We start from the raw sequence: 72,089 nt of genomic DNA, 5'->3' as shown, positions 1-72,089 counted from the left end.
CAGAAAGCATCTGTGAAAATGCAAATTATCTTACTCATAGAGGAAGGTGGAAAAAGGAGTCAAACCTAAAAATAAGAGAGGGACAGGTTAACCCTCAGTAGGAAAAAATATTCTTTTTGTGTGTGTATGCAGTGCTAAAATCTGAAGCTTTTAATAGATTTGATGTTAATATTAAACACTGGGATAAATTTAATGTTAATAAGTACCCCTGTAACAATGTATAGTGTGTATGATTTTTGGAAAAAACCTTTAAGGTCACATGGTAATGATGCTTCTCAGCTATTACCTGTGAATAAACTTAAAGCTTAGCACAGCAGGAAAAACATTACAAATTTGGTCAGCTGTATAAGAAGGAAAACTGAGGTACACCACCTCATAAGTTTCATAACTGAACAGTGGAATAATTTCCCCATAACCCTTAAAAGGTAGGAGCCATTGAAACCTGGCCTGCCTATAGAACAAAAACACAGGAAGGTATGGGGGTAATTCCTCGGTTTTGCCTGTAATCAGCAGGGATATTTGTTTTTAAAAAATGGATATTTTAAGCAATAATCTGCCACCCCAAAAGGGTAGAAACATGTTCTGTTTGTCTTTCAGAAAATCAGGAAAAGCTGGTACCAGCTGAAGAGCAACCCAGAATACCATGGATCTACTATCATGACGAAGATTGTGTTTTGTCTTGTGGTGTTTGTCTCATTAGCATTGCTGTGTATTGTGTTACAAAACAAGAAAATACTGCATTAGGCAGAAAAGGATGAGCAAGCATTGTAACTGTGTTTACAAAAAACAATGTTGCAGAAGGGTGAAGGTCAAGAAACGCGTCGGTTAACAGGGAAACATCCTTAGGTGGTAAAGGCACATTTAAAAGCAAAATATGCATGTATCTGTTGGTGGGAACAGAAGGATGGACATAAAAAGTTTTAAAGTATAAAGTGAAAATACCAAGGGAAAAACGGGTATGTAAAAACATTGGTTACTAAAAGAATAAGACTTGCCAATTATTACTTCTTAGGGTACGTCTTCACTACCCGCCGGATCGGCGGGTAGCAATCGAATTCTCGGAGTTCGATATATCGTGTCTCATCTAGACGCGATATATTGAACTCCGAACGTGCTCCCGTCGACTCCGGAACTCCACCACCGCGAATGGCGGTGGCGGAGTTGACGGGGGAGCCGTGGACGTCGATCCCGCGCTGTGAGGACGGGTAAGTAACTCGAACTAAGGTAGTTCGACTTCAGCTATTCGCGTAGCTGAAGTTGCGTACCTTAGTTCGACACCCCCCACCCCCCCCAGTGTAGACCAGGCCTTAGTCAACTTCCAGCATGCAAGCCCAGCTGAATGCACCTGGGTGTTGTGTGACACTGGATGTAAGGAAAGAAAGGACCAGTGAAGATATAGCTGCCCTAATACTATCTCAGTGTGAACTGCTGAAGATTATTGCATTCTCCCTGATAGCTAGGAGGGGTGGGTAGCCTAAAGAAAAGGCTCCCAATAAATGTATTGAACTGCTTTGGGTGGAACTGGATTAGAAGTTGGAGTGCTGGATGCTACTAACATAGAGGTATTGGCAAACAAATGAAGTTATGTTATAAATGTTTCTATCATATTATAGCAATTAGGGTATGATTATAATGTCAGGGTTGTTTCTGAGCTGTGGATGGCATTGCGTTCTGCATGACTTAGGTTATGGGGCAAGCGATGTTGTTTTTCCACAATTTCTGCCTATGCACATCGGCAGAAGCATTCTATGTATAGGTCCAGACTGTCATTTCGACCCTCAGGAGGAGTCCATGTGGAGTTCTTCCTGTGTTGTTGGTGGGAGGGTATCTGTGTATCAGTGCACTGTTCAGTGTTATCTTGAAAGTATTCTTTGAGTCGGGGATGGCAAAAGTAGGCTTCCAGATCACCGCAGAACTGTATCATGTTTATGGGGGTGGTGGGGAAAAAGAGAGTCCTCGAGATAGGAAAGACTCTTCTGCCAGGTTGAGTATGTAGCTGGATAAATTGACGATATTGCTGGGTGAGTTAGGGGTACCACTGTTGTGGCCCCATGTGGCAGGTAGGATTTTAGACAGCTTATGGTCCTTTTTCCTTTGTAGAGAGGTGAAGTGTGTAATGTAGATCTCCTGTCTTATTTTAGTAAAGTCTGTTTGTGTGGAGGGTTGGTTATTTATGAAAGTCTCCAGGTTGGAGAGCTCTTTTTTGATGTTTTCCTGTTTGCTGTATAGGATGCTGATCAGGTGGTTCCCCAGTTTTTTTGATAGTGTATGGCATAATCTCTCACTGTGGACTGTGCAGTATGTAGATAGCAATGGATTTTTCACCTCCAGTCCATTTGGTATGATGTCCATCCGTTTGCATTTGGAAAGGAAGATGATATCTGTCTGTACTTGTGCAAGTTTCTACATGAGGTTGATAGATTTCCATTCCATACGGCTAAATGCAGTGCCTTGCATGGTGTCAAGTATCAGAGGGGTAGCCATGTTAGTCTGGATCTGTAAAAAGCAACAAAGAGTCCTGTGGCACCTTATAGACTAACAGATGTATTGGAGCATAAGCTTTTGTGGGTGCTCTTTAAATCCTGGCAAGTAGTGAGTGAGGCTGCTAATGGTATCTATTCGGTACAATGAAGTCACACATACTGCTTTCATGAATCTACACTGCTTTACAGTTCTACCTTTTTGATTTTTGGCAATCTATCTAGCCTGAACTGGAAACAGCCTGAATGAACTCTGAATTTCCAAGTTCCCAAATGTGCGCTGGATATCCAGAATAATACCATGATCTAAACTATGTTATATGAGAGACATATAGGCTTCCATGTGCCCACTTTCTCCCAGTCTAACTCAGGGCTAGGCAACCTATGGCACGCATGCCGAAGGTGGCACACAAGCTGATTTTCAGTGGCACTCACACTGCCCAGGTCCTGGCCACCGGTCCAGGGGGCTCTGAATTTTAATTTAATTTTAAATGAAGCTTCTTAAACATTTTGAAACCTTATTTGCTTTACATACAACAATAATTTAGTTATATATTATAGGCTTACAGAAAGAGACCTTCTACAAAGGCTAAAATGTATTACTGGCACGCGAAACCATAAATTAGAGTGAATAAATGAAGACTCGGCACACCACTTCTGAAAGGTTTCCGACCCCTGGCTAACTTATTCAATGCCCATAAGGAACTTGTATGTGAGTGCTAAATAAATAACCTATATTTTCTTAGAATTCAGAGGGTTCATTATCAGGTTCTGATTCAGGTTCCTCTTTACAGAAATATAGTAATTTATTACTGCAACAGGGTGCATGCCATGCCCCATAGGATTCGGCCCCTAGGCCCCGCTTCTTCAAGACTCAAGGATGCTCCAAGCTGGTGCAACACTCGTGCTCTTTATTTTGTGTCCATTCCCACCACCAGTTTCCCACTATTTACATGGCTTGGCCTCACAGAGGCCTGGCCAGCAACAGACTAGTAGTGCAGGCCCTGGCCTTTCCCTCCTGGTCTCTGCTCTCCTTCTTTCACTTCCTCCCAGCCTTTTAGCTCCTGCTAATGAGGCTGACAGGTGCAGGCAGTTCCCAGGCAAGCACTGGCTATTTACCCAGCCCCAATCCATTCCCTCTGATTGGGGGCTGGGGTGGCAGGAGCTGATTAAGGGCTTTCCTAGCCGTGCCCTGTCACAATTGCACTTAAGAAAGTGATAGCTTTTGTTCAAAAACAACAAAACCAGACACGATTATTTGAACCTTTTAGCCTGCATGTTGATAATTCTCCACTTTCCAAGTCTCACAAAATATTTGAAAATGATGCGTTACCTCAAAAAGGTAAGACTTTGGGTTCAATTCAGATAAGCAACTCCACCTCAACACTCCAAAACCTGTTGTTCCTGTCTAAACACAGGATCCAAAGCTGTACAGTTTACTCCCAGACACAGTGCTTTAAGCAGTAAGGGTCTGCAATAGGTACACTGGGATCAGTGCTGAACATGATTTCACTGTAAACATAGACAAGGATAGCACTGGAAACAGTTTCAAAGAAACCATGCTTAAAACCTGTTTCTGCAGAGTCAAGTGGGATAGAAGCAATGTCAGCACAAACAGTGAAGAACTTGATCTAAGAAAAGCCTTGGTAGATTCAATGCATCCATACATAGCAGAGTTATAAAATACCTCACAGTGCTTTATTAGACTCACTCAGTTCGGATACTTATGGACAGAAAGACAAAAGTATAATACCAATATCTAACACATTTCTTCAGTCAAATACAATTACCATTGGGAAACTGTGACCTCTGAGATCCGTCCAACCAGAGGAACAAAACATCCCTAAATAAATTCAAGGACAGCGTTGGCTCCCAGTTTAATGTTCTATCAGAATAATGCATGCCTACACAATCACATGAGGTGGCGCAAACAGATTCCTGGTGGTAGATCCAGCTCAATGGCAAATAGGCCTCTGCAGAAGGAACAGGAAGTAGCCAGAAAGCTGTTAAGGTTCAAAGACCATTATTGACACATGTCCAATAAGAGGCAGAGTAATTTTTTCACATGTTGATGTGTTTAGGTCATGTCCTCTGACTTCCATCCCTGTAGGTATGTTTAACTGGCTGAAGTAATGTCTAGTTATTGCTGGTTGATCTCATGTCTGATTTCCATTTGATTTGTATGGTTTAAGAAAAGGAAGATGTAACAGCAGCCACTCGAGTCAATAAAAACTAACCACAAAAACTAACCATTGCATTTCCATGCAATCTTTAGAACCGTCATGTAGCTCAGGCAGTTGTCAGCTGTCCTGCATGTTACACCTTTTCTGCCTGCAGTGTTCAGCATGCTCAGGAGCACCAAGGATGTTAAACTCATCTTCCCTTCCCACCTTCCCCTTTCAATTTCTTAATGTCCAGATGAAGATTTGCACAGCATGGCAAAATACACAAGTAAATCATTCCAACCTGCCTGGTGCCAAGAGGCTCCTGATGACAAATGATTATTTGCTTTCTATTTAAGATTGCTGCTTACATTCTATTATCCCACTTCTTGTCTAGTGGCCAAACACATTACATTACAGCCTGAGTAACAAAGCATGCTGTACAAAAATTCAGCCATTTGGTTTCATGCCATCTCATGTCCACATTCTCTTTAGGTTCACCCTTGAGTTTCATACTAAAAGCTCAATGTAAATCTCAGTAGAAAGTGCACTGAATGTATACAAAACAAAGAATGTCATGTAATTTCAATAGAAAACCTGAAATGCCTTCAGGTTCACTTGAAAGGTTCACAATGTTTAGACAAACCAGAATGAGTTGGAAGCTTTTAAAAAACCCTGAAAACAGGTAAATGGTTCACAGCATTTCTTGAATAGAGGGCGGGGAGGGAGGGAAGATGGCTTTCAATTCTTCTTTTTTGCTGAGTACTTCAAAATACCAATAGAGATGAATAACCTGTTTTAGACCATGGGTATGTCTACACTATGGGATTATTCCGATTTTACAGAAATCGATTTTTGGAAACAGATTGTATAAAGTCGAGTGCATGCAGCCACACTAAGCACATTAATTCGGCGGTGTGCGTCCATGTACCGAGGCTAGCGTCGACTTCCGGAGTGTTGCACTGTGGGTAGCTATCCCATAGTTCCCGCAGTCTCCCCCACCCATTGGAATTCTGGGTTGATATCCCAATGCTTGATGGGGCCAAAAATTTGTTGCGGGTGGTTATGGGTAAATGTCATCAGTCAGTCCTCCCTCTGTGAAAGCAATGGCAGACAATCATTTCGTGCCCTTTTCCCTGGATTGCCCAGGCAGACGCCATAGCACGGCAACCATGGAGCCCATTCAGCCTTTTTTCACTGTCACCGTATGTCTACCAGATGCTGCTGACAGATGCGGTACTGCAGTGCTACACAGCAGCATCCCCTTGCCTTTGCAAATTAGCAAAGATGATTATCAGCCTTACTGTACCGTCCGCTGCTTTGCAAGTTGACAAAAACAGTTACCAGTCATATTGTACCATCTGCTGCTGTCATGGGTGTTCCTGGCCGGCCTCGGTGAGGTCGGTCGGGGGCACCTGGACAAAAATGGGAATGACTCCCCAGGTCATTCTCTTCTTTGAGTTTTGTCTAATGGAGAGTCAGTCCTGCCTAGAATATCAGGCAAGCCTACTAAAGAAACAGAGGCAAACGGCCGCTCTGGGTCAGAGTCCCAGACATCCCGCAGAAATGATGAGCTACATGCCATTCTAGGGGGTGCCCCTGCAACAACCCCACCCATTGCTTCCCTCCTCTCCCACCGCTCCTGGGCTACCGTGGCAGTTATCCCCCTATTTGTGTGATGAAGTAATAAAGAATGCATGTATAAGAAACAACACTGACTTTATTGCCTCTGCAAGCAAAGATGAAAGCGGGGAGGGGAGGGCGGTTGGCTGACAGCGAAGTAGAGTGAACCACCATTCTGCACTTGCTCAGCCTATAGCTGAAAATGGGAATCTATGATAAGCACTAGGATAGAAGCACAGACAGGACTGAATCTCCATTTGTGTGTGGGCCTTTGGTTGACACTGGTAAAATACAAAATGTCCCAGGATATGTATATTAGGGGACAGTTCTAAACGGCAGCTTAATTTTTTTATTTGCAGCAAAATGTAGAGGTCTAAGTATCTGATTGTGAGCCCTCGTAGCAAGGAGTAGGAGCAACCACTCGGTGCTGCTGGCTGGGAGAGCAGCCTGAGGCAGAAGCCTCCAGCTGCCATGATATTACAGGCAGGACTGAATCTCCATTAGACAAAACGTAAAGAAGAGAATGACTTGGAGTCATTCCCATTCTTGCGCAGGCGCCCCTGGCTGACGTCACCGAGGCCAGCCAGGAGCACCCACGGGATGAAGATGACGGATACCAGTCCTACTGTACTGTCTGCCGTCCGCAAGGCAAGGCAAGGCAAGGCAAGGCAAGGGGATGCTGCTGCGTAGCGCTGCAGCACCATGTCTGCCAGCAGCATCCAGTAGACATACGGTGACATTGAAAAAAAAGGCGAGAAACGATTTTTTTCCCTTTGCTTTCATGGGGGGGAGGGAGGGCTGATGACATATACTCTGAACCACATGCAACAATGTTTTTGACCCTTCAGGCTTTGGGAGCTCAGCCCAGAATTCAAATGGTTTTCGGAGAGTACATGAACTGTGGGATAGCTACAGTCATCAGTCGCCCCTCCCTCCATGAGCATCCATTTGATTATTTGGCTTTCTGGTACTCTTGTCTCAGCTCCTTAAGTTTCACGCAGCACTGTGTTGAGTCCCTGTTGTGGCCTGTCATAAACAGATAGTTAAGGGTTAATGCCTCTTTTACCTGTAAAGGGTTAAGGAGTTCAACTAGCCTAGCTGACACCTGACCAGAGGAACCAATGGGGGAACAAAATGTTTCAAAAGGAAGGAGGGAAGTTTTCCTTTGTTTAGAGTTTCAGTTTCAGCCGGAGTGAAAAAGATCAAGGAACCAGCCTCTTATCAGAGTAGTAAGTTTAGAAAGGGATAAATAGGTTTATGTTTATTTTCTTTGTAACTTGTCTTAGTATCATTAAGGGAATTATCATTTGGGGTATTTTTTGTGTAACTAAATTTGTGCTTAGGGGAACATCCTCTGTGTTTTGAATCTGTTGTCTGTGAGAGTAGCTGGTATGCTAATCTCTCCCAGAGGGTTTTCTTTCCTTTAATTAAAAGCCTTTTTCTTAATACCTGATTGATTTTTCCTTGTTTTTAGATCCAAGGAGGTTGGATCTGGATCCACCAGGAATTGGTGGGGGGAAAGGAGAGGGGATGGTTAAATTCTCCTTGTTTTAAGATCCAAGGGATTTGGATCAGTGTCGACCAGGGAATTGGTGGAGGAGTCTCTCAAGGCTACCCAGGGAGGGGAAGGTTCTGGGGGGGAAAGGGAGTGATCCAGATACTCAGAAATTCTGGATGGTAGCAGCGATACCAGATCTAAGCTGATAATTAAGCTTAGAAGTGTCCATGCAGGTCCCCACATCTGTACCCTAAAGTTCAGAGTGGGGAAGGAACCTTGACATGGCCTCTGTCCATCATGGCCTCGGAGATTTTTTCAACTGTTTTGGCATTTTGTCTTTTGGAACGGAGTTCTGAAATAACAGATTCATCTCCCCATACAGAGATCAGATTCAGTATCTCCTGTACAGTCCATGCTGGAGCTCTTTTTTGATTCTGGGACTGCGTGGTCACCTGTGCTGATCAGCGCTCCACGCTGGGCAAACAGGAAATAAAATTCAAAAGTTTGCTGGGCTTTTCCTGTCTACTTGGCCAGTGCATCTGAGTTCAGACTGCTGTCCAGAGTGGTCACAGTGGTGCACTGTGGGATAGCTCCTGGAGGCCAATACCGTCAAATTGCGGCCACACTAATCCTAATTCGAAATGGCAATGTCGATTTCAGTGCTACTCCCCTCATCAGGGAGGAGTACAGAAATCAATTTTAAGACCCCTTTATATCGAAGTAAAGGGCTTCGTTGTGTGGACGGGTGCAGGGTTAATTCGATATAACACTGCTAAATTCGAGATAAACTTGTAGTGTAGACCAGGCCTATAAGGTAGAATCAAAGTGATGTTAATGCAGAAAAAAGTTTGTCAGAGCTGTGGATTTGACATCAATTATTAGTTTATTAATATTTGATTAAATTCATATCACAAAATTATAATTAGTGCATGAGCATATGTGTAGAACAGCACAAATCCCATTCCAGAAACATTAAAGCTGTTTCACAGGTCAACAAAAGCCAGAAAATTTGTACTTAAGGCCAAATTTGAATGGTTTATTTACCTCAGTCCCATCTAGCAGAAGGTAGCAGGTTAAAGTTAGATCACCAGTGAGTTAAGAATAAAATTTCTGCTTTCCTTTTTCCCTATCTCAGTTCATGCAACAATCATATTATTGTTTTTTGACTTTTTAAGAATTGGTAAATCAGATAATTCTGTGATCGGTACATGGCACACCCTTATGTGGTATACAAAAAAGTAATTATTATAATAATTTTAAATAGCATGCACAATACTACTATTCAGCTGCATCTTCCTACAGATTCAGCACTGGCACCAAAAAGATTGAACTTCCCTATTGCTACCTAGTCTAGAGATAGAGGAATAAAAGTACCACTGCGGGTGCCTGCCCCACATAGGCATAGCAATTGTTAACCATGCCTTGCACCAGAAGGAGCAATGGAGGTGAGGCCTCCTAGCAGCCCAGAGAGACTGCATGAAGCACAGCCAATCAGGGAGGCATTGCAGGGAGTAACCAATCCAGGCCCAGCAGGCTCAAATAAAAGGGAGCTGCATGGCAGCATAGGAGTAGTTGCTGCTGGGAGCCAAGGGAGTAAGGACTGTGTCCCTGGAGGTTGGGAAAAACTGCAAGCACCTTGGACAGTACAGCTGCTAGCAGGTAGCAGGTGAACAAGAGAGAGCTCCTGGCTGGATGTGGAGCTGAGCAGCTGAGTGCTCTGTAGTGAAGGTGAAGGAGGTGTTGGTGCCATGGGGAAATGGCCCGGTGAAATATAGCAGAATTGACAGAAGCTAGAGACGCAGCAGGAGGCTGCTATTTATAGGGTCCCTAGGTCGGGATCCAGAGTAGTAGGTAGGCCCAGATCCTCCTACCTTGCTCCTGGGGAAGTGACTGGACAATAAGACTGATATATGCACCCCTGGAAGGGGGAAACATGGAGGATGACCTAGCCAGAGGGCTGAGTCAGAAGAAGGATGCGGTGGTCAGGGCCGCTGAGAGCGGGTTCAGGCCCCAGTGAAAAAAAATTTTCAGGCCCCCCAGCAAGGGCGGATGGGCTAAACAGGGCCGACAAAGCCGGAGAAGCCAGGCCCTGAGCCCCCTTCTGGACCACCAGGCCCCGGTAATTTCTACTAGCTTCCCCCCATTTTGTCGGCCCTGGCTGTGGTTCCTGAAATGGAGAGAGGGAATGTATGTGGAATCAGAGACAGAGTGATTGTGTGTAGACCGTGAATGAGGGAGTCTGCCTCAAGCTAATCCTTAGAGCTACCAGGAAGAGGCACCAATCCAGCAGTGGCACCCCATGACAAGGAGTCTGCTATATTTAGGGAAGTGAAAAAGATGAACTATCCATTGCTGCTAAAATGATCTAGCTTTACATTATTCCATCGCTTTAATTGTTTGAACTTGTGGAACCATGTGAATACCATAACAAATTGATGATGTCATATGCTAGAATTAATGAGTCAGATTGTTAAAGGGATTTGGGCACCTAAATCCAATCAATCAATAGGAATGAAATAAATGGGAGTTAGGTGCTAAATCCCTTTAAAAATCCAGTCTCATGTGGCTTAGTGGATAGGCCACTAAATTTGGAGTAAGGAGACTAAGTCCTGGTCTACACTACGATTTTAGGTCTAATTTAGCAGCATTACCTCAATTTAACCCTGGACGACGAAGCCCTTTTTTTCGACTTAAAGGTCTCTTTAAATCAATTTCTGTACTCCACCTCCGACGAGGGGATTAGCGCTGAAATCGGCCTTGCCAGGTCGAATTTGGGGTAGTATGGACACAATTTGACGGTATTGGCCTCTGGGTGCTATCCCAGAGTGCTCCATTGTGACCACTCTGGACAGCGCTTGCAGCTCAGATGCACTGGCCAGGTAGCCAGGAAAAGGACCGCAAACTTTTGAATTTCATTTCCTGTTTGGCCAGCGTGGCGAGCTGACCAGCACGGGTGACCATGCACAGCTCATCAGCAGGATGGGCACATTGCCCGGCCTGTACTTTGTGAGAAGTCTATGTCCATGTCTATGTCCTCATCACTCTCGTCACTGCACTGCCGTCGCCTCCTCAACAGTTTTGCTTTTGCAGATTCTGGTTCTGTGCTGAAAAAAGGTGAGAAACAATTGTCTGCCATTGCTCTGACGGAGGGAGGGGCCACTGACGACATGGCTTACAGGGAATTAAAATCAACAAAGGAGGTGGCTTTGCATCAAGGAGAAACACAAACAACTGTCACACAGAATGGCCCCCTCCAGGATTGAACTCAAAACCCTGGGTTTAGCAGGCCGTTGATTTCACAAAACAAATCAGCTCAATTTCTTGTTTTGATCCACTCTACCTATCTTTTACATCTTAGGCCAGCAGCAGATGGTGCAGTATGACTGCTAGCCATTGTCATCTCCTGGGTGCTCGGCAGAAGATGGGAACGACCTGTCTGAGTCACTCCCATGTCTGCCCAGGCACCCCGACCAACCTCACCGAGGTTGGCTAAAAGAGCACCGAGGAGTATGACAACGATGGCTACCAATCATAATGCACCATCTGCTGCCAAAAGGCAATGAGCTGCTGCTGTATAGCAATGCAGTCCCACATCTGCACGGTGATGGTGAGCTGATCAGGCTCCATGCTTGCTGTGGTATGCCATTTGCTCAGGTAACCCAGGAAAAAAGGCACAAAACGATTGTCTGCCGTTGCTTTCACAGAGGGAGGGAGGGAGAGGTGGGCCTGTTGACATGTATCCAGAACAACCCAAGACACTGTTTTTGCCCCATCAGGCATTGGGATCTCAACCCAGAATTCCAATGGGCGGTGAAGACTGTGGGAACTGTGGGATAGCAACCCACAGCTACCCACAGTTCAACCCTCCAGAAGTCGATACTAGCCTCGGTACTGTGGACACAGTTCGCCGACTTAATGCACTTAGAGCATTTTGTGTGGGGACACGCACAACTGACTGTATAAAAACGATTTCTAAAAAGCGGACTTCTATAAATTCGACCTATTTTGTAGTGTAGACATACCCTAAGGTTCTGTTCTTGGTTCTGCCACTGACCTGCAGTGACCTATGTCAAGTCATTTCACTTCTCTGTACTTTTCTCCCATCTTGCACCTCTCTCATCTATTTAGACTGTAAACGCTGCAGACCAGCAATTGTTTCTCACTTTGTGTTTGTACAGGGCATACCACAATGGTGCCTCAGTCTTAGCTGTGACTTTTAAGTGCTACTGTTATACAAATTATTTCTGTTGATGATAACAGTGCTTTTCCTTCTAAGTATTTTCTCTCTCAGGTATTTCTTTAGGATGCTTCTGATAGCGACATATTTTTCATTTAGCTGTGACCTGGTTCTTAAAATCAGCCAGTTCAAGCTATGATGATATAACTGAATCTAAACAGCTGTGGAAGACTTTAATGCAGATTTCTTTTTGGCTCAGAGGACTGCTGTTCACCTGCAAACATGGGGATTAGCTAGATGGCACTAGAGCACCCTTACTTCATGTTTTGCTAGAAGAGTGTGGCTATTGGATTGAAGTCTTTGTTGTTGGTTAGAAATTTGGGAACAAAAAGTGTTAACTGTGCAGCACGGCAGCCCTGTTCTAATGATAGTACAGCAGAACCCCATTTATCCGAGCCGCCATTACCTGGCCTCTCCATGTTAATGACACAACCAACACACACACAGGCATATTAGAAATTGATGTAACCTGCATGGCAACACTACTGTAACCGTCATATCTTTGCAGCCTTATAAAATGACCATGACCACTAAGCAAAAGCGTGTAGCACTGTTAGTGGATTCTAAAATAAAGATTATTAATAAAATAAAAGTCACTGGCAAAAATAGCTCAAGATTCTAACTTTGGAAAAAACACAGTCTTGCCAACTGTCAGATTTTGTCCAGCCTTTAAAAACCTGAGGGCTGCTGTATATAGTACTGTATTTTAATTTGATACTTTGTGCATATTACATATTGGTGGTGTTAGTTGTTACCATTAGTACTGCTGTTGCAACTTACAATTAGTTCTGTATTTTTAAAAACTGGTATTAATAGTAATGGTTTGCATAGGCTGTAAATAAAGAAGGGGACATGTTTTAATGCTTTTTTGGGAGGGGTCAGCCAGTTTAAAAGCAACTCTGCATCTTTAAAAAATGCTCTTGGCCCATTATCCTGGTTATTTGAATTTTTTATTATCTGATCTGGCCCTACTCTTAATTAGATCAGATAAACAGGGTTCTACAATATAATTACAAAAATAGAGAGGCAAATCTACTACACTAACAAAAAAAATAGGGCTGGGCAAAACCAACTTAAATATAATAAGTCACCTTTCCTGCCTCTCTAACTTATATAAAACTTACCCCCCTGCTACCTCTTTTTCAGGTAGACAAAATCATTTCTTATAGTCCCTTTTAGTTATCTGGGTTCCAGCCCAGATGAGAAGTTGAAATGGTGAGAGCAGGGCTGGTTTATGATATTTCTAGATAAACCCAAGAAAGAAGTACAGGACTTATTATGAAACATCCAGTTCTCAGGGGACTGGCATCCCAATTTTGCAGACCCAAGAGTTTCAGACAAGCACCTTAGTTTTGGGATGCTTAATTGCACTGAGTTGAAGCTTGGAACCTTTTTGAGACTTGTCAATCACAGCTAGTGTAGGAGAAATCAAGCAACAATCAGTCCCTAACTATCCAATGTACTAAATGTTTATTACACGGTTTTATTAGAAGTGCTTCTATTCCCTATACAAAGAATTTCACAGGGGCTGCTTCAGGGAAAGAAGATTAAAAAATATCAGACTTTTTTCTTTTAAAAAATCAATTTGGCAAAAAATTTAATGATATGCCTGGAACTATCATCACCAGAAGTTATATCAACATCTGTACAGCAGCAGGGCTTAATTTTTTTAAAAAAAAGAGAAATAAAAGGACATCTCTGAAAAAAAGTTTCTCTCTAAGGGATTCTCTTCCCAGTTTTCATGAATGAAGCAAAGGACAAGTGACCTATTTTATAAGCAGATCAGCAGTGGTCGCTGTGGGCTGAGATTATCAAAGCTGCCTTACAGATCTGGATGCAGGAATTAGACATCCACTAATTGGAACTGGGCAATCAACACTCCGTGGTGGCTTTGCAAAATTCAGCCTTGCTATACACCTGGTGCATAGCACATGGTAGTTTTGATTTTGGACTTCCTGGTAAGGGAGGATCTCTAATGTTTAGTATAGTCCTCAGTCCACACATCCACCAAGCAATGTTCCTGGGCTCTATACAAGCTTCTGTGGTCCAATGGGTGCTAAATGAGTTTGGTGTTCTCAAGCAGCATCTCTTAACCCTATCAAGGTTTGGCTTTTTTCTTACAAGGGATGGACTGAAGTTGTTGGCAGAGATGGTGCTGAGATCCAAATCCAAGTTCTAACAAGGGAGCTTTCAAAGAAAAGTAGTATACTGGGTTATAGTATTCATGCTTATTTTGCCAATAACTGGACTACCATCCCCTTCACCTCCAGCAAATCACTCCTCTCCCAGGGCAATAACACAAGTTTAAGAAGGACAGATGTGCTTATGGGGGACTTGTTCTAATATTTTTAACATCTACATTTCAATTGGAAAAATGAATTCCTTGTGTGCTGCATTTTTCCCTAGATACTGTACTCCAAGATACTGCACTAAATTACAGTGATTCATTATTCCTATTAAAACAAACAATAACCTCAAATTGCTCAGCAAACCAAACAATTGCAAACAGTAAATTTAAACAGTAAAACAGGGAGCACATTGGGTAAATGTTATTTCCCTGAACAAGAAAAGCTTTCGGCAAAGTGCTTAACTTGAATACAACAAAAGGCAATTTAATTTAGTAATACAGCTGGATGAAAAATGGAGACCTCTGGTTTAATAAGAAGGGGGGGAAAAGACAAGCATATATCATCCAAAAGGATAATTATGAGAAACTATTTTGTATGATCCAGCTAAATCAAAGCTTTTAATGCTTTCTTACTCCTGTCAAAGGAGGGAGATTTAATGCCTTAAAAATGGGGATTTTGCAGACTTCACTGCCAAGAAAAAATGATTTGTCTCTTGATAAATTACTATTGGGCTTTCTACTTGAAAAAAAATACACTTACATTGAAATAAATGCCAAGGAATGGCTAGAGAATTTATATTATTCACTCCTATCTGTCATCGGATTGGTTGAAAAGCGACAGTGCTATTAAAAATGTCTTCTAGCTTCTAGACATAATGCCACAAAGGGGCCATGAAAGCCTTTCGTGAATGGAATGGATACGTGTATAAAAATAATAGTAAGCAATGCTTCCCCTTCCCCTCCCTCCTAGCATACAAAGTTTAAAAAAATGTTTGGTGCTTAAGGGCTGCTAATTCCATTGAAAACTTCACCTCCTGTGAGGGGATGGAGGGGCAGCAATGGTTCATTCATTTTCCTAAGGATTTTCAAGTGCTCTTAAATAAAATTCTACTTAAGGGGGAAAAAAAGACTCATTGAAGTGTTTTTAGAGTGCTGTTCGCTTGAGAGCTGAGCTGCAGTGAGAGCTCTTTCACCCCCTGTGAGTCCAAGCAAAGAAGCGCCCTGAAAGGTTCTGATTGCGGTTGTTTGGCTGGGAACATGCCCTTTGTCTCAAGCCTTTAAAATAATGAGCCATACAGGACTAGCAAAGGACAGGAAATTGAGACTTGTGCAAACACAGAAGCTAACAGACATTGAGAAAACAAGTAACATTCAGAGGAGCCCATAATATCCCAGAGGCTGCAGCAGGTGGTAGAGGCAGAATTGACTCAGGCAATGTTGACACAGATACTGCATCACCCTAACTACATTGACCTAAGTGCTGCACCTCTCACAGGCATACTTACACTGCAGGAGCAAGGCTGTAGTGTAGACCAAGCCTAAGTATCTACACTATAATGTTGATCCCGATGATATCAGTTGCCCAGTACACTGACCTAAAAACTTCACCTCCATCAGAGTAGTAGCGCTTAGGCCGATGAAGTTAGGGTGATACAGTGTCTGGGTAGACACTGTTACTTCACCTTTTGTCTGTCAGCCCCATGTAGGGCTTACACCTGGAGCCCCTCCCCCAAGCTTGGGCTGTCACCCCAGGGCACGGGGGGATCCAGCTGTCAGTGCCCCACACAGTTAAATCGGTGGAAGCGCTCCCAATGAGGACGCACACCATCGATAGAGGGAGTAGACATGAACCACCCTAGTAATTAATTTAGGTAGATTTAATTTTTCAGTGTAGACAGTGCCTTACAGTTAGGTCAACGTAAGCTGCCTTACGTCAACCTAACTCTGTAGTGTAGACCAAGCCTGAGGACTAGAAGACAAGGAGTTCCAGTATGACTAAAAATCTCAGGACTTTTGGCTTTTTCTTAGTGATAGATGCTGTTGTGGCAATTCTGACAGTGGTAGTGAATAATGTTCATACACCATGTAAGGAAGATAATTGAGGCTAGGTATGGGCAGGAAATGGTTTACTCATTTTTTCAAGATTTAGAAAATATGTTCCATCTCAAATCAGAATAAAAAAGTCAATCTCAGATGTTTGTGACCCAAAAATCTCTTTTCTTCCCCCTCCCCCTGACAAATTTCAGATCAGGTCAACCAAAATGTTTCGTTTTGATCTTTGACCATTCTTAATTTAATTTTTTTTACTAAAATTAGATAAAATGTCTAAACAAAAAAATGTTTTGAACCAGAAAACTGGGTGGTTTTTTTTCTGGAAAATGTGAAACAAAATATTTTGACTATTTAATTTAAAAAAATGTGTGGCCGCCAACCCTTTCCTGAGAGAAGTTTTGGTTTTGATGAATTAGCCTTGTCTGACTGAAAAATGTTTTGTTGAAAAATTCCTGACCAGATCTAATTAAGATTTCAGTGTAAAGGTAAATGCATGCAAGTTAGATAGTAGGATTGGGGTCTTTGAAATGAGCTTGAGTGCTATTTGTGTTAGCCCCCAGTTTGTCATGAGTCCTTTTGTAATAGGAACCAGTTAAAAATAGCACATGAGAATCCACCCCTTACAAGTTCTAGTTCAATTCAGTTGTCTGTAATTTCATGCTATTGACATTTCTAAAGGATTATCAGATTTTTACCTGTCAGATCTCATAGATTCATAGATTCTAGGACTGGAAGGGACCTCGAGAGGTCATCGAGTCCAGTCCTCTGCCCTCATGGCAGGACCAAATACTGTCTAGACCATCCCTGATAGACATTTATCTAACCTACTCTTAAATATTTCCAGAGATGGAGATTCCACAGCCTCCCTAGGCAAACTTAATAAATGTACTTTCTATGCCAATATCTAAATTGTTGATGAAGATATTGAACAGAGCCGGTCCCCAAACAGACTCCTACGGAACCCCACTTGTCATACCTTTCCAGCAGGATTGGGAACCATTAACCCGTGTCTGTTATTGATGATGAAATTTAAATTTACATGTATCCTGGGGACTGGGCCAGTTTAACATCATGTGGCAAATTTTCACAGAAAACATAGAATAATATCCCCATGGGACCATAACACACTTTCCCTATATTGAATTTCCATTAATATCAGAGATGGAATTTGTGTTTGAAACAAGCACAGACTATGCAGTAGTGATCCACAAGCATGGATAAGAGTTGTGCAAATCCAGGAAGATAATTTTTCTTTGGATATATGCAAGGTATGAAATACAGAGCATAAGGGAAGACATAAGAAAGAGATGACATATAAGTTACAGGAATAATTTTAAAAGAGATGAAATATTTTCCTCTCAATAAAATATTACTTAGATTGCAAGCTCTTTGGAGCAGATACTTTTTGTTCCATGTTTGTATCATGCTTAGCTCAAAGGGGTCCTGGTTCATGACCAGGGCTCCTAGGAGTTACCAGAATACAAATTAATAATATAATGAATGGCCAGTTCTATAGACAAGATGATAAAGTTTGTCATCCCACCCCCACAAAAAAGGAATCCATCAACATCTCTGTTTGTTATTCTAAAAATCTATAAAAATAAAGAATAAAAAGCCTATTTTCTTTCCTTAACCTCTCTTAGGTGGAGGCTGGTCACCAACCCGTTGATGTCAATGGGAGTTTTGCTGCTGATTACAAAAAGAGGCATGAGCAGGTTCAGAGGGCTTGGTTTTCCATGGCTTTGTACCTTGTATGGGCATTTATATGTCTGCAAAGGGACTGTAAATGCCATTGAATCAGAACATTAGAGCTTTGCACATGACCACATCAGTGTAGAATTGGGCCTATGCTCTACACATTTTCCCTCTTCCTGATAATTCAGATAATTTCACCAAATAGTTGCTATCTGCTCCAGTGCAACAGAAGACAGCAAATTCTCTGGGTTATACACTGCAGTTCAGAAAATACACTACCAGTTAGGGTCTAGTGAGCGGCAGATAGTATCCATGCCTCTCTAGTCAGTTCAGAACATCACTATAATTCCCAAAATATATGAACCATTACAATTCTGATATCTCATTCTTTTGACAAGGACTGAGCTATGCCAAACAGAAAATGGCACAATTTGAATCTATGCTTGTGACAAGGGTTTCTCTGAGAATATTTCTCTGTTACAGCGACACAATAACACCACCTCGAATAGCACTGAGCCATGATCAATGCACTGAGGTCAGTGCAGCACAAATAAAGACACTGTGTTACTTAATTTGACCCTGAAAGTCCTTTAGCAGATGTTCCACAATGCTTGATACTGACCGCTCTGGTTACAGTTGTGAACTCCACGGCCCAGGGGTCATGGAGATTGGAAGGCCCCCACCCCCTTTAAAGGCAATTTCAAACTTTTGAAATGTGTTTTTCTTGGTTGTCCAGCCTGGCAAGTGCACCTAGCAGTTCTCCATTGTTGTGCAACTGCCTGCTGGACCATGATGGCAAGAAACTCCAGATGCACCCCAGCTTGGAAGAGACAGGGGATATTGGATCACCTGGGCCTGTGGTGAGAAGAGGCTCTGCAAGCACAGCTGTGGATCAACCATAGAAACATGGACATCTACGAGCAGATTGCCTGAGGAATGCAGAAGGAGGGGTACAACAGGGACCAGCAGCAGTGCCATGTGAAAGCGAAGGAAATGCATCAGGCATATCAGAAGGCCAGGGAGGCCAAAAGTCAACCAGTTCTGACCCACAGATCTGCCACTTTTACAAAGAGCTACATGCCATACTTGGCAGTGACCCCACTACCACTCTGCAGGCCACCATGGATACCTCAGAGGAGCCCAAGTCACTTCCCAAAAGATAGTGTGCTGGACAGTGAGAGGTTGCACATTGGGATACCTACCTGTTGTGTGCTGCACTGTGCATCAACACAAGCACTCCTGGAAAGTATGCACAGCGCCGGCACAAGGAGCTAAGTATATATGCACACAAGCAATATACTTACTGCAGTGTCTTTATGCTGATGTGACTTGCATCAACCAACGTTTGTAGTGTAGCCTTAGTGATCCCATTGAAGTGCATCATATCATGTGTCATAAAGGCTTAAAGTGGTTGTTCACTGATGAAAAAAGGAAGCTATGAAATAAGCTTATGCTCTCAAATTGAGTTTTAAAAAAATTAAATATCCCTATGGAAAATTCAGTTTCAATTGGCAATGAGTCTATTGTCAATTTGTTCCTGCATCTACTGGTCCTATAATAGAAACCAGCAGGAACTAGTTGATAACTATATGGAGCACAGTTGAAGAATTCTAATGGCCTTAAAATCTATGAGTCTATGAACTATCTTGGCTGGAGGTCCAAACTGAGACCACATCCCTGTCAATCTTTTGTCTAGTTGAAGAGAGACCGGACTCGTATACTATTACACGGTTCTCAGCACTACTTCTACTCTGTATCAATTATTGACCAATTAAAGACATCTTGTCACATTATCTTTTTATAGTTTGTCCACATGTCTGGGGGTGTGGGCTGTTACTCTTTTCAAGAAGGTTTGGAACATAGGGGTCTTCTATTCTGGACTCCTTTGCTTCTGGAGTCCCAAGTAGCATTAGCAATCAAAAGTCTTCCTGAGGACTGCTGAAATCACATTGTCGCTTCCTATTTTATGTGCTTTCAATGTAAAGTGTTGATCTCGTATTTAAAGTCCAACAGTATATGGTACGTCCCAGGTACCTCAGAAACTCTTTCTCTCTGCACCATCAGAAAAGATCAGGTATGATATATGTGCGTTAGCAATATGTGTTTGACTAGATGGGGTTGCAGTGGGTTTTCAGTGCAAGGTCCTTGAATCTGCTACTTTAAAGAGCCTATTTGTGAAGTTTAATAATTACATTCTGGGATTGAGTCTAGGGACCAGATCCTCAGCTGGTATAAATCCACTGACTTCAGAGGAGCTACACATGACTACAAAACTGGCTAATCCATCTTTATCATTTGCAAATACACCTGATAAACTATGATGAGCACATTTGAATAGCATGCATGTTCATAGAAAATATCTCTTGCTTTAAGAAACTCTCAATCTGTCCCAACATGCACTTAAGCAAATGAATTCAACAAGAGCAGGCTACAGAAAGAACACATGACAATGACCACAAAAAAAGGTGCTTAACATGTACCATACATTAGCGGAGCTACCATTTTCAAACAATGATAGCACTACGTTTTTCAAGCATGTCTCTACAACATGCAAAGAAGGAAACATATATGCATAAAGTGTCCATTTTAAAGCAATTGTAGACCTGTTAGCTGAAAGTACATTGCTGATTCTTAGCCTTGTGTTTCAGACCATATTTTTTCTCCTTCTGTTCCTTGGGCAAATTAAAAGCTCTGTCTCTTTTATCAAAGTCTTTCTGACGCAGAGCTCCTACCTTCTGAACCTAAGGCTAGCTGTGTATCTAGGAAAATTATGTGCAATAGGTAGTGACAGCCATGTAGTCTAGTGTTTAAGTGCTAGTGAACATACATGTACAGATAATTCTGCTTTATAACTTGAACATTTATGCATACTTTTAAAGGGCTCATGGGTTGTGAAATAGGAAAATATTTTGAAGGGACTAGTTAATATGGTCTGCATTTGGCATACTAAGAGTCTTTAAAACAATGCAGTATTAAGCACATCTGCTAATGCTAACTCTTGTGTTACTCTAAAATAGATCACTTTGTTGGAACCTGCAGATGCTGTTTTATTTTGTTGGGCTGTACTTTTGTTTCTGATGAATAGATTGGTAGCACTTTTTGACCTCCATTGAAAGTGCAAACAGTACATAATTAAATAGACAAAAAATTATGGTGCTTGAGAATGCCAGCTTTGTCATGTATCACAGCAATGGCTTGTCTAGTTACTTTGGTGTTTTATGGCCTTGAAATGAGCATGCAAAATGGCAGTATTTAAGATGCCCCATATGAATTGTGTAATGAAAGTTTTTCTAAGCAATGGGCTTCTGTGCATTTTTTTTAAAAGGCTGCAAGTAGTTTGGAAAGGTTGATTTTACACTATCAGACTGAGAAATATTTCCAAAGAACTGGGCTTTTTTCTCTTTTTTGAGGAGAGAGAAAAAATCTGTGCCTCACTCAAGGCTGCAGCTCTTGACAATGCATACTTCCTTATTGCCCTTCCGCTATAAGTAGCTCTGGTTTCATACTTTTATCTAAAAAGCTACTTGTCCTCTTTAGACCTCTTTGGTTTATAGCTGCCATGTCATATTGCTTACACTGTGATCAGAGGTATATATCTCTTTCCTTTCCTAAATGATATTGTTGTCACATAATTTACTTTCTCTGTTGCTCTGACTAGAAAGGCTGGAAGGCCTGTCCTTGTTGTGTTTATGGAATGCATGGTCCGGCTTTGAATAACGCTTGTAGGTTTGATCTGTAGCTTCCATTTACTATCCATTTTGAAATAAATACACTGTAGCATTGCTGCCTAAAAATACTGCCAGTTCCTACTTTTGAATGCATAGCTTCTATTACTCAGTAGCATTTATTTCCTTTTAACCATCATCTTTTTTCCTGTCTCAGCAGTTTTAGGAGTCTTTTATGGGTCATTCAACTTTTGCTACTTGCTGTGGATGACTGTAGTCAAGTTGGAGGACGTGATGCAGTATTCAATTTGCCAGTGTTATCTCATTTAAAGTAGCATTATGAGAGAGAAGGTTATTAACATGTAATATCTCATTTACAGAATTAAAAAGGATTATTAATACGACTGTCTCCTTTTAAACAGCCTTGCGACCATTTGTGGACTGTAATATAACATGACAAGGTCACTAGAAAGAAATGCAGGCTCTAATTCTTCTGTCTTTCCATGGCACAAGGAAATGCATGGCCACGCTTGTCCAATCTTGCACTATTTGTAGTCTTATTTGCACCAATGTGATTGGAGATCCCAGTTTTTATTTCATTAGAGAGATACCATGATCCAAGAAGGGGGCTGGGTGCCAAGAATTCAGAGGTTCACATTGTGAAATTGAATTAGATAATGTTTGTCAGGACCTTAGAAGATATTGAACACTTATTTCCAAGGCCCAAATGAAGGCAATTCCTCCAGTACATTAAATTACAAATTATCAGTGTCCCAAGCCTCAAATGAATGAGGACATACTGGGCCAGATCCACAGCTGGTGTAGATGGGCAGAGCTGTATTGAAATCATTAGAGCTATGCTGATTACACCACTGGTTGTGGTATGTATATATCTATACATCCACAAGCAAATTGCTAGCCAGACGAATGGGTATGTATTTGTGTGTGTCACACATGAATGTACGCAATACGCAACATCTCACACTGTAGTTGCCAACTCATTAATGAAAGATACACCGCTAAAACCCTGCATGTGTCTCGTAATATCATTGAATCTGGCAGCATGAAAAATAATGTCTTTCAACTTGCTATAAAAAAAAATTCTGGCAACCATCTGCTGGTGCATTATCACATGTTATATGGGTATCATATGATACTTTATGTATGTTTCAGGAAAGCTATACTTTTATGACAACTGCATGTTTGTTTATATTACCCAATTAGTTTATATTGCTAATAAACTTTCATTTTCAACTATTTGTTACAGCAAACTTTCTGTTGCAAATGCCTGTCTAAGGGCCAGATTCTGTTGCTTTACTCAGATTGAATAGAACCTTATCCCTCAGGTAGTCCTATTGATCTCAGTAAAGTCCCACTGAGCAATAAAATAATGTTTAGTGCAAGCAAGATTATCAGATTCCGACCCTAAGAAAGCAGATATTTTTCTCCTTTTCACAAGCTGTTTGAAATGGAAAACACCACAATCCTGATATGTCTGCTTTCATTGTTATTTTAAATGATATACACACAGCATCTTAAAAGAAGAAATTATATGCTCCATGGCTGCCACATTTCACAGTTAGAAATAGATTTAAAAACTGTTTTCAACTAACAAATTTACAATCTTACCCCTACTCCAAACTTACACATTCCTTATAAGCAGAACCAGAGAGGGAGACTACAAAATTTGATTTACTATAATCCATTGCTTACAGAATTTGTGGTAGTGTGTATGGGTTTTTTTTAATCACTCACTGGAGAGAATTTCCACCCCCCTCCCCCATTTCCTACTAAGCTACCAAATAGAGGTCAGACGTGTGAGGATAAGTTGCTACAGTAAACGCATAGGTTAAATATTCTTCTATACCCCTGAATAGCTTCTCGACTTCTAAGTTATCATGTTCCTCCTTTGCTAAAAGGATACAGTCTAGAGCCACACAAACAAATGCATGCTTTCAGCACGGATTTATCACCTTTAACATCCTTGAGGGAGAAAGATGGACTGTCAGGTGCAGCAATATAAAACCTCTACAGTAGCAGTCATATCTGGGAGGGATCACTTTAGCTTTTGGATACTTAGGACTGTCTGTAGATACTTGTGAAAATAAGTGTGGGGAGTGAAGGGATCCATTTCAATGGAGGGTGAGGATGTTTCTGAAAGACCAATATCCAGATGACCCAGTGACCATAAATTGCCTTATATCCTTGAACTCATGAGGTTGTTCTTGTTTACCATATATTGGGCCTCTAGGCCACTATCACAACTGGAACCCCACTGTGGTAGGCACCACACAGATAGGATTACTGCCATCTTGGGCATGATTGGGGTTTGAACCGGGGAAATCCAAAGCAAAAGGAGGAACCTCTGAAGTCTGAGCGAAGATAAAAAAATTACATAATTCCTTATGTAAAGTAGGTACCTAGTGCTCTGCAATCCATTACAACTGGATTATCCCTCCTCATCTTGCAAGTATGGTGCCTCCCCCTTTTAATCTGTCTCTCTCTAACTTGTCATTTTAGGGCTGACAGGGGGATCTGCTTAAAGAGCTGATTGCCTCTTTAACTCTCCAGAGTCACACCTCTGCTCCAAGAAGCAGGAAATTCCTCTAGCATTCTCCTCTGTCTCCCGGCAGGATGTTTTTCTACCTTCCACTCCTTGGTGACCCACTGGTAGGAAGATGATTGTGAGAACAGGAGTCTGCAGGAAATTGTCTGAGGAGAAAACATGGCAGTATAGCAGACCCAGCCAAGATCTAGGGCAGGTCAAAAGTGTTACATCCAAAATGTTTTTGACAGAAAAATAGAATTTAAAAAAAAATCACAAAGGGTCCGATTTTCATTTTCTTTTCTTTCTTTTTTTTTATTTCATTGTTTGGTTTTCAGATGTCTGTTTTTTTAATTTGGAAATACTTCCATAGTGCCCCATGGGAAATATAGTTCATTTGCCTCATGTCCCCATTGTCCTCTATGGGCCAGGCAGATGGAGTACTACTCCCATGTGCACTCTTTCCACTCTCCCAGAGGAGGACTGTGGTGCATCATGGGAGACACAGTCTGAACAGGGAGCTCAGGCTATAGTGAGGCTTCCAAACAACAAGTGCCATGAGGAACAGCAGCAGCATTTCCAAATTGAAATATTTTGATATCTGAACTTCTGTCAAAAATAAAAAAAATTCCAGAGTAAATTTAGATGGAAATGAGTGGGGGTTTTTGTCAAATTTCTGTGGACAAAATTTCCCCCCCCCAACCATCTCTACTAAAATCAAAGGGTCTCCTGCTCACAGCCCAGATGCAGACTAGCACATCAACTCCCCAATCTACGGCATATAGATTGGATAATCCAGTTGTAGTGAATCAGACCACCACGTGCCCACAAGGGAGAAAGGATTCTGTTCTCTGGCTGAGACATGTGACAGTTCTGCAGTGTCCAGTGCAGTCTCAGGCCACTGCGTCCCTCTCCCACAGCAGCACAAGTTTGGCTGTGCGAGAGGGCTCAGGTGGGGGTTGGGGCACAGGAGTCGGTGAGAGCTCTGGGCAGCACTTACCTCAGGGGGGGGCGCTCCCTGGAAGTGGTGACATCCTTTGGCTCTTAGGCGAAGGCATGGCTGGGGGGCTCTACGTGCTGTATCTGCCTGCAGACACAGCCCCCACATCTCTGATTGGCCACGGTTCCTGGCCAATGGGAGCTGTGGATTTAGCGCTTGAGGCAGAGGCAGCGCACAGAGCTGCCTGGATGCGCCTCCATCTAGGAGTTGAGGGAGGGGGAATGTTGTCACATCCGGGGAGGCACAGAGCCAGGTAGAGAGCCTGCTAATCCCCCTCCCCAGCATCCATGGTGCCCCCAGACAGCCAACACCCCTCCCGTGCTACACCTCAAGCACCTGGGGCACCTCCAGGCTGCCCCCCCCAATTTAATCAGGGGTATATAGTACAAGTCATGGACAGATCACAGGCTGTGAATTTTTGTTTACTGCCTGTGATCTGTCCATGAGTTTTTTACTATACTAAAAATACCCGTAAGTAGCCTTACTCACAGCGTAAGTAGCCTTACTCATAACACATCCTGAAGACATAGTTATACAAACATAGTGAGACACAGTCCTTACCCACAAAGAAACAAGAAGTGCAAGGCAGGAAGTACCATCTTAATTTTAAAGATGGGGAACTGAAGCACAGATTGTTGTTTGGACAGAGTCACACAGAAAGTCTATGGCAGAGGCAAAAACTGAGTTAACATCTCCCCAGTCCCAGTTCTGTGCTTTAACGACCCCCCAATCCTCCTCTCTGTAATGCATAAAAATAGCTCCTGCATTTACTGCTTTTTATTTTCTCTGTACATATTTAAAGAGTTCAATTATAAAAGTGCTTTTATAATGGTAATGTAATGGATGTTATTTTCAGTTTGAAATTTATTATCTTTTAGAGTATTATTCATTCTTGAATAAACCATTTTACCAAATGTAGGCTGTAAAGATCTAATATGTAACAAGTTTGAATAGTTTCTCTAAATTTAGTGTTATTCTCAGGAAAGGAAAGGCTGATTATATGAGGAAAGCATCTGAATCTCTCACTCTCTTCTTCCTCCTCTATTCTCCCACCTTCTCTCTTCCTTTATATTTGCACTGATAGGACTGAAATCATAAAAAACCACCCCTCAGGGGAATTAGGAATTGAAACAATTAATATAATTAGTAATGACAATGTTATACTTTACAAGACATTCTAAATTAATAACCACTATATTATATAACGGATAGTTGCAGCAGAATTAGAACAGAACAGCAGCTCTGGGAGAGAAAAAAGACTAAGAAGCAGTTTCATCCAGTTGCAGCAGACCCTTAAATGCGATATTCTTGCCTCCCTCTTTAAGCACAGAAGTTAAAGGAGCTCACAGTATTTGTGGTTAAAGTTGTCACACACAGTAATGGCACTATCAGAGATAATTCACCAGCACTAATGCATCTCATTGCAAGTTCTTAGGACTGATAATAAGTGGGTTGGTGAAAGAAGTTAGAACATTTCTGGGGACTCACAAGCAGAGTATAAATTTTGTTATATAGCTTCAGGTTTCAGCACTATCCTAAAATTTGGGCCAGGTTCAATACCTAACCTGGGGTGAGTTGTGAGGTAAGTTGGAAATATGTATCATTTCACACACAAATTATGTGACATTCTGGTTTTCATATTTGAACCTGAAACCAAGTAAAACTTCATGGCTTAACTCTGCAATTCTGGGTTCATTCCAACTCAAAGCCACGCAAAAGGGCATGAGCAAAGTGACACTGGAAGATAGATTTTCATGGGTTGCTCTGGACTGAAACAACTGCTTTTTGTGTAACTAAAATCCCCAGATGTCTGTCACCTCACTTGCAGTAAACTCAACCCATCATGACATCTTGTCAGCGAGACTATATGAGACTTCTTTCTTGTGTGAATGAATTGTCACAAAAATGTAAAATTAACACAAGTTTACTTGTAATATATACAGTTCAACATAAAGGAGCCATCCCATAAGTTAATTGGTTATATTAGTGAAATAATCATAAGAATAAACAAAATGCTTACATAGCATTATTACTTTAGAAAGAGCTTTGTTTTCAAAGTCATGTGCAAACATTAATAGAGATTCCTCTCATTGAGTTAATTACCTTCACACCAAGGAAAGTGCTGTTCTCTCTGAATGAAAAGATAGAATTAAAAAAACCTAAGATGAAGGAATTTCTACCTTTTCTGACACCAATGATTCAGGCAAAGATATTGATATGGTCAAGTATCATTAACATTTTAATTCACACATAATAACCACCAATGTGTCTTATTCTGTGAATAGTTCAGGTTTGGATAAAGATTTTGATAGCCACTAACTAAGATAAGTCAAAACCTATCACACAGTTGAATTAAGCAGAACAGCAAGGTTAAAATATCATTCATCTTGATTCCTATATGATTCAATGATGAATTCCTCTCCTGGTAGGTGAAATACTAAGCAGTAACAGTTAGGCAGTAATCATGGGGTTGGGCAGAGGTGAAAGTAAGCTGGTCCGGTATGATGTACCGGTAAGACCGCCAGTACACAGCCAACCGTACTGGCAGGGACACTGATGGGGGGTGGGGGAAGGGCAGCCCAAGTCCCTGGCTCTTTAAATTGCCACCAGAGCCCCGGGGCTCCCGGCCACTGCCACTGCTATCCTGGGACTTGGACCACAATTTAAAGGGGTCAGGGCTCTGGCCACTGTTGCAGTAGCAGCAGCCAGGAGCCCCAGGGCTCATCAGTGATTTTAAGGGCCTGGGGCTCACGGCCTCCGCTACTGCACCAGTGGCCAGAGCCCTGGGCCCTTTAAATTGCTGCCAGAGCCCCAGGCAGCACAGGCTGGGCATTGATGAAGGGCTGGCAGGGGGAATCTGGCCCCAGCCCTGCCCCTTCACATCAAGGGCCTGCCTGTTCTGCATCCCAGCTGCCCTGTGTACCAGTAAGTCTCTTAAGTTACTTTTACCCCTGGTAGAAGTGTATTGAGAAGCCAGAACCCAAGTTAAGGGGTTGTAACATGTTGCTATCCAAATTCCAATAGAAGCTCTCTTTGCCTCTTGTTTGTAACGTAAATGATAAGAACAGTACAATCAGAGTAAGATAACTACCTGGGTAAAATCAGAGGATGAAACACCATGGAATGAGAAAAACAATGCCATTACATCAGGAGTGATCTTCCTGCCATACCTAAGGTTACTTTGACAATGAGGAAGATGATTGGAAGTTTCCATATGGCCATGAGCTTCTGGAAGATTACCATATTCTGTACTTGCACTTTCTTTGTTTGGGGGTCAAGAAGGTGGGTAACAGGATTTTTTATTAAGAAACATGAAACATCTTATATGCCCTATCACCATAATATCTCAGCAGGTTAAGCACATATTGCCAGTATCTCTTAAAGGTACCTGTACATAAGGACATTATAGGGATGTAGGACAATGGGATGATGGATTTGGAACTCACTGAATTTTATTCAGAACCATAACTTAGAGCAACCAGGAGACATCCTTCATAACATTCATTTATCTATAGGTATATTCTGAGGGCATGCCAGTCACCTTCCACTCTGAAGTCGTAAGGGGGTCTCTAGCTGGTAGCCTGTCATTTCTTAGGGTTGTCTGGCTGGCATCCTCCCACCATTTCCTCTCTTAAAGAGATCAGCTGGGGGGGATATTGAAAGGCAAGAGAGCCATTCTCCCTGCAAAAAAGAGACCATGTGCCCTGTGGGCTCAATTAATCTTCCCATTCTTTTATCTGAGTGGAAAATGGAGACCTCCTTCCCTTTCCCTAGGTGTCTTCTCTTCTCTCCAGAGAAGGGAGCTGGCCAGGAATTTTTGCTCACATCACTCAAAACTTAGGGAGATGTAACAGGTTTTTCTCACCCTCTCCCTCAAATCCAAGAAAGAGAATCCAGCTTCTTCTTCCCTTGATGCTGGAGGACATGGGGAAAGACAATCATCTCAGTGGGCAACTCTCTCCCTTTCCCCTACATATCTATGAGGAAGGGATGCATCAGGCTGGGTTTGAAGCAAAAATCCAACTTAGAGAAAGGTAATGGAAGGGGCATATCGACAGTTACTTGGTCAGACACATGAATGGCTGACACTTGGCAAAGAAGTCCTTTTTTTCCAGTGTCTATAAGAGGTATAAGAAAGGGAGGAACTATGCACAGTTTTGAACTAAAGAGGGGAACTTAGTGTGGTGATGCATATGGGATTGGAGGGTGACAAGACCACAGATAAGGAAGGGAAAGGTGATCTTGCCAGTTGTGCTGTGGATGGTCACGAGGTGTGACACCTCCAGTAATGGATGGACGTTACCTGTGGTGATGGAGAATAGCAGAAGGGGACTGGACTTGAGTGGAAACAAAATGAAGTCCACTTTAGCCATACTAAATTTCTTTCAGGGGGTAGTGAGCCAGCTAAAGGAGATGTTGGCCTTTGATATAAGGGCCCTTGCAGCTGTCGGATAATCAGTCACTCTGCTCTGCCCCCTCAAGTGTCAGTGCAGCCATGAAGCAGGAGTGCCAGTGCTCTGTTCATTACATACAAGAGGTCTGCAGCTGAGCTCACCATGTGTTTGATGCTGGCACTTGGAGAGACCTCATGATGAATAAATACTGAATCAAACTGAACAGTCCCATCTGATGTGTCTTTATATTTTGCTAAATTACAATTTTCCTCCCCAGGGATCCTCCCTGCTAGACTCCCATCTAGGGACATGTGTTGTCCAGGTTCAGAGTCAAACTCTGTTTGGCCCACCCGCTGCTCAAAACCTCCACAGCTTGCACCCCACCTGCTGTTCTGTGATTTTATATATCCCAGTGGTGGTGGATGATTGAACATCAGGAGGGAGAGAGAACATTATATAAAACTGCAGGCAGAAAAGGTTTGCCAATTATTTTTCTTCTTGTGACTTTTAGGAGATTCAGATTCCTTTTGGCACTTCCTCTTGTTTTGTGCCTATAAAATAAGTTTAATGGCTGAATTTTCTTTAAGATAATCAGAAGCTGTATAATTTATGCATTTGAATAGCATTGTAGCCAGATGTAATTTTGCTTGAAGTTGTAGCGTTACAGTTAGTAATGACTCTGCTGGCTGTGTTTTGTAGAATTTGCAATTTATTTAACAGTTGACTGAGCACTGACCCCATATAATATCACCATAATCGAAGTGTGGTTTTAAAAAAAACAACTGTGCCTTCTGTGGAAGGCATGAGTTTAAAGTGGACAAGGGGATGGAAACAGACATCTCTGAAGATGTCATGTAAAGAACATGGTCTTTTAAAGTTTATAGCATGGACTCACTCTCCAGTGAAAGATTTGTTTGAATTAATATTTGAAATACTATCTCAGTAATAGCTCTGGCTCAAGGGATTTGTTTGTCACTCTTTGCCTTCATCCAACTAAGATGTGCTTTCTTGACTTTTTTAAAAGAGCTGATTATTCTCTGATCCTGCTGATTGGGTATGTGGAAATGTACACACGGCTTTCTGTACCTCCAATGAGTAAGAGAATAGAAGAAAAAAAGGTCAGTTCCACTTCCCTTAGGCTTCCTTTGTCAACTCACTGTTGCTGCACCAAGCAGAGGAACTGAACAATGCAAATTAGGGGCCCAGGCCTTACAGTGTACATTGTGACATCATTAAAAAGATAGGCCCATGCCAGTATTCATTAGGCAAGCACTGTGTGCCAAGCCCTGGAAGTCTGGAAAGTTTAACCAAAAATTGTGTTTAATGCTTTCAAAAAGGGAATGCTTTGTTTAAAGTTTGTTAGCCTCTAGCTTCATATCTATGTACAGGCAAAGCAACTTCCACTAAATATGCTCACAAGAAGGCCTGGGATATCCAGCTAACCCACATTTCCACTGAGTGATGTTTAACATATTGTATCATTCATTAACACTCTCTCAACTGCTACAGATGATTTATGGTGATAGAGAAATACTGTGTCATCAGCATAAAACAATGATTTATGGGGATAGAGAAATAGTGTTATCAGCATAAAAAAAACCAGGGAGTTATTTGCACCACTGAAGTTAACATGAGAAGGAGCAGATCCAGAATTTGCTGCAAGTTCAGTTGACTGTCTTTATAGTTGGACTCTGATACATTCACATAATAAACGTACTTTGTCCTTCTAAATGAAAGGGTGGATGGGTTTCCGATACTTTTTTTGTTCAAGGCCTGTATACAAACCAACGCTCATCTTCTATTACATGTTTGAGCCATTGTCGTGCATCAAAAACACTCTAAATAATGCAGTGAAGATGCTAGTCTTTTAAATTCCCCCATATTATTAGTAAACGCTAACTCTATTCTTTACCCGATTAGATTAGAAGCTTTCACAATGCACAGCTCATTGTATACTTTTCTCCAATTTATGTGCCATATGTGGTATAGTAAGGTATGATGAAAGATTTCCTATCAAAGCACTCAAAAGGCTGAACTAATTTATCAGATGGTTGTTATTTAGGCCACTAATCTAATGGGAGTAAGTGTTTTTTCCCTACTGTAAAAAAACAAAGTCCAAACAAAGCATTGAGGTGATAACTCTGCAATCCGACAAGGTGGAAGATTCTCAAAAGCATTGCACTGTGGCTCAATCTCATTGTAGGTTTCACACAATATGAAATATGAATCCAACCTAGCTCAGCCCTTCTAAGTCTTTAGATCCCAGGCTTCTTATTGTGTCCCAAATGAGGGTGTAGAAGGTTATGTCTTGAGGTCACTCTCTTGGGATGAAGGCAGGCACCTTACTTACCTCATACATCGTTCCTGGGCAAAAGTAGTCTTGTGATCTAGTCCTGGGTGTATGAGGCATAGCTCTAGCTGTACCTCTTAGCAAGTCTGCCCCCTTCAGGGGGAGGGAAATAATAAAACAGTTCCCTGGCCTGTGAGGGGCTGGGCCCTCTCCCTCACACATAAGAGGGAAAACGGTCTTTTAGATGCTACAGGAAGACTTGTCTCCCTCCGTCCTGCATGGCTATTGGCAGAGAGCTAGTCCTGGTGATTTCAACCGCTCCCCTCCATCCTCCCCCATAACAACAAACAACAAACTTAGCTTCTTTCCTCAGAGAGCTCGGGTTGGCAGTGCTCTCAACCTGTTCCTCAACAAGTAACCTAGCACCCGCTATGCTATTTTGAGTGCTTCCCTTTTAAGGGCCTGCCCATATTTGACAATCCACACAGGCTGGGACTGTAGTTACCACAGAAATTATTTATCCTTTGCTTGATTGGTGGAGTGGAGATTATCTGCCCCACTACAAATGGGAAGGATTGTTTTTGAAGACAGAAAACTGATTTTCTGCAATAAAGGAAAAATCTCACTCAGTAATTACTGCCAGACTGGTTTTTTTTCATTCAGTGAAAACATGAAATTTTGCTGGCTCTGCCAATCGTATGCAAATATTGACACACAATTCTAATTACGGCAGAGTGACATGTGAGCATAAAATGAAAGTACTCTTCTACCCCAATATAACGCGACCTGATATAACATGAATTTGGATATAACGCGGTAAAGCAGCGCTCCGGGTGGGCGGGGCTGCGCATGCTGGGGGAATCAAAGCAAGTTCGATATAATGCAGTTTCACTTATAACGCGGTAAGATTTTCTGGCTCCCGAGGACAGCGTTATATCAGGGTAGAGGTGTAATCATTTAATCCGCCATTGTGTTTTATTCTGAACTGGCTCTTGGAATAAGGGAAACGATACTATCCACATAATTAAGGACTGATGTCATCCAAGAAGAAAAAGACTTCCTTATTCAATTCCCAGATGAGTAAAGTGTCAGAGTATGTTTTCAGAGCTTTTCCAGCGAGAGATGAGAGACTCATGAATGGGCTTTTAGTCCTTAGAGAATATAATGATGATGAGTGCAGATGTCACATACAAATGCATTAAGATGGGTTGCCTTATGTTAGTGGTGACTTGGAGGTTTGTTGCAGTTTGAATAATCCAAGCCTCTTAAATTGGCTGTTTTGCCAACTTCTGTCCCTGGGAGCAGGACTGAGCCCGAAATGGAGCATAGCTTAACGGGGCTGGAGGGCTTGTGAATTTCACTCATGATGATTTGAGTCAAGCTGCTCAAGAGGCTGAAAAAAGTCTAAAGGTAAACCATATATATTTGCAAATTCATATGAAATCCTTATCTGTTTAAAACCAAATAAAAGGGCTAATGAAGCAAGTGTTCATGCGGTAGAAATAACAGGAGTTAGACAAAAAAGAATAATAAAACAGAAAGTTATGGGCAGAACAGGTTGTACAGTGGGTTATTGCTCTAGGGTGCCCTTTCTCCTCCAGGGCTCAATCTTCAAGGTGCAGAACATTCTAGCCATGACCTAGCAAACTTAAAATCCAAAAATAAAAATAAAATCACCAATGGTTTGTTTGGATAATTTTGAAACATTTCTACAACTGTTTTGACAAATCCTCACTTTCTGATTTTTTTTTTGTCAAAAATGTCCCTGAACAACTTTAGTGCTCAGCACCTTGCAGATCTCAATTTGAGTCCTGAGCTGACTCACATCTTAAAACAGGATTGCTGGATTTATCCAAAACACTCATTTGTGCCCATCACAACACAACTATTTGGCACAACCTGAAACAACTGCAGGCTTAACAAAAGACAAATGCATGACTGGAATAAATTCACAAACCTTCTAAAGGGCTGTAAATTTGTCTAGGTTCAGGTGAGGTAATCTGAACTACATAGAGCTCTTTAGGCTGGAGATTAGTGCTATTTTTTTTTCTTCAGATCCAGGAAGACACATTGCAGGAGCAGGGTTTTAGAATTTTTTAAAGTAAATTTATTGTGCCTGAATAAAAATGCAATAGGACACAAAAGACACAGGCTGGGATTTCCAAAGGGAAAGGATTTATGCATTCAAATCCCATTGAAATTCAACAAGAGTTGGACACCTTAAATTCCTTTAAAAGCCCCAGCTAGAAAGAACAATGAGATGCCAAGCATGATAATCATTATAGTAGTGAGAAATAGAAATTATCAAAGGCACAAAGGGCAGTTGAGGCACTCAACGCCCATTGAAAGTCTCCCCCATAACCTCCCCATCTTTATATTCTCCGTTAAGCAAAAGAAAACCATAAACAAAAGAAAGTTTCCAGAAAATTCTTCCTTTGGGGCTAGAGCATGTCATCTAAATTGGGCATGCCCTCCTCCTCCTATCCCACAATGAGGTGGTGAGGATTAACTTTGTACAGAGATTTAATGAAGAAATAATGTTAAGGTCACCACAAATTTAAATGGTGGTAGAGGAATTTGTGGAAGCAATGGAAGGCTAAAGGTTATTTTCTATGTAAAACAATTAATACACAGCAATAGACCTCAGACTTCCCTTTGGGCATACCACGGAACAAGCATAACTGCCACATCATGTTAAAAATATGCCTCAGAGTAAAAGAGATAATAGTTAAAAGGCATGCTGAGCTATTGTGATCACCTGTGCCAAACAGGATTCAACCTCATCAATATTTGGGTTGGAGACTTAAATACTGTGGTGAAAGATAGTTTCCAAGTTTCCTAGCTGCTGTAGAAAGTGACATGGGTAATTCAGTAGTTAGCAATCATCTCCTCCCCACCATATGACCAGAGGATGACATTAGAATTGTCATTGTTCAAATAAGATGACCAGTCATGGCTCTTATGATGCATGGTCCTTAATCTACATTGTGTTAATGTAGCTGGAAAAGCTGGAATACTTTACATCTGTTCAAAACTTGATATAAGTATTGACATAAGGTCCCCACAAATTTGCTAACTATATCACCTGAATCACCTCTCACACAGTCATCTCTGCTTTTGTGGCCTATGCTGGGAAACTTCTAGAGAGCAGCTGTAATAATACCTACACATCACAAATGACTAATTCCTCTCAATATGCCTATGCTATATAGCAGGCAAGTATTACAATCATCATTTTATAGCATGTTAGATACAGGAATGGAGATTAATCCAAAGCCATAGTGTTATGGGGCCAGATCCTCAGCTGGTAATTTGAAGTCAGATGATGTTCATTGAAGTTAATGGAGCTATGTCAACATAAACTAGTTAAGGAGCTGGTCCATAACTTTCACTAGAGGCAGATGTATCACAACATATTGTGATTCTATACACCTAAAGGACTCAAGATGCTATCACCATTTAGAACCCTCTGTAGAGGCCCAAAGGAGTGAAGAGAATTTCTGACCCCTGACATCCTAAATTTGTAGACAGTGGTCCAGAGCAGGGGTTCTCAACCTTTTTCCATATCATGATGCCCCTGGTTCTCCTCCTGTGTAGCTGGACTCTAGCTGTGCCTCCCCCACCCCCTACCATTTAGCAATATGGGAAGGGTAGAATAGACATGATTCCCTGATACTTGCTCTTGACCCTCATGTTTTAGAGAATATCTTCCTTACAGTTCTCACTTGAGGATGAAGTTGTCCCCCGTGCAGCAGCCTGCACAAGGCTTGTTTTGAGGGCTAAAGTGAGAATGAAGCAATGCACACCCAGTGTTCTTGTTACATATTGTCCTTGTGCTGGTTCACTGCACAGGGGAGAATTTCAGCACAACGAAAGCCATAGGATGATATTCTCTGATTCCATACAGGGCTCTATCTTCATTCAGATACTCTGTGTACACAAGTTCATTGCATAGATAAGTCACTTTTGGAAACTCACTTTTAGCCAGATTAAAGATGTGTCTTTTGTTCCTCAGTCACAAGAGAATTAATTCATTTCCATGCCATTCCCCTTTAAAATGTCAATATGCCATTGAAATTGGTTTTAGTCCCCCACAAAACTATCTGACCTGCAATTTTGATTTATAGGATTATTGTATTTTTTTAGTGTGAGGAAAGCCATCTACTTCAATACTAATTTTATCTTTATTTTCATTGAACTATATTTGCACTTTATGGTCTTAAGTACTCTACAGTCTAAGTACAGGGCTTACCTATCCGATGTCTTTGTTCCTGATTATTTGCCGTTCCTTCCCATTAATCTTCAAACTCGAGTATCTTGATTTCAATACTACCAGACGAGTCATTCAGAGGGATAATGGAAAAGAATGGTTCCAATGGCAATTCATGCAGCCCTCCTCCATAAATCTCTTCCCAACTTTAAAAGCTTCCATTTATGGCTACAATATATTTTGACCTTTATGCCGTTTCTATGGCTCTCTCAGCAATCATTAGCAAGCTGACTGGCCTGTGATTTTTGTCTGCTGAATTCTGAGAGAGTCTTGCTACCTCAATCAGTTCACAGGGAATGGTGAATTTTGTAATATGCCCTCCCTATTTTTAAAGTGGAATCATCATGATTATGACTTCTGTGTTATCAGTGAACATGTAAATACTACAGACTAAAGGCCAGATTGTGATTGGCTCATGCACAAAAGGCATAGGAAGGGCAAAAGGATCCTTCCCTCTCTAGCACTCCCTGTGCAGGGATTGACAATTGCCCTCACAGGTCCTAACATCTCAAGAAGGGGCAGTAAGGAGGCAGGGCCAAGACAACGACTAGCAGAATAGGGCAGTCACAAGCAGGAGCACACCCTGCACCTGCCTAAGGAGTGGTGCAGTAACTGCTCTCGTCGGAGAACCATGAAACTCACTGCCTCCTGGCGCTCCCCATACTCAAGGCTCTGTGTGATTTTGGAATCCTTGTACACATGAAGCACAGAGGCTGCAGACTGAAATAAATTTTCAAAACTGTCTTCCCTCCATAACGGGAAAAGTCCAGACATCCAAAGTCAAGTCAATGTATCAAGAACCTTTCAACTGAGTTAAAGGAGTGATGGCTGAATACAGGAGATAACCGGAATCCAAGGCCCCGGAGATAGATTCTTCTAGCCCAGGGGTGGGCAAACGTTTTGCCCCGAGAGCCAGATCTAAATATGTAAATTGTATGGAATGGTCATGAAATTGGGGGTTGGGGTGCGGGACTGGGTGAAGGCTCCGGCTGGGGGTGTGGGCTCTGGGGTTGTGGGCTCTGGGGTGGGGCTGGGGATGAGAGGTTGGAGGTACAGGAGGGTGCTCCAGGCTGGGACTAAGGGGTTCGGTGGGTGGGAGAAGGATCAGGGCTGGGGCAAGGGGTTGGGGCATGGGAAGGGGTCAGGGTTGAAGGCTCCGGGCGGTGCTTACGTGAAGCAGCTCCCAGAAGCAGCAGCATGTTTCCCCTCCGGCTCCTATGTGGAGGCATCGCCAGGTAGCTCTGTGTGCTGCCCTGTCAGCAGGTGCTGCCCCTGCAGCTCCCATTGGCAGCACTTCCCGGCCAATGGGAGCTGTGGGGGCGGCGCTTGGGGCAGGAGGCAAAGCCCCCTGGCTGCCCCTACATGTAGGAGCCGGAGGGGGGACATGCTGCTGCATCCAGGAGTCACACAGAGTGGGGCAAGCCTCCAACCCTGCTCCTCGGCTGGAGCGCCGAAGCAGGGCAAGCCCCAGACCCTGCTCCCTGACAGGAGCTTGAGGGCTGGATTAAAGTGTCTGGAGAGCTGGATGCGGCCCCCAGGCCGTACTTTGCCCACCCCTGTTCTAGCCTTATTAAAAAGGTGAAAGTGGCGCCTAAAAATTAGACAGTCTGCTACTACCATGACCTTCATCCTCTATCTTCAGTGACAAAGAGAAGCTCGCTATCCTAAGCCTATAGCCATAGGAATGCAGGGGAGGTGATGAAGTTAACTGCTTTTCTGTAATTTGCTGTATTGCTACTAAAGCCAAGTGAATATTGTAAAACATTTTCTGTAAATATTTATTTATTTACATTATTTGATTCATTTGTTTTGACAGTGATCATGCCCTATGGATTGATTGGCAGGGATGTTAATAGGACTAGTGAAGTGTGTGGACAGCAAATTATGAATTCTCACCAAGAATACATGATTTTAAGGCATATACCCATCCAATCAGGGAACAGAGAACATACCATGTGTCCTCCTGTGTCCAATCAAAATTAACCAATACTATTCAGATGTCAAATACCCACAAGAAACTGCTTGTACCAAGTGTACAGACCATGACTGATTTGTAAAAAATTACTTGGTAAATTGTTTTGAACAACAAATTAAGCTGCAAACTATTTGCCCAGGTTTAGTACAAATTGTGGGAGTAGGTCCAATGATTGTTTGTTGTATTATAAGTTACAGTATTTTCCCCTGAAAAAAAGATGTTTTTATAAAGGAAGGGGATAGGCACAAGACTGGAGGGAACAGGGCGTGAGGTGGGAGGTGCTGAATCATCTTCTTCCTTTCTCATTTGGGAAAGGCACCATTTTTTCTTTACTCTTCCCATCACAGCTCCTGACTCTCATCCCTCATTCGACTTTTCATATGAATCATTTTTTTAATAGCAATTTGGTGGCTGTATCTCAAAGAGTTCAGAGATTTACTTAACTATCTAAGCCTCTTGAATCTCCAAAACTAAGCCGCACATATCATGGGAATAGACTTTCTTGTGAGATTTCAGGCACTTTTGCTTCCAGCTGAAATAGTCACATAAAGTTAAAATCTAGGTACAGGGGAGAGGGAAGGAGAAGTAATCTGAACTTTTCCAAAGCTCAAAAATGACACAGTTTGAGTCTGGTTTGAGTTTTGGGGGTAGAGGTCAATGTTAGTTTCTATTTTATCCCAAATATTTTTTTTCCAAAGCTCTTATTTTTCAGTAACATAAAATTTGCTACATCCACATGCAGAAACTAAGAAGTATGTGTGAATGAAATATAGAGGAACTCACAGTATGATGCTGTTTTGCATTAAAAAAAAGAAAGGAAGCATGGAGTTATTTAAAGTACAAGCTGATTCACTTGCCTTTTAAAATATGACATTTATTTAAATTCCCCTTTGCTAGATCAGTGTTAATAAATTGTGGCTTTTTGCACAATGTTAGAATTGTTTGTTTGTTTAATAAGTAAATTAAGTATTAGCTACCTGCAATTGGATGAAACTAGACATCAGACAGAAAGTTTTCCATCTCAAGGTTTGTTTTGGATGCTATAAACTTAAGTAATAAAGGCTAAATCAAAAACTTTTTCACCTGAAATATTGCATCTCAATAGCTGGTGCTGTGCAAATACTAATAAGGTTTTTATTGTTCCATTGTGGAGCATTTTTCATTAAAGCTGGTCAGTAGTGAGTCTGGCCATCCTCACTGCTAATCTGTGAAAGCAGAGTGAGTTCAATGGTGAGTCACTGTAGCGGAGTGGCTATCCGCTCCCGCCCGGTGGGGCTTTAAAACAGCCCTGGGAAGGGGGCTTTTGGCTGGGCTGATTGGGGAAGTGGCTGCAGCTGGGGGCCACGCCCCAAACTGAGGAGCAGGGCCTTATAAAAGGCCAGAGCAGCCAGGAAGCCAGAGAGTCTCTCTCTGTGGTTAGAGAGCGATGGGCCTGGCTGCTTAGACGTTAAGATAAGTACCTAGGGTGAAGCAGGACAGGGAAAAGGCTGAGGGGCTGGGGAAAGCTCCAGCCTAGGAAAGCCCCAGGCCTGCGGCCTAGTATGGGGCTAAGAGGTACTGGGGTTTGCAGGGGGCAACCTAAGGATAGGCAAAGCAGCAGGTCTGAACCCTGTTGCCGGTGATGAGAAGGCTGACACTGCAGTCTGTCCCAGGATATGGGGCTCGATAGTGACTGAGCAGTAGCCATTCTGAGGCAAGTGGGGATAGCGTGGTGGCGGGGGTTCCCCTAAGAGGGGGAGACCCAGTTAGAGTAAAAGGGGCACCGGGTCCAGGGAGGGACATGGGGCTGAGAGTAAAGCAGGTGGATCACCAGCCTGCAGAGGGCGCTCCAGACTGGAAAAAGAGCTAAGTTGCGGAGTAACCAGTAGGAGGTGCCGCAGGGGTGAGTCTGACCGTTTACAGTCACCATCATGGTAGCAAGTGCAGTAGTATATCATGACCACAAGTGATCACTTTAAAAGCAACCATGCACCAAGTGCTAGGAAGAATATCTCCTTCCCATTAAAAAAAACATGAACTTGTTTTCATAACAGAACCTGTCTGGTTGCCTTGAAAACGCTGTTATTTCAGATTTGAATTTCAGTTCAGTTTAATTTGTAAGTCTCATTTTGCTGGACTAAGGAATTGCCATTACTTCTTTTTAGAACTGGGTAACTACCAAAGAAGCCCAAAGCTTCCACGAGTATTCACTCTCACTTAACAATCAATTTCTTCTGGCTGTGCCCCTTATGTGTTCTCCTTCCACAAATATTAAAGCAATTGAGTTTTACTTGCTCAAATAATTCACCCCTATGTAGCAGGCCAGCAAAAGCCCTCTGCACCAAGTCCCACTTACACCCTCAGAATAGTGCTCAAGTGGAACACAGGCCAGTTTTACCCAGAATGTAAATTTAAAGTTCATGGACTCAAGTATTTGCACTGGGGTGATTATTTTAGGTAGGATATGACCCTCCCTGATGACATAACATGAAGTAGGATTTCCAAAAGTCTTTGCTGATGTGCTAGAAAAGAGACAATTAAAAGATTTCACTACACCATTTGCAATTAATTTAGGACCACTCAGACACACTTTGTGGTGGTGCAGTTAGAAAATTACAGATCAGCTAATGCAATAAGGCACTTAGTGTACTTGGTGTAAGCTGAGACAATACTTATTAGCTCAGCAAGGATGCAGGTTTTCATATCCCTCAGTAGAGCGCAGAGGCAACTGAGCATGCCAGACCTGATACTGTCTTCACCTTGCATAACTGGCACAGACATCATAAACTTCACCACCATCTGTACTACATGCAAGGCACATTTTTTGACCTTGCAGTCTGTAACAAACACATAGCAACATATGTATGTGTTTTAAAAAAAACACACACCCCTACCAAAAGAAGACATTCCCCTGCATAAGCTTCTCCCTCTGGCAAGAAGCTGAGAGAGCAAATCACATGTGACAGATGTTAGTCATCTTACTTAATGAACTACTGGAAAGCCCTGAGATACTATGGTGATGAACAAAGTATGAGAACCTAGATGGAATAGAATAGCACATGGACTGTGGATCCATGATGGAAGAAAGTTAAGGTTGGAGTCTGCACTGAGCTTACGTTAGCCTCATATTTCAGAAATGTGAAAGGCCCATGTGACTGCAAAGAAAAATGTTTACAATTTTCTCAAAGACCTCTGATCCTGCTTGTCTTTGCAGTCCTTAAACTCTCCTCAGAATCATGAGAGATGCTCATCCAACCAGAAAACAGAAGCAATACCATGTGACTAATTTGACCAATCATATCTAACAAACAGCTTAAATTATTAAAAAAACAACAACAACTGAGTATGGAATATTCAGTGAACTGTACACAAGAAAAAAATATTATGGCAAATACAGATAAAGGGTAAATTCAAGGACACTGCAATCCTCTTGCAGACATTCCAAAAGCAGAAAGAGAGTAAGCTTATCCAATTAACTACTCACCCTGAATTATTAGTTTATTTCTATATTGCTCCAGTCTAGCTACAGGGATTATGTGGTGAGCTACAGTAAACTGAGGCCTGGGCTGCACTAGGAAATTAGATTGGTATAACTATGTCATTCAGAATGTGAAAAATCCACACACCTGAGCAATGTAGTTAACCTGACCTAACCCTGGGTGTAGACTGCTCTAGGTTGATGGGAGAATTCTCCCATTGTCCCAGCTACTGCCTCTTGGGGAGGTAGATTACCTGTGCTGATGGGAAAACCCGTCCCGTCAGTAGAGTAGCATCTTTACTGAAGTACTACAGTGTCGCAGCTGCAGCGGTGCCGCTGTTGTGGTTTATGTGTACACAAGCGCTTAGTTTTCAAGTGAACAGCATTGTAGGTACAGTACAGGTAATTGAATGGGAACCAGGGAAAGTCATGATTCCAGTCAGAGTGATGGGGCATACCAATATTGTTTCTGGTTTACACAGGTATGGATAAGAGTACATGAAAAAGTGGAAAGTGTTTAGAAGAATTTAAATACAGGAAAGCGGGAAGCAACCGAGCTGAAAGTAAGAGCAACCAGAAATATGGGAGGAAGCAAGGAAAGGGGATACAAGTGGAAAATTCAGAAGAAAAAAAAAACATACAGAAAGGAGAATTTCAAACAAGAATTATATTATATTATATTCATTTTAGCTTGAAGTTAGTAGATGAGAAGAGTCCTAAGGCTTTGGAATAGTCTAATTTTCATGCTGGTCTGGCTGACATTTTCTTTTGAACACCAGATTAAATAACAACACAGCTAACAGCATTTTTGCTATAAATGCTTTGGGGAACAGACCAGATAAGCTTCAGTGTTTAAATAGTTTTTCCCTATGCAAATAGTTGCTAGTAAATGCTATCAAGATATACATATTTCTGGAAAAATGAAAATACACAATTTGTTGACTCCAGCAATTTATTTTTAACTTCTCTCCTTGCTGCCAGGACTTGACATGTCAGGCCTGAAGTTTATCATATGCGGTGACATTTAGAAAGTTCTCCAAACAGACATAGAAGAGGACATGTAAAAAAATGTTTGTTACTTGCATCAGAGTAGTGCCTAGAGTCCCCAACTTAGATCAGGACCCTCTAGAGCTAGGCACCAATATTGTCACAAGCCTAGTGATATTTGATGTTTTATTAAATCCCCAGTTCCTGAAGGCAACAAATTATATGAGAATCTCAATTCAGATTTTAAAACAATATGTTTACAGCCCTCATAGCTGTGAAGTAAAGCTTGAAAATGTGACCCAAGTGCACCAGGAAGGCTCAAAAACAAAAACAACAAATGACAAGAACCCCCAAATTATATATATATATATATATATATATATATTTAAATCTCATAATTTTTAAGATAATGTTATGATTTTTTGGGTTCCTGATTTTTGAACATTGTAAGTTAGTAATACTGCTGCACACATGCAGAGTAAAAAATAATCCCTGGTCCAAAGAGCTTGCAGTCTAAACAGACATGACAAAGAATGGGAGTGGAAACAGAAGCATTGGGAGATGAAGTGATTATCCATGTCACACAGGAGGTTTGAGCTGGGAATTAAAACTATGTCTCCCAAGTTCAAATTCAATAGCTTAATCACAAGATCATCCTCCCTTAGAAAGTTAAGAAATTGAAAACATCTTTAAAAAACCTTGGAAATAATGAGTTTTCTATATTTTTATTCATAGAGTGGTTCCTTTCACCTCCATCTTTTATTGGTCATTGACCTACTTCTAGTTTTTTACTTGTGGATGAATCTTACAGAGTCTTCTTGAGTGAAATTATACATGAACTTTCGCGTGTCTCATAGCTCTTTGAAATGCCTGCACCAAACCTAGGGTCTGGTCTTCAAATGAGTACTGCCTGGGCATCATCCAGGGTCTCTGATGTCAAATGGGCTCTGCTTGGGTCTAGGGTTCTACTTCAGGAAAGGAGTCCTAAACTTTATTAGTGTTTCCCAACTTCCATCTCAATTTTGGACAAGTTTGACACTTTTATTTATTTGTTAATTTAACAGCTGTAAATGTTTGATAGCTCTGATGTAGAGCAATTGTTACAATATCCGAGGCACAAAAAAATCCCAGACAGGACAATTTAAACTGAAGCTCCCAACATTAATCTTCAGGATTCGAATATTCAAAAGTGAGCCATGAAACCAGAATAAAAAATGTAATTTGAGGCCTTTGATAAATGTCATGTGGGGTAAACATGCCCTGGATTATTATTGAAAGAGTCAAAGAATGAGATCCCCAGTAGATCAGTTCACCTCTGACTAATTACTAAAGGCACCAGTTCATTATGCTACTGTAACTGTATCTAATTCAGTTTTTCTCTGCATTTAAGCTAGGATGTCTTTTTTGTTCTTTATTACACTGACTGCCTCTGTTCTTGTAATGGAGAAGATGCTGTGAAGATGTTTTTCAGCCTTTTCAATTCACAGTGACATAAGTAGGGCCTAAGCCCCCAGTATAACAAAGCACATAAGCATGTGTTCAATTTTAAGCTCATCCCTATTCGGTGAAGATATTAACTTCATTCAGACTTAAGCATATACTCAGGTGTTTTGATGAATATAGATAAAATTGAGCATGTGCCTAAAATTCTGCACGATTAAGTACTATTCTGAAGTGAGGCCTAGATGACTTGCCCAACCCCATTAGGTAGTCAGTGTCAGATTCAAGATTAAAATTCAGAAATTCTTGGCTCTTTGTCCCATGCTCAGACTATCAGACATGCCTCCTCCTCCTCCCTGATTTACTTTGTAAATGTTATGAACAAAGTGATAAGAGAACTGCCTTTGCCTAATACATGTTTTCATATGGAATAAGTGAAATCAGGATGTCTTTAAAAAAATAGATAGATAGATTAGATAGATAGATGGATGAAATGTGTATGTCTCAGGGTATGTCTACATGGCCAGCAGCAGCCCACAGCAGTGAATGCTCAGGCTTGCACTACAATGCTAAGAACAACTTTGTAGACATTCAGACTCACACTCTGAAGCTCACCTCTCCCCCTAGGCTTCAGTGCCCAAGCTGAGGGTAGAGTACCCACACAATCCTATATAGCTATCAAAATCTAGTCAGGTATTCCATGAGCATCAGCAAGCATTTATTAATAGCAATATATACTCAAGCTATTATGTGGCATTATATGAAACTCAGGTTCTATTACAGGATATTTCCTGTTCATATCTGATTTCCCAGAGTCATAAACTTGTAGGATGTGAAGGGACCGCAAGAGGTCATCTAGTCCAGGCCCCTGCACTAATGGCAGGACTAAGTATTAGCTAGACAATCCCTGACAGGTGTTTGTCTAACCTGCTCTGAAAAATTTCCAATGATGGAGATTCCACAACCTCCCTAGGCAATTTATGCTAGTGTTTAACTACCCTGACAGGACGTTTTTCCTAATGTCCAACCTAAACCACCCTTGCTACAATTTAAGCCCATTGTTTTGTGTCCTATCCTCAGAGGTTAAGAACATTTTTTCTCCCTCCTCCTTGTAACAGCCTTTTATGTACTTGAAAATTGTTATGTCCCCTCTCAGTCTCTAGCTAGTTTAATCTCATTTTGTGTCCTGGCCTTTCTAATTTTGTTCCTATATACTTATGTTATTTGTTTATATTCATATTTTTCAATTTGACCTAGTTTCCACTTTTTTGCAGCACTCTACAAATGAAAAATTAAAAATAATGAAAAAAGTTTAAAAATGACCACAACAAATTGCTTTTATATAGTACATGACATTCTTGTCACATTTAAGACTCTGAAAGACATTCATGTAATGGATATTAAAATTGACATATTTACATATTTTAAATAGTTAGCTGTAGCCTGCTCATATTTTGGTTTAATAGGGTTCTCAGAAGCTATACATAACTAATTGGTATTAGTTTTAATTGAGTTTTGAATCCATATTAGAAGGAGAACTGCCAAGTCATTATGGCTCTTTTTGATGAATACTTAATCTATAAATGCAGCATCTTAGAAGAAATAGGAAACCTGTCCCTGAATTATTACAAAATAACTGGATACCTGTGAATATCCTTAGATACAGGGACAATCAAATAAGGACTGCTACTGAAACAGAATTGGTTTTCTTGCTGTTTTGCACAATGTGTGAACAGCCCAGGAGTCACCAAAATGGAGCCTGTTGATGTATCAGAATCTGTGAACAAAATAGTTAGATGGCTTGAACTCTTTGCAACAACAGGTAGAGCTCACACTGCATCTGACTCAAACTGAGCAAGCACAGTATCTCTGGAGGAGTGGTCACTGGGTGTTGCTATTGAAAATTGGACTCAAATTTAAGATGCCCTGTAGACAGACATGTCCACTTACAGAAGGCTGCTCTGAAAGGCTCGGCAGCTCCCATGATGGAGACTTCTATATGTAATACCTTGCTGTACACAGCAAACAACAGTTCAGCTCTACTTGCATAGTGCAAACGTGAAAAACCATCTACACTGTCAATAACAAGGGGGTAGTTAGTATTATTGCACTATTTCTTACTGGGGTTTACTTTCAGGTCTGCACTCGCTTCCTCTTCTAGTCCTCCCAACCAGTGCCCCAACCTGAGCACCTCAGTTAAGCATAGGAGGATGCCACAGGTGCAAAGATGAGGAATCATGAAGCAGGAGCAGAGGTGTTTCATAGCATTACTCTAGTTAGCTCCATACCCCCAGTAAACCAAAGCCAATCCCTCAACCCACGGCATGTGAGGAGGTTAGGATCAAAGTGGATCTGTGTAGTGTTGAATCCTCTGACCTCTCCCTCACTTCCCAATAGCTCCTCCTCAGGGCTGTTTCAGGAGTTCCTGTGTTCCATGGCACTCTGTAGGTAGAGTCCTGAAGGGCCCCACCCCATGCACCCATTGCAGAAATGCAGTGGTTCTGCTGTGCTGGTCACCTTCTACCCCAGCCGCACATTGGTGTACCTTGCTCACTCCTTACACTAAATGTCCAGACACTGATGTAAAGGCCTGTGCCCTTTACTGCTTCTTTTTGATGTAATAAAACAGTTTCAAGCCATCTGCCTCCTCCCGCAGTTGGGGTCGGGGAAGGAGATCTGTACTTCAGGTTATAGCCTGGTGCAATATCCCCATTTTGGCCAGCCATAGTTCTGACTAAGGTCTTTCATGTAAGAAAGGCCAAGAAACACTGGACATTTCTAACATAAAAAAAACACAGAAATTTATTGCCATACTCATGAGACGCCTTCTCAACATCACAAAGAAACAGCACAGGACATAAGCCCATGTTTTGCATTTGCTTTGCCATTCACTTTTAAAAGGCTTTCCATGGATGAATCGAGCTTGGTTAGGAATTCATGAAGGTATTGATTACTGTATATTAAATCAAGAAGATTCCACCATTCGACCTTCAGCTCCCCCTTCAGTGTTCAGTGCTCAATTTTGCAAAGAGAGGAACAATTTAGATGATGAAATAATGCCTTTTCCTTATGGTGCAAAAAAAAAATAATAAAAAAAAGGCAGAAAACTCCAGTGAAGCTGAGGGCTGTGTCAAAAATCAGGGAAAATTTCAAGTTCAGCTGTGTTCATTGGATGACTGTTTGGCCGCTGTGAAATGCATTAATGATCTAAGTCCAAATGTCATTCACTTGGGACAGTAATTATTTTATAGCCTGCTGAGATATTAGTGACCCTGTCTACCATTGAAAAACATTAAAATGCATTTCAAAACATCAAGAGAAAGAGTCACCTTTTAAAAATGGAATCGCACCAACAGACGGGGGGTCCTGGGAATGGGAAAAGCAGGAGGGAGTAAAGTTTAAGATTTTTCTTTTAAACAGAGAGAAATTGACCAAGATGACTTTCAAGGGGTGAGTTCCACAGCTGAGAGCCCATCCTGGTAATAGCAGGATTTTCTGGTGACGTAGGACTCAGTGGAAGGATCCTAAAGGTGTTAGCAGAGTGTGGGGTCTCTGGAAATGCAGCAACTCTCACCTTTGAGAACTAAGTCAGAACCAAAATGTTAGACAGAATTCACTAAGTGTCTCAATGGGATCACTCTCAGCTTAGATTTCAGCACATGATTTGTTGGCTCAGAGTTTTACGATCAGTGGAATTAACCTCCCTTCCTATCCTCATTTGGTTTCAATTAGAGTTTTTCTCCCCATTTGGTTTAGAAAATAGCTTCTCCAGGTGAATTATATACATCAAAATGTTGACTGTGTCTATCTGCAGCATGTGGCCAATCCTTTTTCTTTGAGAACATAGACTTTTTAGAGTATGTTGTAGTAGCTAGTGGGTTTCTTTTAGGTACAGATTCACACCTACTGGATAAGTTGCCCAGCAAGCATGTAGAATCATAGAAACATAGGGTTGAAAGGGACTACAAGGGTTGTCTATCGAACCCCCTGCCAAGATGCAGGATTTGTTGTGTCTAAACCATTCCAGGCAGATGGCTATCCAGCCTCCTTTTGAAAACCTCCAGTGAAGGAACTTCCATGACTTTCCTTGGCAGTGTGTTCCATTACGCTACATTTTGTACAGTTAGGAAGTTGTAGAGGATGTGGAACCATTTCAAGGACTAATAAGCAGATATGCACGAAAATATCAATGAGTATTACCCCCTAGTTTTGGCGCGCGCGCACACACACACACACACACTTCTTTAGTTACAACATGATTTCAGCTTCCCTTCTGAGCTGCAACGGAGTAAGGAGAACACAGTGGGGAGGCGTTGAGGCTTAGAAAATAACTGCAAGTATAGGTCAGAATTAGAAACCTACTGACTGCAAGTGCCCTGGAGCCTGCTGTACCTGAATTTGGCACAGATTTTGATTTATGTCGCCTCCCATTAATATCAGTGCTACTTAACCCTGAAAGAGTGCCAGAGTTAGAAATGGAGCTGACACAACTAGGTTTTAATGGTCTCCAGCAACAATGTTTACTGCTCCAAGGTAAAAGGTGAAGAAAATATGTTGTCCTTCCATATACCATTTTAGCAGATCTAGGTAAAAAGCCTTTTGACACATGGCCCCTTATAAAGAAATTGAATAAAAGTGTAATCTGCTGGATATATGTTAGCACACACTGCTACTTGCAAAAGGATATTATCCCTTCTTTTCCTCCCTGATTCATGCACTTGAATCAATGACATTTCTCTCACTGCAGCAAATTGTTTATTGGAGTTGTAAAGCTTGGGAAGCCAGTGGCATTTGCTTGGCAATACAGCTATTGTTCATAAACCCAAATGCATCCATGCAACTCGTGAGGAACAGTATACAAAACAAAACCATGCACCCTGAAAATTTTGCCAGCAGACTCAGTGGCAAGAAAACAACTGGGCAAAGCAAGAAACTAACAAAGCTGTGGAGAGGAAAGGCAAGGCTTCAAATCAGATTGGTGTGACATGAATTTAACTTTTTCAGAGGCAAGGCAAAGAGGAAGAGCATGATCTGAGGCCAAATCTAGATGCTCAATAATCCAGATGAGTTCAGAGAATATCATCCCTTTGATTCCAATCTAGCTACTCATATGGCCCACCTCACTGTAACATTTTCACACAACTAGGTGCTTGAGGATCAAGACATGATAGAGACCAAGAAAAATTTACCAACTGCCAAATTATGAAAAAAAGTCACTTTAAAGGGGTATACTTTTTCTGCAGATAACAGAACGAGAGAGAACAGAGAGAAATGAGGGAAGAAGGAAGGAAAGGGAAGTGAGGGAATTGTGAAATCAAATTAGCACCAAAGAAACCGTGCAGTCACAAATAATTCAGCATTTCCACATTAACTTTAACACAGCAAGCTTGAAGCTAGTCAGGCTGGTGAACTTGGAGAACTTTTAAATATAAAAAGAAGCAAGCTTGCTCTACACATGTTGGTTTTCCTGAGATCATGCAACCTCTAGCTATTCCTATTTTTAGCTGCAAAATAATCTGTGTACCAGCTATCTCTTAGGTCTCTTTTCCTCTCCAAGACAGTTTTCTAATTACAGATACATGCCAGGAGACAATCTTTGAATTTGGTTAATTTATAAATTACCTTGAAGCAGGTTTTTCCCCAGTGAATTTAAAACATTATCTAAAATTTCATGTTTTATCCACAGCTGTCAAGTGAGTAATTTCCCTGCCTGGAAATATCCATAATGTGAAGTGCTAACCCTGAAGGAAAAACAAAACAAAACAAAACCTCCGTCCCTATAGAAAGAGAGAGTCAGAAATAGAGAGAGGTTTGGTGCCACTATATTCTGCTCCCTCAAAAGTATGTGTGTTACCATCCTAAAACAATGACTATCATGTTTATGGTAGCACCTACAGCACCCAAGTGGAATCAGAATCTCATCAGAACCGCATCGTGTTAAGTCTTTTCCTTGAAGAGCGGACAATCTAAAGAGAGAATACAAACAAATGGTGGTAGATTGGAAGTATTACTATCACCCCCATTTTACAGAGGGAGAACTCGGGCTCAGAGAGTGACTTGCTTGTCCAACGACACACCTGGAACACACCACAGAGCCAGAATCGAACCTAGATGTTCTGAGTCCCAGCCTGTCACTTAACCATAAGACCTTCCCATTCCTCATCTTGCTTAGTGTCCCTTGTGTCCCCGTCTGGGGCCTTGTATTGGACATTGTCCCCCTTGAAAGGGTCTCTCTTTCTTCCTCTTTTTTTTTTTTTTAAACCAAAGGTTTGAAGCCTTTTCAAGGCAACAGACAGAGGCCCCTGCATGTTTTGTTATTCACATCCTTCCTTCCTTCCTTTATGGAAGGCAGAATGATAACATAGCAGCAATTACTGGTAGCTGCCTTGCACCACATTTCTGCAGGCTGCTCTGCGTGCAAGCTGTGTAACGAAGGCTCTAAGAATGCATGGTCAATTCGTCATTCTTCTGCTGTTACTTTTGTTAATTCCACTGACAATAACTTATGCCAGAAGAGACAGTCCTGCTAAAATCACCATGAGCAATCAATAGAAAAATTGCATTAGAACAGTGTTAAGGCTCTGACTTTAGTTCCCATACACAGTGGCATTACAGCTACATCGAAGGGTGACAAGAACAATTTATTGGCTGACTGTGAATAACGCAAATGTCTTGTAAATACTGGAGATGAGAGTGTTTGGGGTTTAACGAAACCTTGGACAATACATTATTTCATTTGGGGTTTGTGAAACATTTCCCCCTTAATTTAAACTATTTTTTTCAATAGAAATTTAATAATGAAAAATGTTTTTCCTAATTAAAGGAAGCCTCTTCCATGCCAACAAAAATAGCAGTGTTTGAAAATAGTTTTTGCCCTGCTTTGAAGTCAGAGGTGGGCAAACTACAGCCCGTGGGCCACATCCAGCATGCAGGGCCATCCTGCCCGGCCCTTGAGCTCCCGGCTGGCCCCGGCCTCTCCCCTGCTGTTCCCCCCTCCCCCGCAGCCTCAGCTCACCGTGCTGGCAGTGCAGCGACATGGCTGGCTCCGGCCAGGCGGCTCGTCTCAGGGACAGATTTACCAGTGAACACAGGGTGCCCTGGCATGGGCCTCCCAACAACAGGGGGCCCCAGGGCTGGGCACTCGGGCAGCTCAGCACCAGCTGCAGGGGGGCGAGGGGCTGCACTGCAGGGGCAGGAGAGCAGGCGGGCGGTGCGGGTGGCGGGAATGTGGGGTACGCGGTCGGAGGACTTAGGAGGAGCACCAGTCGGCTGCACAGCTGGCCGGAGAGAAGTGGCGCTTTGAAGGGGAAACCGCCGCTTCTCTCTGGCTGTGTGGCTGCCCCTGCTCCTCCTGAGTCCTCCGCCCATGTTCACAGGGCCACATTCCGAAAGGGGCTTGGGGGTGGTGAATGGGGGGGGGCTCCAGGGGGGCAGTTAGGGGCAGGGGTCCCAGGAGGGGCAGTCAGGGGATGGGGTGGGGGTTGGATAGGAGGTGGGGATCCCGGGAGGGGCTGGTCAGGGGATAAGGATCAGGGGGGGTTGGATGGGTCAGGGGATCTGAGGGGGGTAGTCAGGGGGCAGGAAGTGGAAGGGGGCAGGCTGTTTGAGGAGGCACAGCCTTCCCTACTCAGCCCTCCATACCATTGTGCAACCCCGATGTGGCCCTCGGGCCAAAAAGTTTTCCCACCCCTGTGCTAAGGGCTTGTCTGCACATGAAAATTAATCCAGAATAATATAGGGTGTGAATTTAAAGTGGATTAGCTCCATATGTGGATGCTCTCATTACAGAATATCATTGCCTTATTCCAAATTAGTTTAATACACAATCCCTATGCGGTGATAGATATGTAACACCAACAGACCCTGGTTGTCGGCAGGAGGGATTGAACCTGGGACATTTGGAGCTTAGGCCTGGTCTACACTAGGGGGGTGGGTCGAACTAAGGTACGCAAGTTCAGCTACGCAAATAGCGTAGCTGAACTCGAACTACCTTAGTTCGAACTACTCACCCGTCCAGATGCTGCGGGATCGAAGTCCGCGGCTCCCCCGTCGACTCCGCCACCGCCGTTCACGGCGGTGGAGTTCTGGAGTCGACGGGAGCGCGTTCGGAGTTCGATATATCGCGTCTAGACAAGACGCGATATATCGAACTCCGAGAAGTCGAACGCTACCCGCCGACCCGGGCGGGTAGTGTAGACGTAGCCTTAGTTTATTAGCATCTACTGTATGAGCTAAAAGCCACGTGGCCCTATAGAGCAGACTCATTAATCTCTCTCTAAGTGGTCTCAGTGCCAGTAGATGGGACAGAACACCACACGCAGAGATGTGTGGGTTACAGATACACAGCCAGACTTGTCCTAATTTAGAGCTCAGTCAGACATTGTGATTTATAGATTTAGAAAGGAACTCAACAATTTTGAGGTTCACGTTCTGATTGGCTCTGGCAAGACACGAGTACTTGCTGCTACGTTACAAACAAAAATCCCTTGTAGTCTATATGGGGAGTTATTCCTGATTAACTATCCACAGCTGTCAAGTGAGTAATTTCCCTGCCTGGAAATATCCATAATGTGGATGATTTAGTTGGGTTTGGTCCTGCTTTGTGCAGGGGGTTGGACTAGATGACCCCCTGAGGGCTCTTCCAACCCTAATCTTCTATGATTCTATGAACTACATTTACTGGCACACTTATTCTGAAATAAGAGTACTTTCTTTGGAATTAGCTTAATTTATCACTGCATGGGCTGGAAACATCAGTTACAAGATGGTAACTCACAGTGACTACAGTGCTATGCTTGAGAATTGTAAGGATAACTCCTACCACATTTATTCTTTGATCAAAAACCTCCCACAACTATGGGAAATGTGTCTTACAACTGGTATCACTGATATAGTCAGTGGTGCATAAAAGTTACAAAGGAAGATTTGTAAAATGAAGACAAACAAACAATATCTGCAGGATTTTGTTCCTGCCCAACCCAGAAATTTTGGCCAGTTTCATTGTAAAACATTCACAGATTGATTTTTGTTGGAATGAAATGTTGAATTTCAGAATGCAAAAATAAAATAATTCAATGAATAACCATAATCCATGAGCCAGCCTGCAATATCACTTTCCTTCTGAGGATCTCAAACCATTTGGACATGTTGATCAGTTAAATGAAACACTCCTTTCCCCATTTCGCAGCAAGGAAAACTGAGGCACTTTGTTGTTGGAACATATCCAAGTTTCATCATAAATTTCCGGCAATGCTGACATAATGCCAAGGACTCCTTCCCAGTCCCATTCTCTAATTGTACCCCCCTCACCCCCAACAAAGCGTTCTGTCTGGTGTAGGCAGGCGTTCACAAATCCAACTGCAATTCTACCACCATGTTTCAATTATTTTCAATCTCTATACTGAATGGGTTCTGCATTTCAGGTTATTTTTGAAGCCAAAGTTAAGAAACCATTTTATATCTCATAGATGCTCTTAACTCCTTTCTCTTGGTTTGGTTAAAATCTGTGCTTTTCTAACATGAATTCCTTGACTCCCATGAAAAGGCTCAAAGCAAGAAAACACATCCAGTAACAACACCCATTGACAAGATGAATGCTATAATGTGTGCCTGGGGAGGCAGCTTCTGAAGCAGCAGATCTCTCTCAGGTTGTTCCATAGCTTTGAACACAGTGGTAAAGGAATAATAATCAGAAAGCAGGGATAAATGTCCTTATTGCAGGACAATACTGTACCTCTGCCTCTAAAGTGCTCAACAAAACAGGTCACTTCTAAATGCAAACATGCTTGTCAAGAACAAAACCATTTCCCCCACATGCCTTCATAAGTATGCTCTCCATTACCTTACAAGATGTGTCTATCTTCTAAGGTGCTTACAAGAGACCCAAGCCACACTGTGGAAGCAGCTTACAGCCCACTTTGTGTGGATCACCAGGACTTGAACCTGTAGGGCTTTTAAGTAACAGCCTCACACTGCCACCCGTAACCTGCCCACTGCTTGCAACACACAATTCACAGAGGTTGCACACCATGGGAAGTTCTGCCATAAGTGATCCAACTAACAGTTATTTTAGTGATCCATGATTGGCTCCTTTTTCCTATATAGGCACATAGGGCACACCAGAAAGTGTCCAGGCAACAATGTGTCTCCATACTTCCCTGCCTCTGAACTTCTGGTATTGACCTCGGCTCTTACTTGGATCCTGATCAACCTGTGGAACTCCTCATACCTGGTATTAATCTTCAGCCTGATTCCTGGCTCCTGCTCTCTCGGCTTGACTCCTGACTCCAACACCAGCTCTGACCCCTGTCTTCAGTTCCTGGCTCCCAAGCTCCTACCATTAGTCCTGCCTACCTTCACCCAGGATCCTCACAAACCTGCAGATTCAGCCAACAGGAATGTAATTTCTGCACCTGCTCAAAGTAAACTGGAATGCATTGTGTCCACTCTCACTCCCTGTGGCTGTGATATACCTGAGTGCAAGGACTAGCAGATACTCAAAAATAAAGTATCATTCAGCACAGAATCTCAGACAGAATCACTGTTGCTTCTCCCTGCAAGCCAGGAAGGTGAGGGATAACTGACGCAGCCCTGATGTGTCTGCCAACACCTGCCTTGTCTCCTGTTCCAAATTGGCCTTGGTTCTGTTCTGAGTTGTGGTTTCCATAAAGAAAAGCTGTGACTGGGAAAGAGGTTTAGTGACAATGGTCTGCTCTGCTAACTCCTCCAGCTGGTCTCCAACCCAGCATTTATGGAAAAATGTAAAGGGTTTGTGGGTGTATATAGGTGGTTTCCTCCCTCCTTTTCCCATGACTGCTACTCTATTCTGTTCTATCCAGGTTCTTATACTGTGGCTGTCATTCAGGCTTCCTCATTGCCTGCATTAATCAGATTCCTGTTTGTCTTTGGTCTCCAATGCCCAGGAAAAGGGAAGGCGTTCTGTGGTGGAAGGCAGGTTGAATTTAACAGAGTTGTCCCTCGGCCACACCCTCCAGCAGTGATGGATCCGAGAACTCAGAATCCTCCCCCTTGGACTGTCCTTTCCAGTCAGATCCCCAAGTGTACAGGCTTTCATGTTCAGCTATATTTAAGCAGCTGTAGTGTAGCTGTGAGTATTAATTTTCATTATTGTATTTGCTGTTCTGTAAGGTGATGTGAGAGATAGTTCTCTCTCACCTTTAGGATACATTACTGTCTCTGTGAAATTCTTGAGGTTAAAGTTTAGAAGTGCAGAACTTGTAACAAGCTAGTTACTGATGAAATAGGAAAGGTCCCCACTAAATCTTGCAAAATAACATTGAATCTTTTTTTTTTCAAATTTCAAAACAAAGTCTGCTTAGTTACATTCAGCACCATTAACTAGAAAATAAAGCTATGGATTTTCCATAACCATGACCAGTCTTATTTTTTTGTGTGAGAAATTACAGCGTGGAAATATTATTTATTTCCTCTTGTACACTCCATAAAAGTAACACTAAATAATTCTTGACTGTACATATTGGCTAGTATTGTTCTTTTCATTTTTACAAAATACCCAGCAAATGATGAAAATTTTTGTAAACCTTCCTCTCTTTAAAGTATTTCTGATTCAAATTAAAGTGACTCAGTGTTACAGGTGCATTTCCACTGCTTCCACATTCACTCATGTTTAGCAAAGCTGGTTGAATATTATCGCTTAAATACATTATTTCCAGATGTTTGAATACTGTATTTGACCAAACAATGGCAAAGACTATTTTCCACCAATATTCCACCGGCCCTATTATTTAAGCCTGTGGTTCTCAAACTTTTCTACCCCAGGACCCCTTTTCCCTTATTGGAGGCCCCCTGCTCATTTAGCAACATAGGAATGTCAAGGTGAACCTTCAAGCTATAACTGCCATGGCATGTACTATATTTCCCGTCAATGTGAGAAGGGAATCGATAAGAAGAGTAAGGAAAATAGAAATATACACAGTGATCTCGTAAAAACAAGTTTAAATATTTCTCCACATTCAGAAATGAATGGGTAAAAGAATAGAGCGGAGTAATCACAACCAGTAATGATGACAAGGCTTACTGTAACATATGTTAGAGATGCTTGCCCTTTTGCATATGATGTCCTGGTGTAAGTGAAATAACATTCCAGTGGATTGGAGTATAAATATCCCCATCTGAGAAGAGCTTAGAATACAATTCCTACATAATTTCTGGTAGGTACAAATATATGAATAAAAGCCTGAAAAAGATACCATAGTCGTCATTGAGGCAGCGGAAGTATCCCCACAGTGTTCCCCACACCCATTCTTTTGATTTCTGGATTGTGATAATAAATAGTGGATAGGAGTCTCAAGAGCCTACTGGTGTAAACTGGAAGGGTGCCATTGACTTTGGTGAAACTGTGCTGATTTTTACCAACTGAGGATCTGGCCCAGTGCATTTAAGATAGTAAATTTCCAGGTACAAATTAGGGTCTAGATTCTGCAAACACTAAGGCCAGGTCTTCACCACCACCCCTAGCCAACACAGCTGTGCTGACAAACCCTCCCATGTGGACCTAGCTATGCCAACAGAACAATTCTTCTGGCAGCAGAGCTAATGTCATTCTGGGAGGTGGGATTATTATACCAGGGATCGGCAACCTTTGGCACATGGCTTGCCAGGGTAAGCCCCCTGGTGGGACGGGCTGGTTTGTTTACCTGTCGCATCCGCAGGTTTGGCCGATTGCAGCTCCCATTGGCCGCGGTTCACTGTTCCAGGCCAATGGGGGTGGCGGGAAATAGCGGCCAGCACATGCCTCATCCTGCACCGCTTTCTGCAGCCCCCATTGGCCTGGTACAGCGAACCGCGGCCAGTGGGAGCCATGATTGGCCAAACCTTTGGACGTGGCAGGTAAGCAGACCGGCTTGGCCCACCAAGGGGCTTACCCTGACGAGCCGCATGCCAAAGGTTGCCAATCCCTGTACTATACCGACAAAAAACCCTTCCGTCAGCATATAACGCTTCTATATTAGGGGGCTCTGCCAGTAGAGCTATAGAGTTATAGCTATAGCAGCAAAGTGTTTGCCATGTAGCAAGGCTTTACACATATGGTGTGATTTATTCACATGAATCATGCCATCAGTGTCAATGCAGCTACACATGGGAGTAAAGGAAAATATGTCCGTACATGTTTTCAGGATCAAGACCTATACGCAGCGCGTGTGACAATATTTGCAGTTAAAATTGCACTAGTGTTTCTACTTTGTCAAAATTTTACCTTTGTTGGAAATTTTAAATGTTTTTTTGCACCCTGGGAGTAAATTGTTTTGTAAGGTTTGAACATAAGTTTTTCAGCTGTATTTGAGAATGAAGAAATGTTTGCCATCTTTAAAGCCCTGTTTTAAACACTGCAACCTATTTTTAACAGCTCTAGTATCTTAATGTGAAGTTGTAGGAACTTAACATCTTGATTTGTTTAAGTTACAGAGGTTTATATTGCTCTGTGGTTTTTGTTATATGATGGAGGGTTTTCCCCTAACCATTTACCAATAGTTTGTTTTGCACAGTACATGAATGTGTATGTAACTGAGTGGAAAATCTCATTCAGTGTTCTTAGGGTTAAATCCTGATCCCACTGAAGTCTATAGCGAAACTCCTATTAACTTTAATTGGGCCAGGATTTCACCCTCAGTATTTACTGCTTCTGTGCATGAGTGAGAGAGAAAACTGAATGGCATTTCTTTTGTAATGTGAATGTGCAGCTGGAATATGATTTGTGACTTCGAGTATGCAATGAGGCAAAACCTACCTCATTCCATCATATTGTGCAAGTCAAAGCATTCTACTGCTGTCTAACAAATAGTTCCACATGATGCAATTTCTTTGTTTTATTGTTTTTGTCTGTTTTTAAAGCTAAGAAAACCAGTAGAGCCCAGCTTCATTCCACTGACTATCAAGACATTTCTATTATTTGCATTATGTGTATTTTTAGAACAACAATCAGAAAACATTTTAAAAAAGATTGCAGGGGCAATAACTACACATTATACAGCTGTAAAAAAAATCAAGTATATAGAGTACGATTTTCAGAAATGACTAGTAACTTGGGGTTTCTCAAATTTTTGGGTGCCCAGCTTGAAAGATCCTAAAGATGGCTAATTTTCAGAAAGGGTTGAGCACACAGCCCCTGGAATCCATTTTTCTTTACAGATCACTTTTAAAGAGGAGGAAAAGAGATTTGCGGGGGGGGGATTCATTAATGAAACATTTGGTATTTCTTTTGTAATGTGTTAAAATATTTCTATCGTGTAATTAAAGGGCTAGAAGATTTGTTTACTATAAACATATTTTACAGATTAGAAAGAGACTGCATGTTTGATGGCCACCATCTTGGCTGACACACTGGGGACTGAACCAGAGACAATCAGAACTAAAAGAATGAGCTACTATATCTTGAATTAAAGAGCCAAATTTCTGTATCTTGGTGCTGTATCTTCTCATGTCTTCAGCACAGAAGATGATGTGCAAAACACACTCACCAGTGGGTTAAACATGTACTTGTAAGATATGCCTTTGTAGCAAGTATGCATTTGTACCATGTACAAAATAAAATAAAATAAAACAAACTCTGGTCCATAGTTGCCAATTCCATGGGTGCTCTCTGGCTGGACACCCACAGAAAAAAAATTAGTAGATGATTAGCACCCACTGGCAGCCATCTCCCTCCGTACCTTCCCCCAGCACCTCCCATCTGCCAGCGGCCCCGCTGATCAACTCCTCCCCCTCCTTCCCAGGATCTCCCGCCCGCTGCAATCAGCTGTTTTGCAGGAGGCTCTGGGAGGAAGGGGTAAGAGTAGAGATGGGGCATGCTCAGGGGAAGGGGTGGAACTGGTCAAGAAGAGGCAGGGTGGGGTAGAGCGGGGAGGTTGAGCACTCCCTGGGCCCAGAGGAAGCCGGCGCCTATGCTCTGATCTGTGTGTTTCATGCACTTTCTTACTTCCTTGATGGCTTATTACTGATAGTGGTGGAAAATACTGATAGTGTTGAGACAAGAACACTTCTTTAGCTTAATTTCCTCCTGTATCCCAATTCACTTGAATACTGTAAATGTCACTATTAAATTCCACCATCTGCATTTCTCCCATCATCCATCTAACCAAGTTAGGGAAGGCATACTGAGTACAGATAAATCCCCTCCAGCAGGGACTTCCACTGAAATCTGAAATTGTGAACCCCTTCTGGAAGTTCTAAAGCGCTTGGTTAACTTTTAATCAATTTTTTTTCATTTTGGGACCCAGTCAGACCAGAAGCAGAAAAGTCAAAATACCATGAGAACTTAGCTCTACTGTAATTCTGACCTGATTTAGAACAGAAATTGTCACACAACCCATTTTCATGAGATTTTTTTCATGCCAGTTTTGCAGGTTCAGAGGGTTGGGTAAGAATCCAAATTTTGGACTCACCTCAACACGACCCAAAACATGAGACTTCTGCAGTTTTTCAACAAACACCTGTCAGGGATGGTCTAGGTTTACTTGGTCCTGCCTCAGCAGAAGGGGCTGGACTTGATGACTTCTCAGGGTCCCTTCCACCCCTACATTTGTATGAGTCACCCATTACTACTTTTTTTTGTTGTTGTTAAAATTACGTTTACAATTTAGTAAGTGCTGTACTCAAATATAAACATTCTATACAAATTGGTAACAATAAATCAGCCATAAAGACTATGTTAAACCCCTGAATATCCAAAATCAGAAGAAAAGAAACCTTGTATATTCATTGAAAGTTCTCAGCCAGTGGGGCCCAGTCCTGTGCTATTGAAACCAAAGGGAGTTTTACCCTTGACTTCACAGGAAATCAGACCCTTGAACTTACACATGGCCAGAGACAGAGAGAGAATATCCATCACCAGTGCACCAAAAGGAGGGGAGAGGTAAAACGGATAATTATAAATTTAATCAGTTCAAAAATTGCATTGAGTAAACCCTGCAGCAATTGAGAAGAGAGGGACTTAGCTCTTGGCATTGTAAGACAGACTGAGACAGCTCTTAACAAATCTTGGCACCTATCACTATTTATGACATTTTTGGTACATGGCGACTCAGCATTTCTGAGCCAGTGGAACTTTCTTTGCAGTTTTTGTCTGTTGCCTGTCTCCCTGCATCACTGTCATGGAGCCACAAAGCAACACATTTCATCTAGCAGAGCCAAACACATTAAGTTAAAGCTAATACTTCTTGGGAGGTCTCCATTTTCGCATCAAATCTAGGATGCACCCCAGATAACTTTATAAGCCCCAGTTCTCTTTGTGCATGGCTCAGTTAAAGAAAAATAGACTCAGCCTATATGGTTTTGTATCAAAACTGAACCATAAATAAATGGAGATGTACCCTTATATCCAATAATTGCAATAACCTCTGTAAAATGAGGAAATCACTGATTTATTCGATATAATGCAACCGTCTCCAGCACCCCTTTGGAAACTGGGGGAGCAGTTTTCAGTTTTACAGCATTGGTGTGAACAAACAACCCACCTTTCCCTCTATTTTTCCACATATCACAAGCTGTAACTGCTGTAAAGCCATAATGACTTTAAGTATCAGAGGGGTAGCCGTGTTAGTCTGGTTCTGTAGAAGCAGCAAAGAATCCTGTGGCACCTTATAGACTAACAGACGGATGCAAGTTGCATCCGAAGAAGTGGGTATTCACCCACTCATGCTGCAAAACGTCTGTTAGTCTATAAGGTGCCACAGGATTCTTTGCTGCTTCATAATGACTTTAGTAGCAATGAATGCTGCTGCCCTCAGAACTATTATCCACCATGCATTCCCCCCACCCTTTTTTTTTTACTCCAAAGGCAAAGGCAGTAAATTGATAAAGAGAGAAGAAATGGATGTAAAATCCCCTACAGACATTAACAGCAGGGAAGCTTTTGGAGCTAAATGGCCTGTTTGCTCTTCTATAGTCTCTCATTACTCCACAGTATAAAAAACGCAAAAAACAAATAAATAAATAAATAAATAAAAATGGTATTTTGATTAAATAAAAATTCTTGGTGGATATTTTTACACTGCTGAGTCTATATGGTAGTGCTGAGGCTTCAGTGTGTTAGACCCATAAATGCAAATTGAAGCAATCACATAAACATGGGAGCAGAGCTGAGAGGTTTTTAATCCAAACAAGCTCAGTCACTTGATTAAAGTTCTTGAGTAATTTATCCTTAATTTTTTTTTATAGCCAGAGAAACTGACATTTCACTTGCTAACTTTTTAGTGAGAGACAGAACATTTTATTTCATGTGTGTGTGCTGTTCTGCGTGTGTGTGTGTATATATATAATTTAAGGTATATGTATCTGTAGTGAGGCGGTCTGGCTCCCAGCCGCTCCTGAGAGGGACAAGCCAGAACAGCCGCCACAGTGGGCGGAGCCACCACTGCCTGTTCCCGCTCCCTGGAAGTCAAGGGGCGGGACAGGAAGTATAAAGGCCCGGCCCCAGCGCTCAGTTGCTGCCCGGCGGCCGGAGAGGATAGATGCTACTGACTGAGCTCCTGTTGGGCCGAGCCTTCCCCGAGCCCGGTACCCTGAGGAAGGCTGGCCGAGCCTTCCCCGAGCCCGGTACCCTGAGGAGAACGGGCCGAGCCTTCCCCGAGCTTGGTACCCCGAGGAGCTGCCCGAGCGTCCCCCCGACCCATGTCCTGAGGAGCAGCCCGACCTAGCCAGCGCCCAGCGCCCCGAGGAGCCCATGGTGTGGGACCCCGCGGAAGACCCTAGAGATAAGCAGGTACCCATGGAGGGGGAGATGGGAAGTAGCCCGGGGGTAGCCGACCCCAGTCTGGCTACAGCGGACTTCGAGCCAATGTTGGTGTGTTGCGGTCAGGACCCCACCGACACAGCAGCAGACTAACTGCCACTGTTAGGGCCCTGGGCTGGGACACAGTGGAGTGGGTGGGCCTGTGTCCCCCCTGCCACCCCACTCATGGGTGGCAGTCTCCCCCTCACACCAGCACTCAGGCATAGAAGTCTGGGCTTACCTGTTGTGCGTTTGCTCAGCTCCTGCCTGAGGACCTGAACCCCTGAACTATTGTTGTTGCTCAGCTCCTGCCTGAGGACCTGAGCCCCTGAACTGCTGCTTGTTGCCCTGTCCTGACCTAGGGCTAGGGCTTTACTGACTTTGTTTGCTCAGCCCCTGCCTGAGGGTCTGAGCCCAGAACTGCTGTCTGTTGCCCTGCCCTGACTGAGGGCTTGGGCTTAAATTACTGTTTATTTTGCTCAGCCTCTGCCTGAGGGTCTGAGCCCCTTGAACTACTGTTTGTTGCCCGCCCTGACTGAGGGCTTGGGCTTCACTGACTGTTTGTTTTGCTCAGCCCCTGCCTGAGGCCTGAGCCCGTGACCTACTATTTGCTGCCCGCCCTGATCTAGGGCTTGGATTCTGGGACCGAAATGCTTCCTAGCCTCGTGTAGTGAGGCGGCCTGGCTCCCAGCCACTCCTGAGAGGGCCGAGCCCCCACACCGGACTCTTACAGTATCTGTGTGTGTCTCTGAGTGCATATGGATAATGGGACTGATTCAAAGACAATACATCAATGGGAGTGTTTCTACTGGCTTCAGAGGGGTTTGGATCACTCATATATGTAAATCCAAGATTAACTTTTTGTCATTTCTCTCTCTAGGGTCTACAGTCCCGGGGCCTGATTCACTTCTCACAGGATAAGACTAACTGCTTTTGATTAGTTCCCCTTGCCACTTCATACCTATTTATATCCTGTAAGGGAAGTTTCATTAAATTCCACTGACTTGGAGTAATCAGACAATGCATGGTGGACGCACAATTATTGTTCATATATACACAGTCATTTTAGGGACAAGTATCCTTGTAAAGGTCAGAGCAGTGGCAGAACGTCTGAACAAAATCCCTTGATCCGTTTTCAGAGGATGGGAGAGCAAACATACCAGATTCCCCCTGTTACTAACAGATTGCGTTCCCACGCAGCTTTGACAAGGGTTATGTGGCTGAAGTTTGAAAGCTGACACTTGGAATTGCCACGCCCCTTGTCAAAAGGTCTCCTCTTGACTGCTACACATTTGGGGCCATGTGAAAATTATATGTTGGGCAGGTACCATAAAATATTTTTCATTGAGTTGGTACGTACACACTAAGAGGTAAAGCCAATCCCTTCCTTCCTGGCTGTGGAGGACTAGATGGAAGCAGCCAGTTTTGTTCTGCTGGGCTAGATCTGAGCCAGGATGTGAAAAGGGTTCATGCAAATGGTACTCTCGCTGGCATACTGACAAATCTAGCTTTAAACAAGCTCCCAGTGCAATGCTACTTTGCACCTATATAAGGCCTGATCCAAAGCCCATTGGAGTCAAGGGAAAGATTCTGTTGCCTTCAGTGGACTTTGCTTTGAAGAGGAAAAGCATGAATCTGCAAGTAACTAAAAAACAGCCTCTCTTGTAATATTTTATTTCTCTTCTGTATCCTGGATGGATCCAGGAAGTACAGGAATGAAAAAAATGCAAGAGGAAGCATGACCAATCTCTTTGAAACCTCAGTAAGTTTCTCAACCAGTTCTCAACGAGTTCGAGTTAAGATTGAAAATTAATTCTCCTGCACTGGCAGCAGGATAAACAAGCTAATACAATGGGTCTTTACTATCGCTGACACCATTGGTTCTGTGATAAACCCTTCGTAGTTTAGTAGATTTTACATTATTTCACTGACGTCTCTGCTCCTCAGACAATTTAAGGAAATACAGCTATATGGAAAAGCATTTAGAAAAGGAAAATTCAGCACTTGTGCATGCAGTATGTCCCACACTGCCCAATGCTTATCCATGAGTTACATAATTTGTGCATGCTGATGTCAATGCCCTTTATGGTTAACGACCAATGTCCTGTGCATTGCCTTAGTTCTGGGGTTGGAATTATACGCACACTTTTTTCCATAACAGGACTCAGTGAGCAAGGTCTGGAAATTAGACTGAGCTGTTATGGTGGACCCTCTCCTGTTACTTTGAAAGCAATTAGATGGCCATTCAGCTTCTTTTCACTGCCCATAAATGGTCTGTTCATTCACATCTGAGTTTCCTCATCTCATCCTTGTAGCACCGCACAGAATTAAATGAGTGCAAGATTCACTGTCACACTCAGTGGCCCTTAAAAACAGGCACTGTCTCCTACCCACTTCACAGCTCCAGCAACAGTCAGGAATTATTAGTGTTTGATGATCTTTTGTTTCAAGACTTCAGTCTTTTGTACGTTGAAATTGAAATTCCTTAGCCTGCGAGGAACCCAGGCTCTGACAGCTGACTTATTGAACTTTCTTAAGCTGCAACAGCCAAGAAAGTAAATCCATAAGCTCTGCCTCTTACAGCAATAGCATTTGTAAAAATCATGTAGAAAAAAAAAGTAGTGGTAGGAGCAAGTTCTAGTAGAACTTCGCTGCTGTATTGCTCTTGTTTAATTAATCATCATAATCACCACCATCTATTTATGAACCGCTCCAGTTCCTTAAGTGAGCTGATTCACCAAAGCACTGGCATGTCTTTCTTTGGTTCAAGAATGCCAAAAAAATGGCAGTACAATCTGAGGATTAAGTACATTTTAGCCCCTGGGCTCCAGGATGTTAATACCTAGAATTATTCAGCTACTTCTCTTCTCACAACCTCCTGCGGTCAGTTCAAGTAGCTGGTCAGTGTTCAGTTCCTTTTCCCAAAGCAGGACACTGAAAAGTCTTGACTTGATATTAAAAAAGTTCTGAATTTGAAGAATAGTTTTGACATCACAGATCATATCCTTCCAGTTTCAAATCTCATCTGCCTCTGTCAGTAGTCATGCACACTGAAAGAAGGCAGTAAAGACACCAAACAAAAGCCTCTTAAAAGACATGCATAGATATTTCTCGGGTCCCGTTGACTGGGGCTCATTTACCTTCACAAAAAAGCTCCCATTTAGCAATCTACACTTTACATGGTTGAAGACTTGAGGTGTTAGTATTTATAAACACTGGGAATCTTTAACAGCACACCCAGAAGTACTTTACCTCTCATGGAAAATTTCATTGGCATTAGCACCACTGAGATTTTCCCTAATTCCAGTTACCAGTATTACAAAGAATAATATTGCTATATCAACAAAGCCTGTATCCACGTCGATCAGGTACCAGTGGACCCATTTCATGTAATGGAGTAAAAGGGAAGTAAATGTATCACAGTATTATAAGTACAGGAAACCACTATCAAGGAAAAATGAACTAAGAGTATAAACAAAGAGTCTCAAGCAGTATTGTTTTTCCAAAACACTCAACATTGGTCTAACTGCTTCCACTGAGGACATTCAGTAACAATGCAAGATACTATTCAGATGAAATGCATGCAGGCACTTGTGTGTCAGAACTGAACATGGCACGGAACAAAACAGGGGAGAAAGGAATGCACAAGTGATATGGTAGGAATCACTGCTACAGTAGCCTTGGTTGTATAAAGAGGGGAGTTGTGAGTAGGAGTAGGGAGGTGATTTTACATCTGCATATGGCATCGGTGAGACTGGAATATTGCATCCAGTTCTTGTGTCTATATTTTTTAAAGGCTGTTGAAAAATGGCAGGGAATTAAAAAAATACACACAAATAATGTGAGGGCTGGGAAAATGCCTTACAGTGGGAGACTCAAGCTGTTTAGCTTATCAAACAGAAGATCAAGAGCTGATTATAATGTGTAAGTACCTTCATACTAGCTTTTTAATCTAGAGGGGAAAGACTCAGCAAGAACCAATGGTTGGGAGGTAAAGCCAGACCTATTCAAATTAGAAATAGAGACAAAGTTTTAACAGTGAGGGTGATTCACCAGGGGAACAAACTACCAAGGGAAGTGGTGGATCATCCATCTCTTGGTATTTTCAAATCAACACTGTTACTGGGGTCAAAACTGGATGAAATTCCATGGCTTGTGTTATACAGGAGGCTAGATTAGATGACCTAATGGCCCCATCCAGCCTTAAAAATCTAGGAATTGTAGCACAGCAACAGGGATGTTGGGAACCTTGTAAATTAGAGCTGGCTGGAAATATATACTTTATTTCCTCTCAAAAACACAAAGAAAAATTTTTGGCTGAAAAATGAAAAATAAAAGAACACCCAATTCTTGGCCAAAAACATTGAGTGTTTGGATTTTCAGTTTTCCAATGAAAGTTGAACATATTTGGGGGAAATTTTTCATTTTGTCGAACATCCAGTAATAGGGCTGTCATCAGCTTTTTTTGTAAGGGTCTCCAGCAAGTGCAAATTGCATCAGAAGCATTAATACTTACAGTAGATTGGCAAAAAGGGAGGAAGAGGTGAGTTTAAGATGTGAATGGGAATGAAGCCTGGTGCATAAAGAGAGCACTTGGAATAGAGAAGGGTTCCAGAAGTGCCAAGAAGCTGGGTCTGGTAGCCAGAGGAGGGCTGGATGTGTAGCGATGGAGCCCCTGACAGAGGAAAGTAGGGAGAGAAAAAGAGAAAGAAGAGGTATGGAAAGCAATCAGAAAGAGACAGAAGTAAAGAAGATACTAAGAGATAAAAACAAAAATCAGTCCATTAAAAGGGTACGTCTAGTGAGTGAAATAACTTATTTATTTCCACAGGGGCTGATATTTTTCGTTTATATTATAAAAGGCTACATTTTTCATATACTGAAAAGTAGAAATACAACTATATAAATATCTTTTTCAAGAAACCCCAAAATTCTCAGGGTTAACCCAACTCCCATTATCCCAGCTGCTTTGGGAAGAGATGCATCAGGAATTGTGAGCCTTTTTTAGGTCTAGAGCTTTTCAGTGGAGCCTTGGTAAGGTGCAAAGAGTATTAAATAAAATCTGACACTCTGCCAATGAAGTGAAGTGGTGTATTTTGAGAAAGGCAGTAATATGATGATTGCTCTTGACATTAATAAGAATGCAGGCAGCAGAAGCTTGAACTACATGTGCAATCTGTGAATTACCAGTACTTTTCTCTGGACTACAGCCAAAGAGAAAACTAACCTCACCTCCTCTCTAGTCCAGTCAGAATTCCTAAGTGTTCACAGTACAGCAAACCCAGCTCTAGTGAACATTTGGTAGAATAGGGACCAGGTGCTTGGCTCAATCATGGTTGTGCCCCTTTGCATTCATTATTTCAAAACATTTGCACAGGATAGTTTATACTGTGGAATAGATCCATAGATGGTGTTGAGGTTGTATCACTATAGTGAATGGAATTATGCTGTGATTTACATCAGCTGAGTATCTGGCCCTCTGTTTGTCATTGATTATTCTCCTGTTTAGAAAAAGGTTCATTTATACAGTCAGGAAGAAGCAAAATACAATGCAAAAAAATTAAACATTTAAGCTAAACATCAACTATGTTGGTCACTTAAACATACTTAGAGTTACCATATGTCCAGGTTTTCCTGGACACAACCTCTCTTTTGGTCCTCCAGTCTCTATCTGGGTGAATTTTTGAAATAGGAACAAAATGTTTGATTTTTTCCTTGCTCATCCTTTTTCTAACATAGAATTTCAATTCACAGCATGCCCTAATAGCAGCATGCATGTTTACTGGTTTGCCGCCCTTACTTCTGCACTGCTGCTGGTAGCGGCATTGCCTTCAGAGCCACCAGTAGCACAGAAGGAAGGGTGGTAGAGAGAAACTATACAGCTGAAACTGTACCCCCTTATCCTCTTCCAACTCCCACTCCTCCTGGCAGTGTCCTCTATTTGGGAACTTGAAATATGGTAACCCTAAACATACTGGTCCAGGAGAAGCCAATCAATCACTCTACTTTATAGCAGAGTATCCCCCTTTTAATAAAACCTTCAGAAAGCAGCTCTTGTATACTGATTTAAAGGCTCTTACCTTTACCTCAGAGCCCCTAGAAAATTTGAGACCCAAACTAAAAGTCTCTTGAATCCAGCAGCAGCTCCTTCTGCTGAAAGGCCTCAGGCTTCTCCGCTGCCTGAAGAGCTCTGCATTTTTTCCTCTTGATTGGTCAGGGTCTCTCACCCAGGTGGCCTTGCAGCCTGGAGAGCTTTTGCAGTCTTTCCCTTTACATATACAACCTTTGAGCTGTAAAGCATATAAAATGGTCAGAATGGAAACCCTCTAATTTGGGTGAGTTGTTTTGTATTGGCGCATATACAATGTAAAAATGTACATCTCCTTAAACAATGTTCTCAGTTTGAGTCAAGCAAAAGATTTAGTGGGTGCTATGCAATGTCTTGAGTAAAATTTGACAGACTGAAACCAATGTGACCCATAGCTCACCAATAGTTTGATCCCTAGCTCTACGCAAATATACCTCAAACACCTAAAAACTTTTTTTTAAATGACTATTTTTTTTCCGGAGCTTATGCCTCCGGAACCTCAGCACATAGGACTGCAAATTTAAGTCGCTATCTTTACCTGCTCCCTTTTGAGGCATACCAAATTTCAAAGAAAGCTGATTAAACATGTTGATTTTAGGTGCCTTAGAAAGATCAACTTTTAAACAGATGTCATGATGCAACTGTACCACTATAATATATTTGTAATAAAAGTTTGGCCAGCTGTATTTGGATAAAATGGAGTGAGTATTGGCAAACTCCCTTTGCCTCTACTTTAATATAAAAATCTGAGGGAATGATCTGATCCATAGTTGAATGTAAATCAGAAAAGGATCATTCAAAAGGAAAATGATATGGGAGTTTGTGAGGCAAAAGAGGGCTAATATAAAGTGCACCAGTCAAACATATGGTGTTCAGATTTTGTGCATATGAACCAAAATGATCGTTTAGAAAAGAACAAGCTCAGACATTGTATCTCGTGATCCAATACTCTGCTAGGATCCTTTGGGTCAAAAAAGCAATATCTCACTTTCCACAATATAAGAAGAAAGAGTATGTGTCTGTCAGCCTGTGTGTGAAGTCTGCTGCTGAATCCTTTACAGGTTAGTTTCTGCGCTGTGATCAGGGATAGAAAGTTGAGTGGAATTTTTCAATCTGTATTTGGTATTTCTGAGGGGCAAAGCCTAATGGGATCTATGGCCACATTTACACTAGTGAGTTTACAGCGGCACAGCTGTACTGATGGAGCTATGCTGCTGTAAGATCACTCGTAGTGTTCTATGCCAATGGGAGAGAGCAATCTTGTCGACATAATAAAACCACCTCCACAAGCAGTAGTAGCTATAACAACAGAAGAAGCTCTCCCAATGACATAGTGCTGTGCACACTACCACTTATGCCCTTTTCTGAACCTTTTCCAATACCAATATATCTTTTTTGAGATGGGGCGACCACATCTGCACACAGTATTCAAGATGTGCGCGTACCATTTATAGAGGCAATATGGTATTTTCTGTCTTATTATCTATCCCTTTCTTAATGATTCCCAACATTCTGTTCGCTTTTTTTGACTGATGCTGCACATTGAGTGGATGTTTTCAGAGAACTCTCCACAATGACTCCAAGATCTCTGTCTTGAGTGGTAACAGATAATTTAGACCCCATCATTTTATATGTATAGTTGGGATTATGTTTTCCAATGTGCATTACTTTGCATTTATCAACATTGAATTTCATCTGCCATTTTGTTGCCCAGTCAGCCAGTTTTGTGAGATCCTTTTGTAGCTTTTCACAGTCTGCTTTGGACTTAACTATCTTGAGTAGTTTTGTATCATCTGCAAATTTTGCCACCTCAGTGTTTACCCCTTTTTCTAGATCATTTATGAATATATTGAATAGGACTGGTCCCAGTACAGACCCCTGGGGGACACCACTATTTACCTCTCTCCATTCTGAAAACTGACCATTTATTCCTACCCTTAGTGTCCTGGTTTTTAAGCAGTTACTGATTCAGGAGAGGACCATCCCTCTTGTCCCATGACTGCTTTCTTTGCTTAAGAGGCTTTGGTGAGGGACCTTGTCAAAGATTTTCTGAAAATCTAAGTACACTATATCCACTGCATCCCCCAGGTCCATGGGCTTGTTAACCCCCCTCAAAGAATTCTCATAGATTGATGAGGCATGATTTCCCTTTACAAAAAACATGTTGCCTTTTTTCCAACAAATTATGTTAATCTATGTGTCTGACAATTTTATTCTTTACTATAGTTTCAACCAGTTTGTCCGGTACTGAAGTCAGGCTTACCGGCCTGTAATTGCTGGGATCACCTCTGGAACCCCTTTTTTTAAATTGGTGTCACATTAGCTATCCTCCAGTCATTTGGTACAGAAGCTGATTTAAATGATAGGTTACGAACTACAGTTAGTAGTTCTGCAATTTCACATTTGAATTCCTTCAGAATACTTGGGTGAATATACCATCTAGTCCTGGTTAAGTTGCCTTATGCTGCCATTTTCTTCTATAGGCCAGGTTACCTGATCAGACTACATCTTCAGTGATGTACCATGGGATCTCACCTAATGGAAAGAGGTGGTGGTACATCACAGAATTACCTGGTACATTTTTGGGCGATGTAATTTGATCTGGGAACCTGGACCAGAGAGGGAAGTATGGACCAAAGGATACTGGATTTGAGGCATGTGGCAGTATACTCAAATCAAAACATTTTTATTTTCAGGCATTTGGGTTTTTTTAAAACCAAAATATATGAAATTCTCAAAGAAAGCAGACACTTTTCTTTAAAAAAAAGGTTTAGTTGAAAACCCAATTTTTCTTCTGGAAAAATGGGTGTGATGAAGATTTTTTCCCAGCACTACTTCAGACACAGCCATTCTCCATCTCTCCCTCCCTTTTTCACCTGTGCTCTTGAGAATAAGGGAGCTGGCACACAAAAAGCTTGAGGCTTGCTTCCAAACAGTGCAAAAGACTAGCAATGAGATTCTGTGCTGCATATGTACATCATGGCACCAGCATATGGCACCACAGATTTTCCTTCTCCTACCCACAAGTAACACCGAGCACTAGTCTTGGGAGTGGAAGAACAATCTCACTCACAAGTATGTATAAAGAAAACACATTAAAATAACAGAAGAAACTATATGCAGCTTATCAGAAGTCACTCATCAGTCTTATGGGACCTTAGTAGATCATGTCCTTCCAACCCTTCTGCAAGGTCCTGCCCATTTGCCGGTTAGAAAGGAGGCCCTGAGTCAGTTTAAACTGAAGTTACTTATCCAAAATCCTTTGTTTGTCTGTTGGTCTCTGGAAAATCCAGTCTAAATTAGTATATGCAAGCCTCCCCAGGCAGTGGTATCTCTCTTGGGGCAGGGGAGATACAACCTGGCTGAATTATCAATCACCATCCACTTTTTCTTGTTCCTGCAGGAGCTGTGGTAGCCCTTGCCCATGGAGGAGAACATACTCATGCATAAACCACTCATTTAAAACAATGGACCCTAAAGATACTGCATGAGGTTACAATCTTTGTTACAGACAATCCCAGCCCACAATATTACATAAATGCAATACCAGAAAGTCTTTCAAGGATACTGCAGGAAATTGCCATATCTGTCAGATGGGACAAGGAAGAACAGAATGAGGGGAGAGCCTTGGCATTACCTCTTTCACACTGGTGAGCAGAACTTGCTGGGTCACTTGCAGTCCTCATCAGGGAGCACGCACTTCACCTGTTGGGAAGGTGACTGAACTGCCACCGTAATATTATTTGTATTATGGTGGCACACAGAGGCCCAAGATTGAGACCCTGTTGTTTTAGGTACTCTACAAAGATATAGAAGGTGACGGTCCCTACCCTGGAGAATTTACAGTCTAGGTAAGACAGACAAGGAGTGGGCCGGGAAAGAGACACAGAGGGGAAGTGATTTGCACAAGGTCATACAGCACACCCAGTATCAGGGCCAGGACCAGGACCCAGGTATCCAGACGCCCCAGCCACTGCTCTGACCATTGAAAGATGCTGTGTCTCTTATCTCCATGGTAGTCAGTCTCAGACAGTATTCCTACTGAGGCTCCTATTGCTTCTTGATCCCTTCACACCAAATCAAATGGTGTACTCTCACTCTTTACACAGCTGCTATTTATTTTGCCAGCTCTTAACTTTGGAGAGTTTTGGATTTGAATCTGCTTCTTCCTGCTGTGTGAGAAGGTAATTGCTGAGCTATTCATACCTCTTTTGTGGTCTTGTGAGGTTCGGATTAAAGTGGAGTTTTCTGTGCTGAGTCAGGCGGTCACTCATCACTTTGATGAGCACAAAGACTGCTTTTAACAACACATGATGTACACAAATCAGTGAGCCAAAAATTATATCAGGGCCAG

General features: G+C 42.1%; 1 long non-coding RNA gene across 1 annotated transcript; it reads left to right on the top strand.

Annotated features, from left to right (window-relative positions):
• Positions 1–39,430: 39,430 nt before the first annotated feature.
• On the top strand, positions 39,431–58,418 carry LOC120373979. The gene is made up of 3 exons (XR_005585836.1): positions 39,431–39,896; positions 54,821–55,005; positions 58,213–58,418. It is a non-coding gene; the product is annotated as an uncharacterized LOC120373979 (long non-coding RNA).
• The last annotated feature ends 13,671 nt before the right edge of the window (positions 58,419–72,089 follow it).

This window comes from Mauremys reevesii, linkage group 10, assembly GCF_016161935.1.
Source record: "Mauremys reevesii isolate NIE-2019 linkage group 10, ASM1616193v1, whole genome shotgun sequence".
In the NCBI taxonomy this organism is placed as follows: Eukaryota; Metazoa; Chordata; order Testudines; family Geoemydidae; genus Mauremys; species Mauremys reevesii.
Note: the sequence above shows the minus strand (reverse complement) of the source record. Positions and strands in the feature narration are given on the sequence as shown.